The following is a 69,875-nucleotide window of genomic DNA, read 5'->3' as shown; positions in this document are numbered from 1 at the left end:
TTTTATTATAATTTTTTATGGAATCCTTTTCTATGGTTAATTAAGTTATATTTTTGTTCCTGATATATTTTTTAGATTGCTTTATTGTGAGATTTTTTAATATTAAAAAATATTAATTTTTTATTTATATAAGATGTGATTTATTTTTTAATTTTATAGTATATGTTTAATATTTAAAGAAATTATTTGAAATTCTGTTTTTATTATTTTTTGTTATGTTTATATTAATATATTTCTATATATAGTTATTATGTTTATGAGTTATAATTTATTTTATTATAATTTTTTATGAAATTTTTTTCTATTGTTAATTACGTTATATTTTTGTTGTTGTAGTATTTTTTATTTTTCATTTCTAGAGGATTTTTAATATTAAAAAATAATATCTTTTTATTTATATAAGATTTGATTTATTTTTCAATTTTATTACTTGAAGTTCTGTTTTTATTTAATTTGTTGAATACATATTTTTCTTCTAATTATAGTTTTTATATTATACATATTTACATTTAACATATATTTTTTTAATTATAATTTTTAAATCTACGAAATGTGTGAAAGTTTTTTATTTTTAAACAAAAACAACTCATTTTATTATTAATTTTTTTAATAGACAAGGGTATCTGTAAAGTAACATTTCACACCTTTAAAAAAATTAAAATTCCCTCATAACCATCACATAACTCACAAACTCCCATAAACTTTCCTCACACATCCACCCTAACATACCCCAATCCAAACACTCTCACTTTCTTCACACTTTCCTCACATCCTCACACATCCACTCCCTCAAATTCTCACACATCCCCTCCCTAATTCAAACAGAGCCTAAGTCTCCTCCTTTAATCGTTGGTGTTTGGTCAGAGTTGACCTGAAAAAGGTACTCTGACGATCAAGTAAGTACTCTTTGTTAAGAGTGTATAGTGAAAACTTATGTACCTTACACCTATGTAGAGGGTTAATTTATAATGTTTAATCATAGGCCTTCGTTGTGATGTTCCGAATCTACCAAATATCAGAGTTAACTGATTCTTAGCATGATTCCCTGATTTATAGAGAGGTATATTGGAAGGATATCTTCAACAAATCAGTGTTAGCTGGTTTCTCGGAGTGCCACCCAGATTTGATGGGATATAAACTTGATTTGTAGGGAGTTTTCATAACTGTCATTGTTCTCATTTATTGAGCATCTTAAATGTATTTTAAAGCGGTCAACTGGTCACCGAGATTGAGTGACTGACTTGTCCGATACCGACCGGTACACTTGCCCACTAGGCTCAAGGAACATTTGTTTTTAAAGAGTAGAGGTGTGACTTTTGGGCATCCCGAGGTGAGACGTGACTTGGACATTTAATGCGCTATCAGAGATGTGACGTAAGTCTTTTCAACAAGTTGTTCAAGCGTGCACTGTATGATCAAGGAGATCTAACAGTGGTGAAATTGTGTCACTTCGTATGTTGAGTATTGTGTGTCCTTGGATGAAAAGTGATCTAACGGTGTCGAGAGGCAAACATTTAACTCTCACTCTCTCTTCCTTGCCTTCCTATAAATAGAAGCATTGGGTGAACTTACAACGTTTACTGTCACTTTTTTCTGCTTTCAAGTTTCCCAAGGGTTGTTTGAGTGTTGAGTTTTATTCACCTTTCCTCTTTCCACATTTTAAAACGTTAGTAATGGCTTCTTCCGCTGGTTCTTCTAGAATTCTTTTAAGTTCTTCTTCGTCATCTAACCATACTCACCCCAAATCTAATGGGGTGAGAGATGTTTCAGATCAGGCGAACAACCTTTCTAGCCGACCATCTGGTTGTCCTATGTATGAGTGGGTTGATCCACCCATCCTAGATATCCTACTTGCTTTAGGGGTCCATCTGCCTTAAATGATTTTTTGTGTAAGGTCTCCATTTTGAAGCCTAACTCCCCCTTGGACGTAGTTGCAGCAGCCGATAGGTGCAATCACACTAACCGAGTCTACCATGGTCGAGAAAATGCTACGCAAGATTTATTATTTTTTGTATATATGTTTGCTTTTTCAATGATTTCCATGTTACTCTGTCATTTGATGAGTTTACCATAGGGTCCTTCGGATCCTTGCACCCAAATTCTTGGACAGCTCTTCAAGCGTTTAGGATAATGTGGCTCCTATCCAGTTGAACCTAAATTCTTAGGCAACTCTTCAAGTGTTTAGGGTTGTTTGTGATGCTTCAGATTGAAAAGATTGAAGTCGACCCCTCCGTCTCTTCTTTTTTATTATAATTCTCGGGTTGTTTGTGATGCTTCAGATTGAAAAGATTGAAGTCGACCCCTCCGTCTCTTCTTTTTTATTATAATTCTCGACCAACTACCCTTGTTCGTAGGTTACCACTGACCAACTATCCAAGCTAAATTCATGCCCTTTACCTCGTCCTACAAACATTTCAAGGAGAGGTATTTCAAGACTTTTGTGGAACTAGACGGCAAGCCATTTTTTTATGACTTGGAAAGGAAAACCCAAATTTCACTTCCACTCGACCCAGTCTCCAATGCACTACCTCTCCTGGCCAAGGTCTTCCATGACTCCCCAGACCAAAGAAAATTCATGAATAATTGATCAACTTCCGAATAGGCTTCCTACTCGAAAGGTTGTGGCCTTGTACAAGTCATCCCAAAGATGAGACGATCTAACTGGTACGTTATATTTCAATATATTTGTAAGACTTAAACAAGTTTAATTAATTTCTTGATGGAAAATAGACCTTAAGCACTAGTACACAAAATTGAAAGATAGCAATAATATTCAATTAACTAGAAGTAAACAAAAATAGTCGTCAAATTTACAACATTTAACCAAAGACGCAGAAAAAAAAAAGGACGCAGAGCTTAACTTCACTATACAATGTATACATATAACATCATAAAAAAAAACCAGAAATATTGAGTTCCATTTATAGACAAGCAAAGGCACAAGAAACAATCAATGCTCTGATTTAACCCTCACATCTCCATTTGGCAGTGCACTCTGTGCTTGTGCCTGACGTTTCAACTCCTGCATGATGTAATAAGGCCAAGATTAGATGAGGAGTGTCAAAGAACCTAATAGTTGGTTTCTTGGAGTAGAAAGCATTCAGAAAAAATGTGTATTATTTGTTAGAAAGCTCTTCCTAAACTAGATAAATCTCTCTCAGCTGTATTATTTGTTATTTTTGGAAACACTGACTTAAAGGTAAGCATCAAAAGTAAACTTGTCCAGCATATAGAACAACAACCAAAGAAAAGAAGAGTAGTAGAGTTAAAATACAGAAAACAATTCAAGAAAAGAGTAGTAAAGCTAAAAAAAGATAAAAATACATAACCTAGTTTATTTCCAGTATCAGTTACAGAGAAAGATCCCACAATGAACTTAGAGCTCACCAATGACATAGCAAGGTTATTTAAATCTCTGTTCCTAAATGAAATAAAAGACCAAATAAGGAATACTTACAGCAGCTGCGGCAGCACGACTCTCTCTAAAAGTTTCAACCTCATCAGGGAAGTTCTGCTCCAATTCCTCTAAAAGATGTTTGCGCAAATTCTGCCCAAACAGAAATGCTAGATTAGACTAAAGTTGCTTATTGAATATATAGGGAGATAAAGCTCCAAACAGAAAGAAATTCATATGTAATGAAAATAAAGAATAAGAATAGACCACCTTTAAGGCGTCAGTTTTTCCTTTAGTGATCTGATTCTTTGCAATACAGCTGTTTATAACATCTTTGGTAAATTCATCTGGATTCTTCCCATCATCGATTAAACTAAAGCCAACAATTCAACTCAAATGAGAAAAAATAGAAAAGATAACTTACATTAGGTCAAAAGAAAACTACATGAGCACATACAAAGGTAAATCACTCACTTAACAACCTCCATAGGAACCTGAATGTTGGATTTCTCTGCCAATTTAACCATGTTGTCAAGCTCTACAACAAGGCCATTACTGGGATGTTTAAAGTAAAATATGATCAATTTTGAACATGAAGCAAAAGTAAAACAAAGAAAAAATGCATTACAGTAAAAGGATCAAAGAAGAATACATGCGCTGGAGTAGAGGCATTTGAAAGGCAGCATTGAAGGTAGAAACTGTGAGGTAAAGCTGATGAATAAGGCCCAATGTTTTCTGAATTGAGTTGCTGACCTGGTTCAGCTTCTGCATAGAATCATCAGCTCCTGCTGTAGAAGCTGTTATGTCATTAGTTTGAGAAATCAATGTCCCATTTCCCCCACTCCCACCATTTCCTCCCAGAACTGTGCTTTGTGATGAATCCATTTGTATTTTCCTATAAACAAAAAATTTATAAAAAAACTTCAATCCAAAATAAATAATATAGCATTTTTTCTTAAAAGTAAATCATATGGTGTTACTGCACAGGTTTAAAAAAACAAAACCATGAATGAGGTTTTTCTAATATAAGTACAAGACCATTCGCAAATCATGGTGTCATCAACAACATGAACTGAAGGAAAATGTTCTAAAAAAGTTGGACATCATGCATTAATCTTGGATATAATCTACCATCAACAGGCACAAACTTTCCAAAATATCAAAACCTTCGTCGTGATCAGGCAAAACATGTTATAATCAATTCATAGATAGCATAGAGTTGCACTTGCATCCCATTGAAGTTTGCATTTCTTTCAGTTAGAGTGGAAATCACAACACAAACAAACAATTTTGTTGAAAAACCATTATAGCTTATAGTGAAAACTGTTGATAATATAACAATCATATTCTGTTAATTTATTTATTTTACAATTCTTTTGGTCAGGGTTCCAAAAGAATATAGATGGGTCTGGCTCTGGGTTATCTTCAGGTGGAACAATCTGCTGTAGCCATCAAAGAGGTTTTTGGAAAATATGATGATGTGCATGAACCCGGTTTCCACTGTGTGCCCTGGTTCTTTGGCACTCAAATAGCTGGTTACCTTTGTATAATACTTGCTCAATTGAGTTTCTTAACAAAGTACTTTATTTTTCATCCTTTTCTCTCTGCCTATCTGAACTCATGACTTACCAGGACAATGTTTTTGTCACTGTTGTTGCATCTATTCAATATGGAGCGCTGGCAGAAAAGGCAGTTGATGCCTTTTACAAGCTTAGCAATACCAGGGAACAGATTCAGGCCTATGTCTTTGATGGTACCCATTTTTTATCTTAACAAACTTCTTTATAAAAGTTGGGTTTATTGGATGCTTATTGAGGACAAAACTGATAGATCCATTTTGCTATTTCAGTTATTCGGGCATGTGTTCCTAAGATGGATCTAGATTCTTCATTTGAGCAGAAGAAAGAAATAGCAAGAGCTGTTGAGGAAGAACTTGAAAGGGTGATTAATTTTTTGTGTGTTAATGTTTCAAACTCGCTAGCTAGTCAACTCGTTAACTCGTCGTCGTCCGAGTTTACGTTTCCACATAAACTTACCCCCACTCGGTAGTAAACTCGATTTTTTAGTAAATTCGGCAGAATCGGATTGAACTCGATGAACTCGCTCAAACTCCCGAGTCTGCGCGAGTTCAACTGGGTTTTCGTTTTAACCCAACACAGTATCCTTCTGAATGGGGAAAATTAAATGAAATAAACTGACCTTTAGATTTTCGCGGTTCGTTTTCGTTTTGGTTTCACTTTGCGTCTTCTGTGGAATGCGCGGAGGTGGTGCGTCTTCTCTGAACGAGTGCGGCGGTGGTGGCGATCGAGCGGAGCGATCGCGCGGTGGTGGCGGTTAGGTCGCAGGGTGACGGCGGTTTGTACGTTCGTACGTTCCTGCGGCGATTGCGGTGGTCGCGGGTTGCAGGTCGACGGTGGTGTCGGAGGTGCAGTTTATCATATAAGGCTTGAGATCGGTGGTGTGGAATTAGGGTTCGTGGTGCGATTTAGGGAGTTAGTATCTGATTTTTTATTGGGCTGCAAAATACAAGATGGCTCCAAATTGAATTTTTATTTATTTAATTAAGGTGCAGATCTTCTTCTTTTTTGTTTGGAATGCTTCTTCTTTTTTTAATTGAAAAAACTTGTTGCAAATTTTATTTTATTTTGGTAGAAATTAAATCATTTTATTTTATTTTGGTAGAAATTGAATTTAGAGTGGTGTATTTTCTAAAGAACATAAAAAAGTGGATATTATTAGAGGATTGGTTATAGAAATTTAATATTTGTCTATTTTTAATTATTTAATTTCTATTAGTGGAAGTATTTTAATATATTTTGAATAGTATAAATGGTAAGGTTACAAAATTATTCTTATATAAATATATAAGAAAATGAAATATTAATTAGTTTAAAGAAAATTTAAATTAATTAAAATAATTAGTACTATATTATTTAATTTTATTATATTATATTATATACAATAATAAAGTACACTTTTATTCATGTGTAAAAAATAAAAATAAAATAATTATTAATTTTATATATAATTTTGATAATTAAAATAATTATAAGTTTCAATTATAACTTAAAAAATAATATAAAATTGAAATTAATTAAAAAATAGAATATAGAAATGAAATATAATTTTTTTATTTTTTATTTTTTTAATTGAAAAAAAATTGTATTAGTTAAATTTTTGTTTGTTGATAATTTTAATATTATCCAAAAATATAAAATATAGCATTCAAAATTTCTATTTTCATTAAGTAAAAATAATCATTTCAAATAAATAAATATATTTCTTTATAAAGAATTAAATGTTAAAAAAATAGTAACTATGTACATATTATTACAAATTCTAATTTATTATGTAATCTTTTTCTGTTTTTTTAATTAATACAATATTTTTTTAAAAAAATTATATTTACATTCTGTAAAAATAATAATTTCAAATAAATAAATATTTTTTATAAAGCATTAAATGTTAAAAAAATATTAAATATCTACATATATTATTAAAAAATCGAATTTGTTATGTAATCTTTCTGTTCTTTTTAATTACTACAATATTTGTTTTAACTTTTTCATAATAACATTAACGATTTATATAAACTATGACAAATAAATTATATGTATTTTATGGTATGTGTATGTAAAATGTCCAAAATTATAAAATATAACATTCAAAATTTCTATTTCCATTAAGTAAAAATAATCATTTCAAATAAATAAATATATTTTTTATAAAGAATTAAATGTTCAAAAAAAATAGTAACTATGTACACATATTATTACAAATTCTAATTTATTATGTAATTTTTTCTGTTTTTTATTAATACAATATTTGTTTTAAAAAATAACATTAAAAGATTATATTTACATTCTGTAAAAATAATAATTTATAAACAATAATCTATTATGTAAATTTAAATCAAAAAATTTATTTATTAACAGCTTCAAAGTTAAAAAATAAAATTACTATGTATACATTCATAAATTTATTTATTAACATTGTTAAATATTAAAAAAATCTTCTGTATATTTAGTTTTTCCGTTTTTAAATTACTGCAACAATTTTTATAATTTTTTAATAAAGACATTTTAAAATAATAGATCTCTAATTTCAATCTATAATAAATTCAATTCATATCAAAAAATAACATATTCAAATTTCATGAAATTTTTACATTCAAAATATACAATTTTAGATAATGAATTTTCCTAAACATTCACATCTAAAATTATAAACTAATTAACAAGTACTTTAAAATAATTAAAACAAATTAAATTCAAAATAAAACTAAACATCCAAACACAATTTAAAAAAAAAACACACATACCTCAAGAAAGCAAAACAAAACCACAACACAATGCAACTAAAATTTATCAAAGTGTGCCTGAAAAAAAAAATCATTCAAAAATTAGTTCAAAAAATAGAAATCCAAAAATCTGGAAAATTAAGAAACATAATCGATTATAACCTCAGTTAAATTACCACAGGTTTATACCACATAATCGATTATGCTTTAAGTTCAAAAAACACCATAACTGATTATCCAACCAAATTTTTTTACAGATAATCGATTATGTCGTGAGCATAATCGATTATCAACTATTTTTTCCCACATAATCGATTATGGCAGACATTCATTTTCACTCATAATCGGTTAAGAACGAAACTAAATTCACAGAAACTTACCTCAGGTCACAAACCGAGAACCAACCGCACTCTCCTACCACTATCCTTACTCACGACCCTCCAAGCTCTCTAGGTTTGTGCTTTGTGAACAAGTGAATTGTCTCTGCTTTGTGAGGTTAGTTAGGACATATAGATTGCTGCTGGAGCTTTTATTATGCTCATCCACTCTCTCACCAACTTACCATGCATTCATTGAGCTTTGAACTTGGTCAAAGAGATTCCTGAACAATGGTGAGGAATCTCATGTGCTTGTTGCTGATGTGCATGCATGTTTTTGCTAAAAAGCTTCAAACAAAATACTTCCTCATGCATGGCCAGATACGTCCAAGTGAAGGGCACACATGACTTTTCTCTTATCCTACGTGGCACTCACCCTCTCACCCTCTCCTTTCTCTTCACTTCTGAAAGCTCTCTCATTTGGCCCAACTTTCAACTCACCCTCACCCACACCCTCCACAATGACTGGATCCAAACGGGGGTGGCACCCCATATCCGTCTGCAGCTACAGTGTCACCCCCCAATCCAAACAAGGGCTTAGTGTTTCGAAACACTGTTCCATTGAGACTCGGGAAACTCTACCTGTTGAGAACACTCTAACAATCAAGTTAATGAGAACATTCAAACTAAAAATTCCAGTCTAAAGTATTCAGAAAAGTGTACATTTACTCGGGGTCTCAAACCCCTTTTATAGACATTTCTTCAACAATTTTCATCAATGAGAATTTAATCTCAACAACAATAATATCATTCAACAGTAACAATAATTTGTTTAATGTGTATCTGTTACTTTCGGTACAAATATTTTTAACCACTTTTAGTTGCATTTAATAATATACTTCAATCAATTCAGTTATTCTTGTATTTAATAATATATCTCAATCAATTCAATTATTTCTTCTGTTATTTTTAATTATCTTTTCAATACGAACTCTTAGTTGTCTAGGCCGACCTCATAACGCATCATTGGGCTTATCATTTATCTTGGGTCGAGTTAGGTGTCTCCCAAATTGACCTATCCAACCGAGCTAACACTTTTAAGTGTTCGGGTCGGAGCCTCGAGCACGTCCGACTAGTACACACTTTTGTAGTATTTGTATGAACTTCTTTATTTGACCCTGAGCAAGTTCGACCAATACACACTTTTGTAGTATTTGTATGAACTTCTTTATTTGAGGTGCTTTGCAATTATATAATTCTCATTCATAACTAAATGTAGTTATTTATTATTAAAAGAATCATGTGAAGTAAACTTTTACAAGTCTACAAGTCGAGCCTACAAAATTCTTTTATGTAGATTCTCGAATTTGACAACCTTGATCCAAACTCTTATTGTGGATATTGAACCGAACGAGCGTGTGAAGAGAGCCATGAACGAGATAAATACTGGTATGAATACGTGTTTGTTTAGTGTATTTTTGGGCAAACTCATATTACTCTTTTTTTATACATGTAATCAAAAGGAACATTCATTGGCAGGAAATCAGTGTCATTAACCTGATTAGGTAAAACCAAATTTATAGTTTTGGAATAAAAATGTATAAGAATCCACTACAAAAATTAATAATATTAGCCTCCCCAAAAAACCTACACAAAAAGTAAAAGGGAGACACTAAATGTCCCATTAAGTTCACACTAATCCAAAGATTACTAATGAATTAGTGAGGACTATGGGGGACACAACTTTTTTTTTTTATGATTTTAGTGTCTGTTTAAAACCTCTTTGTTCACACTAATTAATATTTAATTTTGTGTCTCAATTATGTAAAATTTGGGGATACTAATAATGTCTCTTACTTAGCCCTCACTTTTTTTGACAGCTAATTACAACTTTTCTTGTAGTGATCAATGTCCTCTCAAATTCACCATCACCAACTGTATTGCATTTGACAGACATCATTATTAGCTTATGTCTTGTTCTAAATAAATTGTTTGAAGCTTGACATTTTCTTTTGTGTGATCTTTACCCTATGCCATAATAGCTGCAAGATTGAGGGTGGCTGCAAATGAGAAAGCTGAAGCAGAGAAGATTCTGCAGATTAAAAAGGCTGAAGGAGATGCAGAATCAAAGTATTTAGCAGGGCTTGGAATAGCTCGGCAGCGTCAAGCCATAGTAGATGGTCTGAGGGACAGTGTGCTAGCCTTCTCAGAGAATGTCCCTGGGACATCATCTAAGGATGTAATGGACATGGTTTTGGTGACCCAATACTTTGACACTTTGAAGGAGATTGGTGCGTCCTCAAAATCCAATTCTGTTTTTGTTCCACATGGACCAGGTGCTGTAAGAGATATTGCTTCACAGTGTAGAGATGGTCTTCTACAAGGAAGTATGGCTCGATCTTGAAGCCACAAATATCACATTACTAGAACTATAGCAACCTTCTATCTTCCAAACTCCATCCATATATACCTTTTAATTTTGTCTATCACTGTTAAGTTTGAACTACTTTTGTACGATAATAAGCCTTCCCACATCCACTGTCTTTCTATCCATGATTTCTTTTTATTTGTGAAAAGTCAAACATTGTTCTGTTCTTTTTCCCTTTGAAATAAAAATAGATTTGCTTAGCTTATTGGCTTGTGTTTCTTCGAATAGCTTAGAAAAACAAGAGTAAAGTTTCTTTGACACTTAAACATTAAAAAAACAACTATTTTATAAAATATTATATTTTAATAAAACAATAATTCTTTTAGATATGAAGTGAATGGAAGTGGTGTAAATTAACTCTTGCATAATCAGGAGAATTATGTTATAATTAAGTGCATATTTCATTTTATATTTATTAGGACACATTTGTTAGTGATTTGATTTGTACAGCTTTAAACACCCATTATTTCTTGCTTTCATTACCTATTATTTCTTTCCTTAATTAGGTTGTAAAAAAGTCTATAAGATATCTCAGAAATATATTTCATCTATTTCTTTCCACTTGGTATCAGAGCCATTTCGAGCCTATCCTAACGAGTATTTGTTGGGTTTATCAGGCCACCCGCTATCGGGCCACTATCGGACCACCCATAATATATAGTCCCACGCACGAGCAGTGTCGGCGTTAGGGGTGTGTTGGAGATCCCACATCGACTAGAGATTAGAGTCTTTCATTGTATTGTATATAAGTGGGTGCAAACTTCAACCTCATGAGCCGGTTTTATGGGGTTGAGTTAGGCTTAAACTCCACTTCGTAATACAGAGGATAATCGGTTATGTTCATACTTTGTCCATATTTATGAGTTTCTGTGTTGCCTGATTTTTGTTTTTTTTAATCAAATGTGTATTGTTTTTAGGTACAACTTTTTTTTCCTCCCAGTTGTATTGTGTTCTTGTTTTGTCTTCTTCCTCCCCGTTGAATTGTGATCTTGTTTTGTTCTTCTTCAGGTTTAGGGTTTTTTTTTAAAATGTATCTTTTGTTTGTTTTAAATTTGTGGTTTAAAATTATATTTTGTTTGGATGTTTAGGGTTTTGGAATTTAATTTGTTTAAATTATTTTAAAGTAATTATTTATGTTAATAAGTTTGTAATTTTATATGTGAATTTTTATTTGAAATTTAATATTATTAAATTAATTATCTCTTGTTTATCTAATTTATTATTTTATTTTTTAAGAAAAAAAATTAATGAAATATAAGTTTTTATTTTATTTGACATTAATTTAAATTACAAATGTGAATATGTTTTTTTAAATATTATTATTAATAAAAATGATTTTTGTCTTTTTATGAAAACTAATTATATAGATTATTTTAAAATATAAATATTAAGATAGTAATGGAATTTATATGATTATTTAGATTATTTTAATTGAATTCATAAATTAAATATATTTAATATTGAGAATCTATTTAAATGATTTTTAAGAGTATCATATAAAATTCAGTTTAAATATAACGCAGTGCTTAATTAGTTTTCCTATTTTATTAGCTCAAACATATGTTACAATCAAATTTATAATAATTATCAATATTATTACTTTTATTGCTATCACGTTTTTTTATTATTGTTATTCTTTTTTTCTTATAAATCTTAAATTTTTTTTTATAAAAAGTTTTTATGTTAGGCATCACTATGCAACTTAGCTAGGCTGACACCTCAAGTAACAACAATCATTTGTGGGGGACTAGACCAAAACTCATATGTTAATAAAAACGATACATAGGTAGACTATACATATTCATAAATAATTCTAAGAACAGACTATCTGGAAGTCTATTATACCAATGAAATGATTCTCTATGAATAAATTCTAAATTAGCCAACTTATCTGCACACGCATCCCCTTCACGAAAAATAAGAGTAACCCTAAACCTGATTGTCCCATAGAAATTAAGACAAGTATTTCATCGATTACGAAGCATCCACGGAACATTAGTCTTAGCAGTAAACGCAACACAAACCAAGGCAGAATCACATTCAAGCCACACATTAGTAAGTCCCATTTTTTAGTTTCCTCCATAGCATGTATAACTCTTTAAAACATAGCAACCAAAGCAGTTTGAACTTCAAGAAATGCTGAAAAAACACCAATAAATTATTTCATGCTCCCACGAAAAATACCTCCACAAGTAGCAAGACCAGGATACCCCTAGCAGCCCCATCAATATTAATTTTAACCCAGCCTGGTGAAGAAAATTCTCATCTAACAGGAACTTTACCACTACGAGTCTTAATACCAAAAAACTTAATCACGTTGAAATCCAACATATCATTCTTCATTGAAGTTTTAGACGAATTTTCCACTAGACAAGTTAAATCTTTAATTATCGAAATAGCCTTAGAAACCTCAATCTTATTCTGAAATCTAGCATAATTCCTCACTTATAAATCTTAAATTTGCAAATATTCATGTTGAGGAATAATTGCATATTTAATCTTTTATCAAAAAAAGATTTATTTTATTTAAAATTAATATTTTGAAAGAATGGAAATATAAATTGCATATTTATTTAGATATTATAAAATTTCATATACTAATTAAGTTAAAATTAAATTCTAGCGTTTAGATTATTATTATTAATAATATAAATTAATTTTTGTCTTATATAAATTAAGTTGTGAACAATTTTTTTTTATACAAGATCATAATTGCATTATCCATGGCATCATCATCCCAAAAACGCTAGAGAACCCGTAAGGGTAAAGCTCCAACAGAACATCATGTCGTTCCTCCTAGTGAAGGAATAGGGATTGAAGAAGTTCTTCTTGATTATTCAAGATACTTTAGTACAAAACATTAAATGATGGTATATAAAAAAATGTTTCACAACAGACCAGTGTTATCACCCAAAGCTATGCATTTTCCATTTTTTGTCGCACCAAGGTTTCAATTCCAAAACCATCTAAATTTTCAAGGATTACAACATTTCCTTGAAGTGAAACTTCCGTATTATGAGAACTTAGTAAGAGTATTTTATACAAATCTAAAGTTCACACTTATTGGTGACTTTTCTATTGAGATTTGCTCAAATCGAATACACATAAGACAAATGAATTGGATGAACATTGCAAATCTTAAGTATGATGGCGTTAAGTTAATCCCTGCAATGATCCTTGAGGGAGTAAATTTTCATTGAGCACTGGTGTTATCAACCATGATTCGTGAAGAGGTATAAGGTCAAAATGTCATAAATGTAGGTAGTCTGTCATAAATGTAGGCAGTCTTAATATGAATGACACACTATTACATTACACATGGGTGCACATGTTGTGCCTTCGTGGCAGCAACTTCTCACAACTATTGAATGAAGACATTTTCATGTTGTGGTGCATCAAAAATAATATATTGATTAATTGACTTCATTACATCATGCAACACATGATGAAATTTTGGGATAACAACATGCCTCTACTGTACGTCATTTTGATAACACGAATCATGCAGGTGTATGGCTTAGACTTGTCAAATGATGTACCAATAATGTTAGGATGGAATCATTACTTTGGGAAAATGAGTATGAGAAAATTAAATATATTCTAGGTCAATGGTGTATGGCAACTTGGTATACCTGACCAGACAGATGAAGAAGATTATGAAGACCTTGAATTGGCAGAAGAAGATGTTCAAGGCAGTCAACCTCAATCCGCAATCCCCAATCAAACTGAAATGTTAACCCAAATTTGGGGCGGGATGCAAAACATCCAAGAAAGTATGAGGAATCTGAATACCCGTGTTGACAAAGTTGATTAAAGGATGGAGCGAATTGAGAATACTCTGAATGACATTCAACGTCATCAAGGTCATTGACATTCTTATAGATATTCTACATATAAGATTTTATTTTTTCTAAAAATAAAGTAAAAGAATTTTATAAATATTGGGGGGAATTTGTAATTTATTTATTTTATTTATGTTAATAGAATGTTGATGCCTTTCAAAGTTTTTTCTTAATCACATTGATGAGTATATTGATGAGAATTAATGAGCATTAATGAAATTTCAATAATGAAAGTTTGAATGAGTTTTCTCGTAGTTAAAACAAACTTATTAATATTTAAATTTTTTCTGATATTTTTTTTAAAAAAATAAAGTAAAAAACTTTATAAATATCAGTTTAAATTTATAAAATAATTATAAGTATACAAAATATTTAAATATTTAAATTTTTCTAAAATCAAGTAAAAAACTTTATAAATATTATTTTGAACAGGCTTTAAAATAATTATAATTATACAAAATATTTTAAAATACTACTTTATAAATAGTTTACATATAATATTTATTTTTTTCCATAATCAAGTAAAAGACTTTATAAATTTTATTTTAAATTTATAAAATAATTATAAGTATATAAAGTATTTAAATATTTTAAAATATTACTTTATAGATAGTCTACATATAAGATTTTATTTTTTCTAAAATAAAGTAAAAGAATTTTATAAATATTATTCTGAATTTATAAAATAATTATAAGTATACAAAGTATTTAAATATTTTAAAATATTACTTTATAGATAGTCTACATATAAGATTTTATTTTTTCTAAAATAAAGTAAAAGAATTTTATAAATATTATTCTGAATTTATAAAATAATTATAAGTATACAAAGTATTTAAATATTTTAAAATATTACTTTATAGATAGTCTACATATAAGATTTTATTTTTTCTAACATAAAGTAAAAGAATTTTATAAATATTATTCTGAATTTATAAAATAACTATAAGTATACAAAGTATTTAAATATTTTAAAATATTACTTTATAGATAGTCTACATATAAGATTTTTTTTTTCTAAAATCAAGTAAAAGAATTTTATAAATATTATTCTGAATTTATAAAATAATTATAAGTATACAAAATATTTAAATATTTTAAAATACGTAGTCTACATATAATATTTTATTTTTTCTAAAATCAAGTAAAAGAATTTTATAAACATTATTTGAATTTATAAAATAATTATAACTACACAAAATATTTAAATATTTTAAAATACTACTATAGTCTACATATAATATTTATTTTTTAATATTTATTTTTTCTAAAATCAAGTAAAAAAAACTTTATAAATATTATTTTGAATTTGTAATACAACTATAACTATACCACTTTACAGTGTTTATATATAATATTTATTTTTTTCTAAAATCAAGTAAAAAAAAACTTTATAAATATTATTTTGAATTTGTAATACAACTATAACTATAACACTTTACATAGTTTATATATAATATTTTAATTTTTTTTAAAAGTAAAAAAATTGAGTATTATTATTTCTCTAAAATGTGGTTCTTTAGATCTAATAGTTGAACTTATATGATTGTCAAGGATTTGTGACCATGGATAACGATAATCATTGGTCTATGTATTTCGAAAATGTCGAGATGTCTAGCACGAATGACATGAATCCCGATGTAGTTGGTGTTGATTTCACACTAGTTTCACAAATACAAGAGCAAATCAATTTGCGGACACAAGTAGCAGCAATGATAATTCTTTGCATGATTGGATATGGATTGAACATATTGCGTGTGTTAACCGAGACAAATAATCCTATACCGGAGTTTATTCCACAAAAAGAGTGTCGTCGACAAGAATTGATGTCGTACTTGGTCCATACCGAAAGATGTCGTGACATTATTCGCATGAGTCCGGAAGCATTTATTAATTTATGTCAACGAATAAGAGGAACGGATATGGTTAAAGATGCATTCTGATTTACAGTTGAAGAACAAGTGGCTAAATTTTTACACATCATTGGTCATAACGTCAAGAATCGAAGTGTTTCGTTCTTCTTTCATCGGTCCGGGGAAACAGTGTCTCGTCACTTTCATAATGTTTTGAAGGCAATATTGATGTTGCATAGAGAGTTCTTAATTCAACCAGTTGGGACTGAGGTTGAACCTCATATCTTAAACAACAATCGATTTGTCTCATACTTTAAGGTATGAATTTGAGAAACAATAGTTAAATATTTAACTCATGTTGTATGCAATGCAAGTTATTTATAAATGTGAAGTTGTTGTGTATTAGGATTGTTTGGGTGCCATAGACAGCACTCACGTCCGTGTTAAAGTCCCTCGAGTTGATGCTCCTCGTTTTCGTGGAAGAAAAGACTGGCCAACGCAAAACGTATTTGCTGCTTGTGATTTTGACATGAAATTCACATATGTTCTTGCCGGGTGGGAAAGAACAGCCTCTGATTCCAGGATATTGAAGGATGCATTTGTACGAGAGGATCCATTGGTCATTTCGGAAGGTTAGTTAAGTGTGTTTTCAAGTGCAATAAATATTCATTTGGTCACATCACTTATAAGTAACAATTATTAATGGATGGTTGTAGGCAAATACTACCTTGGAGATGCGGGTTTTATGCTCAAAGCCCAAGTTATAACTCCATATTGCGGAGTTCGATACCATCTAAAAGAGTATTCCCGAAGAGGTCCACAAAATGCCCGTGAGTTGTTTAATCATCGTCATTCCTCACTAAGAAATGTTATCGAAAGAACATTTGGTGTCCTCAAAAAGCGATTTCCAATTATCGCTAGCGGAACAAAGCCTCATTACTCTGTGGACACTATGACCGATATTGTTTTAGCATGTTGTATTCTTCATAACTTTCTTCGCGGGGTGGATAATGATGACTCTTTGTTGGAAGAAGTTGACCGTGAGTTGATGCAAGGAGATATAGATGTGTCACACTCGCAAACTTGTGAGGATGACTACAGGCTCGGGTCACAAATTAGGGATACTATAGTGAATGAAATGTGGACAGGTTATTGTAATAATTAATTTTATGTAACATCCGTGAACTTATATTTATATTGTTGTAAGAACAATTTCATGGTTTAATGTTGACATTCCACCTTTATTAATATTTACGTATGAAACTATTTATGTTATTGCAAAAGTTTAACCTTTTTTATTAGGTTTTATCATGGATTACGGGAAGGGTATTGCTTCAGAGTCATCTGCAGTTGTCTGTGAACACAAAAAATGGACTACCAACATGGATTTTCGACTGTTGAATGCCATGATCGATGAGGCATCTATGGGTAACCGCATTGATGGTAGTTGGACGACGCAGGGTTACACAAACATTGTTAAATCCTTACATCAGAGTGGATTGGTAGGGATTACAAAAAATAATGTGAAGAACAGGCAGAAAAGCCTTAAGGACAAATGGTGTAAGATCCATGATCTATTTAGTGGACTGAGTGGTTTTGCTTGGAATCCAAGCACGAAAATTTTCGAGGCCGAGGATGAAGTGTGGGATTCGTTGATAAAGGTAACGTATTCAACTTGATGTTCACTTATCGCATACATTAACCAGTAATTATGATTATAAGTGTATTTCTTTTCATTAATGAACAGGCAAAGCCCTCAGCCGCAAAATGGCGTGTTAATCCCATCAGGCACTACAAGTTGATGGAAGACTTATTGGGGCTTGATCATGCTACCGGCCACGGTGGAAGAACAACATTGCAGTCCTCAAGTCGAACTCAGTCTCATCATTTTAATGTAGATCTTAATGATCATAATATGGAGGATATCCCAGAGGAGCCAGGATTAGATGCTACTCAATGTGAAACTCCTTGCTCAGTTAATCCTAATGTTGATTCATACAGCCCTGACCCTAATTTGACACCCCCATTGGTGCCACCTCAGTCATCCCAGCCATCCGGTGGTACTTCTTCTTCTAGAGGCTCAAAAAGAAAAGCCCCTATGGTGGACGCCATTGATCTGCAACTGGAAAGGCTTAACACAAGGTTTGAAGGATTAACTGATATCCTTGGCAGGGGTAGTGATCAGTCAGATAGGTTATGTCATATTGCTGAGCGACAAGCCATTTCATCTGAGGTTGTCGCTTTGTCATCACAGCGAGTGGCTAATGCTACGGAAGAAAATCTTCTATATAACAGACGCCATGTTGTTGCAGAAGAAGAACGAAACTCCATATTTCGTGAACACACGCGCACACTTCGTCGTACATCGACTTTCCAGTACTCTGAATCTGATATCTAGGAAATGTTAGTGGAGATGAACATACAGAATGAAGATTTGTTGGATAAATGTTACGACTTCTTGTGTGGTCATCCTAATGCGGTAAAACAACTCTTTAGCCTGCCTCTTGAGCGAAGAATGAGAAAGCTGGTCAAGATAATGACTACAAATCCCTAAACTACGTAAAAATTTGGTTGTATTTTATTATGCATATGTGTTTTTCTTTTCGAATTTGTAATCTTATTTATGACACGAATTCCTAAACAAATTAAGAACTTCCATGACTATTTTGAATGAAACATATTTCATTGTATCATTCATATGATTTTTTGAATCATTATTATTATGCACAAAATTTATCAATGAATTTTGCTTTAATAAACTAAAATGCTGCATTAATACACATTAATATTTATTTCTTAAAAAAAGTCCTTTATCGAATTATACATCCAATACATTATCATAAATAATTTGTTCCATATTAAAAATAATCTTTTAATTACATACAACTATAATTGAAAAATAAATAATTCACAATTACAACTTTGTTCTCAATAATGTTTATCAATCATAAATATGATCCAAAAAATGTATATAATTTATAATTTTTCGAAGTTAGCTCGAACACGATATCGAAAATAATGTTTCAATTGCCAAAAAATAATTTTAATTTAAAAAAAATATAATTCACAAATAATCAATCAAAATAATTTTTTTTATCAATTTTTAAATATAAGGGCAAATGTGTAAAGTTACATTTTTATCAAATAAAAAAAATATAATTTCAATCACATCTATCATATCACTCACAAACTTTTATAAACTTTCCCTGCACTTTCCCCTCTCTTTACCTTAATCCAAATACTTGAACTTTCTTTACACTTTCTCTTCAAATCATCTCAAATTCACTCTCTCATTTACACTCCATAATCCAAAGAAAGCCTAAGAGTAAAGAATTATCTATTTAAAGTATTATATTATTCGATCTTGAAGACTACCATTAACAAAGGATACATCGAAGAGCATATGGAATTCTTTAAAGCAGAAATATCAAGGTGCAATCGGGTAAAGCGCTGCAAGAATCCCATTCTCCACAAGTCCCAATACTCTTTTGCACTCAAAAAGTTTTCCATGAGCATGACCGTGTCAATCAAGTTTTGAAATTGTTGGCTGCACAAATGAATTCTGTCATTATGCTTTTGATGACTACAGTAAAGAAAAAACTGCAGAGCTTCTAATTTGAATCAGGCCACATAGAAAACTGCAGCTTCTATCCCCTCTACCTATAAAGGCAATTTCTTCGTGCACCATGTCAAAATGCACCCTATCGGTTTTACAAAATTCCAAAACTATCCTATTCAAGATTTGAAAATCCAAAATAATAAATATTAAAAAATAAAAATATATATTCTGGACAAAAAAAATCTGGAACACAAAATTAAAAATGTATTTTGGATAAAAATTTCCGGAATTCAAAAATGTGTTCCAGATATCAAAATCCAATATATTTCTAAATAAAAGGCACATGAGTGATTTTTATTTACACCTGATTGAATGCATGTATGTTGTAATTGATATGGTGCAGGGATAAATTACCACCTATAAAACTGAAAAATCTCTCAGAATTTAGCAACGAAAATCGAATTTCAGTGACCGAATGAATTCCCACCTGATATAGGAAAGAGTGGTATACAAGGGGGAACTAAAATAAAAGGCACATGAGTCCTTTGGGTGGGGGTGGGGGGAACGCGGATCTGTACTACTGCAGGAAAAAATTCGTAAACTTTTGTAATATGCCTTTTTCACTTTTAAAATATTTCGTAACAGTGATCTTAAAAAATCTTAAAAGAACAAAAAGTTTCAAATATTTATTATCTCTTATAAAAATAAAAAACTTAATATTTTTACAACTTGAACTCTCTTACGTTAAGGTTATTTCACTTTAGCATTCTCAGGTAGTACTTCAATATTAAAATTGTATACACACCATGTATCAGGTTCAACTACTTCATAATCAAAACAGTAATTAAACAATATTAATAATATATAAATGGAAATTATATTATAATAACTTAAAAATATTAAAAGCTATAAAAATGCGAAGCCATCACTCCACTCCACCAGATGAACGGCACTACTTTGCCAGTTTTTAGTAACCATTTCCTTGTGCGCTTTCACACCCCTTAAAAGGTTGGAGAAAATCAAACTTATAACAAGATTAAAACTGAAAACTCAATATTACCAAACACGTACCAGCCAAAAAATCAGACCTTTGATGTACACACCCCAAATCTTTTTGAAATTAATCACCTTCCATGCTCAAAAAAATTACGCAAAGGTGTCCCTAAATCAATAAAATTTGGGTGGATCTATTAAGTACAACTTGAAGTTTTGTTTGTGCTTATTGATTGTACACCCACCAATATATCAAGAGATTGATATAGCTCCAAAATGAAGGACCAAAGGTTCATTGGGAAAGCGAAACCCTACAATAACTTATTATCTCCACAACAAGAAGCGAAGCCTATACCTAAGGTTTCAAGGCGACAGCGAGACCAACCTTTGCACTCTTTCCGATGGCCCCAGTATCCACCTCCCCCACAAGAGAGAAACGAGTTCTTGGATTCCAGTCATGCTGAATCAGAGCACTAGCCAAACCATAATTGTTCACCCGAGCTTTCAAGTGCGTTAAAGGGTCCAGAGCATGCTGTGTACCAATGGTGAGTGAATTCTCATTGCTAGAAAAGTTATGTGAAAGCTCCGCGCCAACGGCAGTGTTAGTCAACGGGCTTACAATGTGATAATATGAGGCATTAAGGGTATCACCTTTATCATTTCTACATTAAGAAAAAGGAATAGAAAAATCATGAGATCAATTCAAGAATGAATAACAATATATAGATAACCCTCTTTAAAATTGGTGGCCTTGGGATAACTACTTACAGAGTTAGAGATGCAATGAGGTCAGCATGAGTAATATTCAGCCCAGCATTGTATTTGGTAAAGTTGCCGGAGGCAGTATCAAATGAAAGATCTGTCCCCACAGCTACCAAATTATTTCCAACCACACCAGAGAAGTTAACAATAGGATTTGCTGTCAATCCAATGCTGGTGCTGATTCCAGCATACTCGTGCAGGTACTGGAGTTCCACCTATTAAACCATGGATAATTCAGCAAATGGCTTATTCAGGAAAACAGGAAATATTTCTATTACATAGATTAAGTGAATATAAGAAAACATAAAACCTATAATGCAGTAATAATTTACAAGATAGGGCATAGGAAAATATTTTACCTTGCCAGATTTCTGATCAGGAAAAATAAAGCTAAAAATTGCCTTGAGTCCAGGTGCGGGTTCGTCCACCGTAATGGTTGTACGTAGCTGAAAAGTATTCAGTCAGATGAGAAATGTATCATGTGTCTTTAACTATCTACTCATCAGATTTTGTTGCACGAGACTCTGAGTGTACAATAGTCAATTCAATTATAAAGTCATCAACACAAATTACTCAACCAACAAATCTGCAAATCAGTAATATAATAAGTAAAGTGATTAACCAGTTATAAATCAAAAGGTCTAAAATATTGTCCATCTACAATTAAAGAACCCTTTTATTACATCCGACAGGTCTAAGAGAAATGGCTAGGAATGTCATTTAAATCTATCTCACCAATAAATTTCAACTTACACTTGAGTTAGTGTCCACTTTGATATCAGATGTGATGTTCTTGTTCTTCAGCTTAGTGCTGATATCGGCCAAATATAACTCACCCTTCCTGACTCCAGTTGAAGTAATTTCCTGAATATATAAAGCCAGCGAAATCATCAGTGCAACGAGACCTAAGCTATTACAACAAACTATTAAATCCAGAATTCAAGCTCAAAAAATAATCTCAAACAAAACCGCTTCCACTAGTTTCTGGAATCATTTTCAAATTATTGTCTGTTGTTGCAAAATAATCAAACAGAACAATCAGCAAAACTTCGAACTAACATTGTAAGTGCGACGGCAGACACGGTTCCAATGAAATGTACGAAAAGCAATGAAACTTAAAAAGTGTAACCAATTTATGAAAACAAAACCAGTACATTTTCCATCAAGTTTAAACAATAAAATTACTACAAAGACAAATAAACAAAATTACCACTCCAGTAGAAGTCTGAGTGGTGATGGTGAACTTGTGGTCATTCTGATAATCCTTGAACAGAAGATCTGAGTAGCAATCATCGGCACAAGTGAGATATTCACGCAGATTAGTGCATAAAGATTGGAAAAAAGTGAGAGAAATGAAAACCGAATTCAATGAATGATGCGAAAGGGAAAAAAACGGTTACCTCGAGTTCTCTTGCCGATGTCAGTGTAGAGACCTGGACCTTTCACCATGATTCTTGTGAGAAAACTGAAAGAGAGAAGAAGAGGGAAAAATGTGGGAAGTGTTGGAAGATGAAGAAAAGGAAACCCTAATATTGGGGAGGGAGAGAATGAAGGGGAGCCGTTGGATGGGAAGATGGAACGGTGAGCGTTAATTTAGAAGAAGAGGAAGAGTTGCCTCGAGAATCGGGACAAAATTTGAGCTAGCTGGGAGCATATTCGTGATTCTTTTTCTTTCTTTTTTTTCTGGTTGTCATTTCGCGAGTTGTTCAGCTTGTACTACGTGTAAACTGCATACACAATCATGCATTTTTCTTTCTACCAATTTCTTTTTAAAAATAAAATACAAAATTTTATTACATAAATATTTGATTATTTACCAATTTTATTACATAAATATTTGATTATTTATCAATTTTATTAATGATTAGGATTATCAGAACATGCTTTTATCAGATTAAATAAAATCTATTTTGGTTTAATTATTATTCTCTAGTTGACAATTTAAGATTCAATTTCAAATTATTTAGTAATTTCCTCTTGAATATAAATAAAAGTGTCCCAAAATCTCTTTAGATAACTTAAGCTCAAAATTAAATTAGTTGGCTCGTGATTAAAACTTGATAATGAACTCCTACACCTTCCTATTATAAATAATTCTATATATTATTTATGACCCACTCATCATCTCTAATTCACTTTTAAAATGATTTTCTTTTATTTACCACCTAATGAATGAATTGAAATAAATGTAATCTCTAAAAAAGCATAGAGCATATTAGGGTAAGTGGATTCAACTCATTTTTAAATTAAAATAATATTTCAATAAAAACAAATTAAGAAATAGAAAAATAAAATATGAATACAGTTTTTAAATTTCATTTTCAAAATACAATTTATTCATTTGTAAATATTTCTTTTATTCAAATTTACTAATTTTGTGACTACATTAAAAAAATTAGTTCTAAAATGTAAAAACTATTTTTTTTCTGGAGCCAAATTACAAATTATTGTATCATGTCTATAAGTTTAGATGTTGAATGGTATATACATTTTGCTATAAACGTACAATATTTGCGTAATATTTGTTTTTTAATTATAAATATAACTTACATAAATAGTAAAAAAACATAAATCTACAAATTTAATAATTATTAATATTCATAATTATAGTAGGATTTAATTTTAAGATAACTAATTTTCACCATGCTTAATCTATTTTTAGAACAAATATTTTATAAAAAATCTTTGATTTCAATTAATATCATTCTAGATTATTTATTTATTTATTTATTTGAATATATATGTTGAAAATGTATATTTTTTTATGAAATTTTAAATATGTATACATCACTACAAGAAAAAATATTTATAACAGGAGTTATATTTAGCGGTTTTGGCGGTTTTAACTCATGTTAAGTGCGTTACTCACAGTTTGTTTTTTCTTAAAAGATCTAGTGTCATTGACGGATTTTCGACAATTTTGAGTAACTCCTAGAAGATGAATTATTTTTCGACGATTTTGTAAACACTCATTACCTCTAGGGGTTTTGTAAAACCCTCTTACTTGGAGGGTTTTGTAAACTCTTGTTACTTCAAAGGGTTCTTTATACCTATGTTACTTCCACGTGTTTTATAAACCCTCGTTGCATCAATTAAATACATTTCAAATTACACAATCCAAATGTATGTCAACTTTGAAAAGTAACTTGTCTGATTTTTTTTATAATTTGTTTGAAACAATATTTATTTTAATTTAGACATATATAGTTTGGACAAAAGGTGGTCTCTCAAGTCGATGGTAAATAAAGACCTATAACATAAATTTGTAGGAGAGATTGTGTCGTTGATATTGGTGGTGTTGATGTAATGGATGTACATGAAGAATGACTTGATCATTAAGAATGAATTCTTGGTGGAGTGGATAAATCCCTCCTAGTGAGCTACATTAATCATATTACCGAGAGGAATATGGGACGGTGAGCTAAAAAACAAAAAGTTAGTTAATTGTCATGTTGATTATGTGGTAAGAAAATATTTTCTTTGTATTAATTAATGTCTGCAATTTTTTGTACATTTGTGGAAAATTAAAGTTGATCTCACATGGTCATAAGTTAAACAAATTTTGGATTGTAGTCTTTGGTGTTTAATTATGGGTTATTGTAGGTCGACAACATCAATTATGTGACGATTGACAAAGAGTTATTCTTTGTCTTCATCAAGAGGTGGCACAGATTAGACAACCAATTTTACCTTTTTATTTGTGAGATTACCCCATCATCCTTGATCAAGGATGGTCATGGATTGGATTTTGAAAAATTCAATCCAAATCCAAATATTTGCATCAAATTTTAAATTAAAATCCATATTTTTTATATAAGTAATTTAAATTTTAATAAATTTAAAATCATATTTAAAAAAAAAATCCAAATATATATTTTATAAAAAAAATTAACATACTATTAATATAATAATATCTAAAAAAATAATATTATATAAGTATTAAAAAATTTATAATTTAATAAAACTAAGACAGAATTACAGTAAAAGTAAAACGCATGGTTTCAAAAGTAGAACACATTCTAAACACAAATATAAGATAATAATTTATATAAGTATTATTTTTTTATAAAAAGTGATGAACAAAGGTAATGATTTATTATTTTTTTTTAAGAAAGGTATAGCCAAAAAAATTAGGGTAAGTAGTTGAGAATGGAGACAATAATGGAAGATGAAGAATTCAACTACAGATAAGTAAAACTTTTGTCTTTAATTCTAATGGCCACGAAACTGGAGTTGTAGAGGAAAACGGGGGAATGAGAAGAAGAAGGGACATAATCATAGCCATAGATCATGGTCCCAATCGAAAACACGCTTTCAATGAGTTTTTCTTCACTTTTCTTAGTGTACTAATATTATCCATTGTGATTAAAAACTAAATGGAATTTAGATTGGAAATTTGGATTTTTTAATTTTTAAAATATGTATAAACAAAATGGAAGTCTGATATGGAAAAGTTATAAAATATATGTATCAAACTAAAAACTAGATTTAAATAGATGGGTTTTTAACGTACCAAAGCAGTGTAAAAATGTACACAATTTGGCACAATTAGATTTTCTGCCCATCCTTGATGATGTGCTCATTTTGTTAATTTTGGGAAACTTCTATACGCAAATCAAGTTGGACATTACAAAAACTACAATAGTGTTGGTTGAGTTGCTAAGTGCAAAAGTAAGTGATGCCTCAACAAAAACGAGTTTATGTCATGGTGCACATGTCAAACTAAGTTGACTCCATGAGGTTTTCTTAGGAATCTTGTGACACTGTGGATGAGATTCTCATGTAAGGGCATATATGTTGTATTTTGTAGGATGTACAATATTTTTTTATGAAAAGTGTGACATTAGTTAGTATGTCATACTTGGACCTTTCTAGTGATTTGTTAATGTGTGAAAAATATTACTAAGGAGTTATTGCACTAATTATGTGTAGCTTGTACGCGACAACTTTTTTTAAACTAAGTAGTTGGTTGGTTATGTCATTTTTTACAAATAAATAAATTAATGGTTTGTGAAAGTTACATTTTTTATATTATTTTTAAATTGTAAAAGACTTGGATATATAAGCATCTCCCAAACATTGGTCATAGGGATTTGAATCCCAATCATAAAAGGACCATTCTCAGGCCAAACGATGTCTAATTGATGCCATGTTTGCATTGTTTGGCATTATGTGATGCAACTTGATGGCTTGACCTATACTAGGGTCAATTGGACACCTTTATGAAGAACACTATCGCACTAAATCGTTTGAATGGATATCAATGTTCTCTAAGTACACTTGACTGGGTACTTGTAGACATTTGCATTTGTTAAAGCATATCTTGTAGCAATATGGGTACGAACAAACCATTCATCGACCTTTGACTGTGTTGGAAGGTGGATGCATGACAGTATAGATGACATATGCTTGTACTTTACAAACCACCCATGTATGAGTCTAATAGAGGCTGATTATGCATTTGCTTGTGTGGAGGAATGCATCGGGTGGTATTGATTTGTATCATACACATACATACTTCATATGGTTGAGGAAGATCGACATAACCCTGGTACCACATCATTATCATTAGTTATTCAACAATTCTTTTACAAAAATAACAAATTTTCAGTTACTCAACAATTTTTTTAAAAAATGACAAATTTTGATAACGTGTTATAAGTTTTTATTAATTTATAATTATAACTGGATAGTGAGTGTAACATTAATTAAGTTGTATTTTGTAGGAATGTGTGACAATTTAATTATTTATTTTCTTCTTATATTATACTATATATATTATATATATATTATTATATATATATATATATAATTGCATGTTGAATGTTTGGAATTGAAATGGGATACAACATAAGTTTATTATTTTAATTTATCCAAGTTTATAAGTCAGGAATTGATATACAACCCAATTTTAATGTTGTTGACAACTTGTTGTCTCTTTTAGAGTCAAATATAAAAAAAATATCAACATTTCATATTGGAACAACTAAGTGAAGAGTCACATCCCATTTTTGAAATCCACATATATAAAAATGGTAGATATAAGATTGAGTTTCAAATATTATATAACTTCACAAGTCATCAATGGAAAGAAAAAACAAATGTGATGAATGTAGACAGCATGGTCACTTTAGGATTTTTAGGAGAAAAAAAATATTTTTTATGTTTTTAGGTTTTATTATGCCCTTGTTGTCTACGTAAAATTAGTTTTCTTAATTCATAAAATATGTGATTTATATATGTAGTTTGATTTGAATGGTTAATTATAAAACTGTAACTCAATACTAAAATGAATTTAATTATTTGTTAAGATAATAAAGAAAGACAGAAAGAAAAAACTATAGAGAAAGAGGAGGGGAAATTGTTTTATATGCTTATTCATTATTTAACCTTCCATTTTTTCTATTTGCGTTTATTTTTTTTATAGCTATTATATGTGTTAATTATAAGGAGTGATAATTGTACACTTTGAACTTTTTTTTATGGTTTAGTGTCTTTTATTTATTTATTTATAACCTTCATTAATAAGAAAATAAAGAGATTTTTTATGGGGCACATATTCTAAAAAGTTGTTATTCTTCGTAGTGAACTATTGTTATTAATCTGAGCTGCTAAATTAAAATTAAAAAAAAACTAGATTAAGATTAATTCTTTATACTTTAAGGGAATGAATCTCTTTTCTTTATTTATATATATATATATATATATATATATATATATTGCTAAAATTACAAACTGAATATAAAATTTGATGAATGAATATATTTAAAAAAATATTTTGGTATAAAATGTTGATAGTAAGAACAAACATTTATGTATGAATAATTTTTTATATACTAGGCCCTTTTATATCTTTAATCAAAATTCAATTTGGATTATTTCTAAAATAGGAAATCACATCTAATTTTTTATTTGAATTCTATTTATATCATGATAAATTAAAAAAAAATATTAGTCTATATTTTCTTTAAAAAGTATATAAAAGATCATCCTCTACTAAAAGTATGACTTAATATAATTCTAAATCATTATTAACAATACATGTAATTATTGTATTCAACATTTAAAAAAAATTAAGTTAAAGTTGTTCATATTTAATCTAAAATCAACCTTTGCTAAAGAATAAATCGAATGGACTTATAATTCTACATACTAAAAATAAAATATTATAAATTTTTAATTATAAAACTTAAATAAAAATTTTGGTAATTAAAATGATTTCGTTAGCCATGTAATTTCTAGACGTTGGCCTCACATAAAGTCATTTCTGGTGGACAAAACTAATATATTTTTGTTTCATTTGTTCTCTCTTTCCTCAAAACTTTCAACAATACACCATTGAAAGGAAAGGCTATTTTGTTATAGTTATCTCATAAATTTGTTTTTGTGTCAGATGATAAACACCAGCATCAAAAGGGATAATGTTTTTAGTCAAACAAGCAATTATTATCAGCTTTACTTGAAACAATTGATCTAATAAATGGTTACTTTACGTACATGCATTGAAACAATAATTGTGGTATCTTATTTTTAAGATTATTTAAACGCAAATAACACTAGATTACTAGCACAAATGCTCACGACGGTTTAACTTTTTCTTAATAAATATATTTTTCGTTCATCTATATAAAAAAAAAAAACAGATACATTGTAATATTTTCGGGTATGCAGAACATTCTTTTTTTCACAACTCTATAAGAAAGTCTTGGAAGTGCTTCGGACAAATCACAACTCTATAAGAAAGTCTTGGAAGTGCTATCGGACAAATCCGCAACTCCCATTCCTTGCAAATAAGTTGATCCAAAGAGTACTATAATCTCCTCGGACACTCCTCTTAAATGGCGTCTCAGTGTTTGATACGACACTCGTATGATATTTATAAAGTGTTCAATTCAAAAAGTATTTGTTAGATTTTTGACAATTCTAACACAATTTTTTTTAAAAAAAATACATTAATTTTCTAAAAATTCAAACTTTATTGTATAAATTGTTATTATAATTATAAAAATAAGAAACAAATCCTTGTGAACCAATCATGAAAAACATCTTGCTCTTCCAAAAAATAGTCTAGAACATACTTGTGCACATAAATCTTTATTGTCAATTTATATAATTCATAATTATATAATATATAGATTTGTGTCCCCTGTCTTATATTTTATAAATTTTACGTAATTCCGTGTCTGTGTCGTATCAGTGTCCGTATCAGTGTCTGTGCTACATAGATTTTGTCCCACTTTTTACACTGAAAAATAAACACCTATAAGCAAACAATCACTAATGTCTTCATTTGTCTCACTAGTATCTTTACCCTAAGCTTAAAATTGGGTCGTCACTTTGTGCCCCTTCTGAAAAAAGGGCATTTACTTTGCAAACAAGATGCTTAGAAAGGAGCATTTGAACTTTCTATTTCATTCCATTCCATTCTAAACACTTTATCATCTTGATTTTGGATCTTCAATAATATATCCATATAGAGATCGTGACAAATAACAGTTCTCACTCTTGTTTTGTTCATTTCCATACACGAAAAAGGTTTCTTAATTTTGCCCAAAGCAACGAAGTCAACAGGAGTATGTTTCTACACGAATAGAAGCAGAGCAAGTGTATATGGTAATGATGCTTAAAAACAAACCCTTTTATAATTTTTATTTACAATTATTTTTTTAAAACTTAAAAATTAGTTGATTCATATATTTATTACAACTTTTCAATTTGATTACATATTATTAATTTTTTTAAAATAGGTTTCTGAAATTTCAATATACACTGTTTAAACCATATATACGTGTCAAGTGGTGAGGCATGTGGCAATGAAGCTAAGCTTAAAGGTGAAGGATAAAATGCGGTGCTTATTAAAGGGAGAATCTTCAACAAATAAAAAATTACATGAAAGTTTGATGCTAGTACTTGAATATGAAAACTTGAATTGGTGTTAAAAAGTGTAAGTTTAAAAGGTAAAGTAAAAACCAAAACCTTGTTTAGATAGAGAGTGAAAGGTGATGATGGAAAAATTGAAAACTAAAGACAAAAAGTGTTTCAATTATAAAGCAAACAACTTCCATGTGTAGTGCTCTTAAATGATAGTAGAGAAATGACAAATTGTTGAGAAAAATTGATCCATAGGAACCTAATTGAGTTTTTAGGTTTTTAAATCAAGTAATTTTATAGATTAATTATTAAAATAAATAAAATTTAAAAGAATTATTGAAATGAGTAAGTTATTCTAATTTAATATGATTTTAGTATATTTGAACTGACTTTAATATAATTATTAGATTCTATATTATTTTGACATGATTTTTATATTAATTAAGATTTGATATATAATTTATTTATTTTATTAATTTTTTAAATTTTATCCATTTTAATAATTAGTCTTTAAAATTATCACACTTTCTTAAAAAACCTGAGTTTTTAATTTGAGAAAAAATAATACTAGCAATCAAAAAGGTACATTTAGAAAATGGATACTCTAACATTCTTAATTTTAACAAGATAAAATAATTTTGACTCGCTCTGACTATATAAAGAATACAAAGAATTATGTTGATTTTTTAAAAGATAAAGTATTCAATTAAGAAAAATAAACATTATTCTTAAGCTGGTCAATTTTATAAAAAAACTAAGAAAAGTAAAACTAAACATACAATTTAGTTTCTTTTATATAATATATATTCACTTTGATAATTATGTCTCTTAATATATAAAATAGTGTCACTTAATCACAAATAATTGCTAATATAACTTTTAAGATATTTGTTTTTAAAAATTAAGAAAAAAATAAACTTATCATACATAACATTTATGTGAAAGCGGAAAACTAGTTTATATTTAATGCATAACTTTTTTCAGATATTTTTTCGAAAATTAATATTGTTTGTTGAGAAAATAATTCATGAACTAAAACGATAAAATAAACTTATATTTTTTCTAATCACGAATTATTATTTACAATAAGTTTATGATTTTTTACAATAATTATTTAAATATGATTAACTATGTATGTAACAATTCTTCTTTGAATTAGAAAGAAAACACTGTAAATAAGAAAAAGCATTAAAAGTAATTCTAACGAATTAAAATAATAAGTGAGGTGTTTGGTTATGTAGTTGTTTCCTTTGCTGAGAAAAGAAGAAAAGAAATCGATCTCATCCATCCCAAGAGGGAAAATTATTGAAAGAACACGTGAGATAGTTTGTAATAATAATTCTTAAATTCTAAAAAACATTTCTGTCCACACCTCCTAGTTGGTGCAATCCAACAAACACAGACAAACTTGCTTAATTCATTCATCACTTGTCTGCAACCTCTTCTTCTTCATTACCATTTCCTTGCAAAAGGAACCACCCTACCATGAGCATCTACACCACCCTTTCCTTCGACCCTCTCTTTAGCTTCAATCACTGCGTCAACAGAGAAAGAGAACCCTCCATTCACAGTTCCAGGCCAAAGCTGTTCTCTCTCACTTCTTCCTCCACCCTCACCCTCTTCAACTCCAACAACAACTGTACCTATAACTATGCCTCTTGCAAACCCCACAGGTTCCACACTCCAAAGTTTGAGTCTTTTGCCACAAACACTGATACCCTTGAGTCTCTTCAGTCTTCTGATGTCTTGTTCGACCGGAGTTTCCCCATCAACCGAACTGAACTGGTCTCTCTTTTGTCTTCTCACTTTTTTTTAGAGTGGTGTTTGGTTTGTAGAGAGAGTTTGTGGAATACCCAGAAGAGAAATTGTGAATTTTTTCTGAGGAAATAGTGGAGTAGTTGAAGGGTGTTAGAGTTTTGTTTGGTACCATTTTTGTTCCAAGTGGAAAAGTTTGGATCAGCTTGTTGATATGTTAATTTTTTTGTGATCGTCACGAATTCTTTTGTTTTCCCTTGTTTTCTGAGCAATCAAACAGAATGGTAATACTGTTAAAGTATCAAATAGTTTCATACTTGTCTATGCAAGGAAGAAAAGAGAATCACCAGTACTTAAAACATAAAAGGCCTTTTCCTTTTTCATTTGTCATTTAATAGACGTAGTGTGGTGTTTGGCATTGATGGGATTTTTATGTTGGTTGATTGTAACGGAATCTGCAGGTGGAGGGAAAGATCTTTGTAAGATTGGATCATGGCAAAGATTTGGGAAATTGGGAGCTTACAGTGGCTTGCAATCTAACAGGGAAATGGATTCTTCATTGGGGAGTTTCCCGTGTGGATGATGTTGGAAGGTACGGCATGCCAAATAAGGTGTTTGAATTAGCTTTCATTTTTATTTTGAGATATGGGGTGATTGTGCTTTGTATTTTGCATCATGGTAAGAGCTAAATCTTAATGCTAATGATTCGATGAAGATATATGATTATGGTTTAAGCTTAATTCTGCAGTGAATGGGATCAACCTCCTCGGGATATGATACCACCTGGATCTATTCCTATTAAGGTAGACCATGGCTTCATGTCCTCTCATATGGTCCTTGTTTATTATTGCCATGCAGAAGTTTGAGTGTATAGTGAAAATTTCAGGACTATGCAATAGAAACACCTATGCAGAAATCATTGTCGTCTGCTGAAGGAGATGCTTTACATGAAGTCAAGATCGATCTTAAACCCAACAATGATATTTCAGCAATTAATTTTGTTCTCAAGGTTTGTATTTTTTACAGCTAACAGTTGGAGATGTTAGATCATAATGTTGAATACGTGGTTGACATAAAGAACCTTTTTATAAAACTACCCTACTCTCTTTCAGTACTTATTCTCTCTTTACTATTTTGGTGCTCTTGTTGATGCATTGCAGGATGAGGAAACTGGTGCATGGTATCAATACAAAGGAAGAGATTTCAAGGTTCCTCTGGTTAATTACCTTAAGGAGGATGCTAATATAATTGGACCTAAAAAGGGTTTTAGTTTGTGGCCAGGTATTTTGAAATAATATATATTGTGATATTTTATGCTTAAGTTTATTCTATTTTGTCTCATCTGAAATTGGTACTAGTTCATGGCTTTTGAAGTGTCAAATAATCATAATTCTATGATACATTATTGCCAGTAGTTCCAACTGGTTCCTGTTTGTGTGATGTGTCAAATAATCATAATTCTATGATACCTTGAACTTCTAGAAATGAGGAAATTTTTCTGAAGGTGATTATATATATATGATGAACAATAGAGAGAAAAACCATTAACAATATTGCAACAAAGAAAATAGAAAATGTTTGCCATTTGGTATGTTTTTCAATTTTGTATTCCACAATAATGTAGTGGAAAATAAGAATATTTTATTGTCTGAAGAGTGAAACTTGGATATATTCTAATGTCATCTTGTATTTAATATTTGTGCTGACAAAATTGGCATTAATGAGGCAGTTATCTACTTAATGTTGAAATGATCATAATTTGATCTTATAATGTGATGGGGATCCCCTTTCTTTTTTCAGTTTTTATTTTTTAATCCTTTTAGTTGTGTCTTCACACAATTATTTTGGGTAGCTTAAACTGAGACACATTTCATGATTTTTACTTTCCTAGGGGCCTTGGGGCAGATATCTAACATTCTGCTCAAGTCAGATGCAACACATGACAAAGTTCAAGATGGCAACACTGGATCCAGAAATACAAAAGTGGAAAATAGTCAACTAGAAGGTTTCTATGTAGAGCTGCCTATTACCAAGGAAATTAGTGTCAATAACTCTATCAGTGTCTCCATTAGGAAGTGTTCTGAAACAGCTAAGAATAATTTATATTTAGAAACAGATATACCTGGAGATATTCTCCTTCATTGGGGGGTTTGTAGGGATGATTTGAGGTGGTGGGAAATTCCACCTACTCCTCATCCACCAGAAACAATAGCATTTAAGGACAGAGCTTTGAGAACTAAATTACAGGTAGAGTTCTTCTGACTATTTGTCTTTTATTTTTTTAATGTTTTAGTACTTTTTTGGTTTATGAAATATATTTTTGAATACTATTGCTCCAATGGTAATGCTATTGTATTTTTTGGCATATTCAAGGAAGATGTTTCTGTATGTAAATAATTTGATAGGATTTTAAACCTGATTTTCCCATCATTTTAAAAAAAATTAGTAAATAAATCTCATAATGTAATTGTTGGGTCTTTCGAAGGGAAACACCGAGGAGATCCAACATTAGTGAGCTGTAAGGCAACCCATATAAGAGACCTAATATCACCTCCTACCCAAAACCTTAAGACAATGGATTTATGAATTTTTTTCATTATATGTTATTCAACTCTCTCATTTCTACTCAACGTGAGATTCAAACTCACATTTGGATTTCTAACCGTTCTTATTAGATCAACAAAATTAAGACCGTATGCCGTGTCACAAGGATTAATCTTGTGTTATTGTCCTAGTTATGTTGGATGTTTTCATAAGTCAAAACCATGTTCTATTTTTTTAAGTTGTCTTAACTTATAAGTAACTGTTTTAACTATTTAATCCACTTAATCTTTAAAGTTTTATGTCTAAATAATTTATGCAACCCAGTGCATTTTATCCTCTACCCCATTCTTGTATTTTACTGAAGTTCTTCTAAATACCGATGCAAGTTTATGTGATAATCCTTCTATTCTAAAGTTTTATTTTAGTTATTCCCTTTCCCCAATGTTTTCTTCTTTCTCTTGGAAAACTTAGAAATTTGGTTTGTCAGTCAGAACGTGGTACTGTAGCTCCATGCCATTGTGTTTTATGATGTATTTACTTGTCCATCTTCTTCTGCAGTCAAGAGACAATGGAGTGGGAAGTTCAGTACAACTCTCTTTGGGAGAAGAACTTTCTGGATTTCTTTTTGTTTTGAAGCTAAATGATGGTGCTTGGATAAATGATATGGGAGATGACTTTTATATCCCTCTCCCAAGATCTAGTAGCTTAATTATTGACAACAGGGAGAACCAATTTGAAGGTGTACAGAGGGAAGTAACTGAAGTCACTGAAGAGGCAGGTGAAGAGGAATCGATATCTGCATTTACCGATGAAATAATCAGTGAAATAAGGCATTTGGTGACAGATATTTCCTCTGAGAAGAATCGAAAGACAAAATCCAAAGAAGCACAAGAAACCATTCTTCAAGAAATTGAAAAGCTAGCTGCTGAGGCCTACAGTATCTTTAGAAATTCAGTTCCAACTTTCTCAGAGGAAACTATTACGGAATCTGAGACTGCTGTTGAATCCAAGACAGTAATATTTCCTGAATTGCCACCACAAGTATCCTCCGGAACAGGCACTGGGTATGAAATACTATGCCAAGGGTTTAATTGGGAATCTCATAAATCTGGAAGATGGTACATGGAGCTTAAAGAGAAAGCTGCAGAACTGGCATCATTTGGCGTTACTGTGATATGGTTACCACCACCGACAGAGTCTGTTTCTCCTGAAGGATATATGCCAAAGGATTTATATAATTTAAATTCGAGGTACTTGATTAAAATTCTTTTAAAGGGCTAATCGTTTCATAGTTTTAGACGCCTGTTACCTTTAAATATTTATGCTGAGAGCCCGCTCTTATGCGTGTTGTTTACCCTCAAAAGGATATGCAATATGCTGTACCTTCGAATATTATACTTACTGATTGACTCAAGTAGAAGGCAACATTCTATGTTCTGATTTATGCATTGCATGACAAGAAAAAAGAATGTAAAATAATTGTGATATCCGTGAAAAGGAACTTTGACATGAACTGTTATGTTTTTATTTAATATTTCAGATATGGAACTGTTGATCAACTGAAGGATGTGGTGAAAAGTTTTCATGAAGTTGGAATCAAAGTGCTTGGAGATGTTGTTTTAAATCACCGCTGTGCTCACTATAAGAATCAGAATGGTATTTGGAACTTATTTGGAGGTCGTCTCGACTGGGATGATCGTGCAATTGTAGCAGATGATCCACATTTTCAGGTTTATGAGGGTTTTGGATGTTTACTTTCTTTTCTTTACTCTTTACTCAGTATTGGTAATCATCCTATAGGAACTGGATAGATCTTATCTATTTTCGACATTTTTCTATATTCTCAGCAACATAGCTAGTTTCTTTTGTGGGTCGCAGAAAAATGTCTTTCAGTCATACTTTTTTCCATTAGTCAAAGTTCTATCCTAGGATTGAGAAAAATTAATAATTGATATCAAAACTCGTAACGTTCTTTCAGGAAAGATGTATTGCGTGCTTTATTTACCATTTCTCAGGAAGTGCTGTACATTTGAAACTTATTGATTGAAGTGTAATAGTTTTTTATTTTTCTTTTTCTAATTATATAAGCATATCATTGTATGGTTCATTCCAAATTACTGTGATTATCTTATATTGATTTGTGGTTGTTTGCATATTTCATTAATTGATAACAAAATAACTTTATGTTCACAAGACTACGCTAGAATAATTATCAATCATTTGTAGAGTGGATAATCTTGCAAAAATGAATGGTTTATATTATTTACATTGATGAAATTGCTTCAACATTAACATCGATTGATTTTGTGGGAGGAGACACTTTGTTAATAGTTTATATCATATTTGTGTTCTTACAAATATGAAACTCCAGTAATTCTAGATTGTTATTAGTTTTGATGTTTCTATCTGCAGCCCCTAGAATTGTTTTTTATGTAAAGTCATAAAGTTGGTACTTCTGGTGTATTGAAAGTTCTCACTTTGCAAGAAATCATGAAATGGATTATCATAATTTAGCAACCTTGATTTTGGAGAATTGTTTTCTGGTGTGATGGTATTACTTTCTTTTTCTCTACCCCATCTTTTGAACAGGAGCATTCAGGATTTTTTTGTACCTTGAGAATTGGTTGTTTTTTAAGAATTAATAGATAAGTTTAATGACTAAATTATATGAATCAAAGGTTCATGTACATCATGTGAAGCTAATCTTCATGCATGCCACATTTTTTAGTTGGAAACCCGCCGAATATGCCAAGTATTTCATGATAAACAAGATTGGACAACAATGAAGTATTTGGAAGTTCCTTTTGTTGTCAGTATGTAGGACAATGATGCAGTTATCTTTCTGGGCGAATCTGATATGCATAATATATAATCTTTTTGCCATGCAGGGGAGGGGCAATAAGAGTAGCGGAGACAATTTTCATGCTGCTCCAAACATTGATCACTCGCAGGAATTTGTGAGAAAGGATCTCAAAGAATGGTTATTGTGGTTGAGGTTTGCATTCTAGATCCTAATTTTCAATTCCTTTTGCATGTAGTGTCCACAGAATGTTTAATCAGGTGAGAATATAGCCAGCCAGTTTTGTTTCTTAATGCATTATTAGTTAAATTTCTGAAATAGTTATGCTTGAGATCTAACTGTCTTCTAGAATGGTTATAATCTTTCCTCTTGGAAGCTGTTTTTAGACTCCAGAATGTGTCTTAACCAATTACACAATGATCTAGTTTCATTTATGAATTCATGTGTGCTTGACTTAAGTTGTCTTATCACCAACACACTTTTATGGTGTATTAGTTTATCTCAGACATTCAACAATGAATGACTCCCGTCCTTATTTTGTATTCAAGCTGTAGCGTCAAGTTTTTTTTTTGTATCTTAATTTCTTGACTTTACCCTTTGACATTTCCTCACAGACTCAATAATTTCATGGACTAAATACATTTCTCCTTCTTCCTAAAGAACCTCACAGAAAAGTATTAAGAGTTATCATTTTCTAAAGTTAGCAAAGTCTATTTACAAAAAATTCCCAAAAGATGAATTATTTCTTTCAACGAAAGATATATTCGCCTTTTCAAAACAACTTGCTATCTATTATGTATGCATGTGTATGAATCTTATATGTTGGACATTATTAGTTATGTCGATGTGTGTCCCAGTAGTGCACTATTTTTGCATTCTGTGAATGTCAGACACAATTGTGATGAAATAGCAGCCATATCTGAGGATATCCTGCTATTCCTTACTGGTCAAACCCCCAATTTTACTCCTCTAACACCATTTCCCGCCATGCCCATTCATTTTCTGGCTAAGCTGAACTTCAAAAATTAAAGTAGCAGGGCCTTCATTAGCTGCTGCTACCTAACTATAACATGTACCATTCAAGACATTTTTGTTTTTGTGGAGTGATTTTCCATAATTCATAGTTCTTGACATTCCACTCTATTTTTGTCAAACCCCTATTGGTTTTCCCCTATCATATCCTATTTTTCTTTTAACTTTCCAATGCTCTCATTTATCTGATTGTTAATTATAGCTTATAAAACGCCCCATTTAATATAGCTATACTATATATATATATATGTATGTATATATATGTATGTGTATATATATGTATGTGTATATATATGTATGTGTATATATATGTATGTGTATATATATGTATGTGTATATATATGTATGTATATATATATGTATGTATATATATATATGTATGTATATATATATATATATGTATGTATGTATATCTTAATGAATGTACGTATGTAGTTAAGATATCTATCCAATAATATATCTATATATAATATACAAACCATTGAAACTCGGTTCCCAAAACTACAGACACACACAACCATACAACATGATATATGTTACACAACACATACATATATTAGTCACATCAATCATACTAGAGAACCCCATAATAAGGCCAATAATACAAGAATCCTCAATTATATCTCAATGATTAGAGTAATTTGTCACACTCGATTCCTTTCAGAAGACTAGTATTATGCATATTCCACCATAGACTAACATCTATTCCATCAGAAGCATCTTGGAAATCCATCCTCAACTTCCTATGTCAAGGTGGTTTGTTGAATATACTTCGTAATATCCTGATGCACAAACTTCCTTTAATTCTCACCACGATACCATCTTAGGTACTCTCATCACACACCCATAAAATGGCCACAACACACCCATAAAGGGTCCTAACACAATCATAAAGGGCCTTCATATGAACACATTACAATATACAATACCAAGTATATCATACACTTGCATATATATATATATATGTATGTATGTATGTGCATGCATCTTGTCACCATCAACCTCATATATATATACGCACCTCATATATATACGCAAAACACACTTGTATAGATCAACATGACAATATTTCATCACTAGAGGCACATTGCTTGAGTGAGCTCATCTCATTTGTGCGACCTTGCTTCCTTATACAAAGGAAGACTTCTCTTGAGTGATACCAGCTCTAGAGGAGAGAGAACTAAAACAATCTCTCTTGCTTGAGCCGTCTCCCTTCACCTTAGCGGTCGTCTCCATAAGAGAGTTGTAAAATCCAATTAGTTTTAGAAACATCAAGCACACCACCTTCTCAATGCTTGATCAATATTATGTAGTTGCGTGATCTCACATATTCCAGAACCCCATACACCGATTGAGCAACCTCTCATTGCTAGAGAGTCACTTGTTCCAAAAGAGAGAATTGCTTCAACGTCTCCTTCGCTCAAGCCTCAAGCCATAACTTGAGCAATATGCTCTGCCGGTTGAGCATACATGTTGGTTCTTGGGAGACATTGAGTAGTGCATACAATGATGACTTATCGCTTAGGCATTGCTTGAGCGATATCAACCTAGAAATATAAATATCACCAACACTGTATTCAAAATTTCTATTACAACATTTATACCAACTAAGTTTCAATTAAGGTTTATATTATCTGCTTTTTTTATACTCATAGTTTGAAATTCTTAAAATTATACGCATGCTTATAATATCACATTTTAACTTACATCCCATTTTAATCACTATAAAATCCACATATCTATATCATATTGCATAGATGCCATAATTAACTCCCTTTACCTGGAGGGAACATGCTTACTAGCAAAACCTCCTCTTATGACTGCTGAAACCCGATTGTACTTCCATAAACTTAAATCCTACATTGACAATATTCCCTTAATCAGACCACCACTATAAGCTTTCCTTTCCAAACCCCAAGAAAAGAAGAGAATGGGTTGAACCAATTATGGAAAATAATAACTTATGAGGATCAATATTATGATTGGTCTATCTTTATCCACCAGCTGCCACCTCCTCAGTGATATAATTTGTTTATAAAACAGATCATTTCAAATTTCAAAATTCTATAGACTTTAGAGAGAATGGAGTATTAGAGAGGTAGAATTTCTAATGAAATAAAGGATGGATATTTTTAACTTATTTATAGACTTTTATTCTGTATCTATTTTAAAATTTATCTCTAAAGAAAACTTGGATCTTACAATACAGCTCAAGTTATCATGGAAGTATGTTACGCCTTTTTGATTATTAATAATGAATATTATGAAAAGATTTTTAATTTTGGATATTTTTCACACCATTTATATGTGTATACCATAGATTATGGATTATTTATCTAGTATCTATAATCTTCAATGTAATGGCCATCTTGCCAACCATGAAAGCAGTTTTCAGGTAGGTCTCTATGTACCACAACTTAGGTTGGGATTGATAACCAGCCTTTTATCTTGCGGTCCGCGAAACTCAGTTGATTCTTTCCTTTCTTCCTACATTCATAATTATTTACTTTTTTCTTCTTCTTGTAAACTATTAGAACATCTAGAAATTATCTCATAATATTGTTCTATTTAAAGAGCATTTAAAGTATAATAGATGATCTCTTAGAGTGATTTGAGGGTTTTTGACGAAACTGGGGTAATTGTTGCCCCTTATTACCAAAATTGGGTTGCTTTTTAAAGTTGGGAAAGTTGTGCCAACGTGGCACGACTTCTGTCTAATCACTTTGAACTAAAGTTGTGTCACATTGACAACGAAATCGTGCCACGTTGACACTACTTTCCCAATTTTAAAAAGCGATCCCATTTTGGTAATAAAGGGCAAAATTTGCCCCACTTTTGTCAAAATCCCGTGATTTGAGTATTTCATGATTTGATATCTATTTTAAGTGGACATAGGAGTCTAGTATATGAATATAAATAAGGGTAAGTAATTTGTGTTTTTTATCCGTATAGAAAATGTTAGAGAATATGATTCATTGTACCTTTTATTTCTTCACTCTCTACCTTAATTCCTATTCTCTATAATTTCAACAAATACTGTGTTTCGGCAATGCTTTGTTAATAACTTGTTTTCCTCCCCCCTCCCCTTTCTTTCTTTGCTTTGAAGTATTACAAGAATTGTAGTTTTTTTTTCTAATACTGTTTACTTTTCAGGGAAGAAATTGGGTATGATGGGTGGCGCCTCGACTTTGTCAGAGGATTTTGGGGTGGTTATGTAAAGGACTACCTGGAAGCAACTGAACCATACTTTGCTGTTGGAGAGTATTGGGATTCTCTTAGTTATACATATGGTGAAATGGATCATAATCAAGATGCCCATAGGCAGAGGATCGTGGACTGGATCAATGCTACTGGTGGTACTGCTGGTGCATTTGATGTTACAACCAAAGGGATTCTTCACTCCGTAAGCACTCAAGTTGATTGTTCCAACTTTCAGCTACAATAATTTTAATTATTTCATGCATAAGATTTTCTGGATCTACCGGACACAGCTCTTGGAGGAGTTGAAAATTTTACTAAGTCATTTATCTGTTTTGAAATATTACGAATTTCATTCTCTTGTTGAAATTTGTTTTGCAATTTTTGTGTCTGAAGGCAGTAAACTATTATGTTTCTTTAGCTTCTTTTTTGTTTTAAATTATTGTACTGTAACAGTGATAATGCTTCTAGTGAACGAATCTCATTGTAAAAAAGCTGCTTGCTGCCATAGGTGAGATTTAATAGATGTTCATATGGGAGATAATTATATTGTGACTTGACTATATGTATTGTATTATAAATATGAATAATTAAACTTTTCATAAGGCTCTCTTGCTAATAACTAAGCACAACATAAGATATCTTCATTTTGGAAATATATGTGACTGTTCTTCTGATGCCAACAACTTTGCTTTGGGCTCTTAATTTGTTTTTGAAGTTTGAACCGAGACTCATCTCTTGTAAGGATGCTTCAAAAGATGATCAGAAAAGTGCATGCTGTCAACTTCTTTACCATCTCAGCAGGGCCTATGTATATTATTTAATTTTGGTGATATTTTGTTTAAATTCTTCTCCATATAGGCTTTGGAAAGATGTGAATACTGGCGCCTGTCAGATCAGAAAGGAAAGCCCCCTGGTGTTCTTGGGTGGTGGCCATCTCGTGCTGTTACTTTTATAGAAAATCATGATACTGGTTCTACCCAGGTTCGAACTTCCCCTTTCAAAAGTATTCTGGTATTGTTAAAGATTTTTTCAAGGTTAATTTTTGATAGAAATAATTCATTATCATTGACTGCACCTATTATTATGAATTACTCCACTAGTAAGATTGGACGTTTTCAAATTAAGGCATTTCCCTCTGAATCTCCTCAAAGACACACTACACACTATCATAAAGTTTCTTTCATATTTTGGTTGTACTTATTTGTTATACTAAAAATATAAACTATCTTAAATTTTCTTTCATATTTTCTTTTGTGAAGGGTCATTGGAGATTTCCCAGTGGAAAAGAAATGCAAGGATATGCTTACACTCTTACTCACCCAGGAACTCCATCAGTGTTCTTTGACCATCTTTTTTCTCACTATAAAACTGAAATATCGACACTTCTCTCTATCAGGAAGCGGAACAAGATCCAATGCAGGAGTACAGTGAGTATCAGAACATTCTCTTATAGACTGCATACAATTGTTTAAGTGGATATTTTCTGGGGTGAATGACGAGGAGCTTTTTCCTTGAAATAACTAAGTCATAGAAACTGAAAATCTATCATTGCATTATGTACTGACAGCCACTGCACTGAAATTAACAGATACCAGAAACTGAGGCAAAGTAATGCTTAATTCTTTCAACCGGAAAAGGAAAATATAGAATGACAATAATAGCTATGGTGTTAGCTGTTTCAAAACCTTAATTTCCAAATAACTCTCCAGCACTTTCCTCTCTTTACCTTCTTTAATTCCTTGCTTTGCTCCTAACTTTTCCCTCGTGGTTGCCACTTTAGCTGGTTTATTGCAGCCCAAATCCTCATTGCACACCTCTTTCTCACAGTATCCTCACTATCTGAAGTTTCTATTCCCTGTTAAGCGTGCTTCTACTACATCACTTCCGAATTTACACTACAATGATGGAGTTCTATCAGAAAACATGTTTTGGTTATGAACTTATGCTAACAGAGTTAACTAATTACTCATAGTAATATGGATGACAATTGCAATAATGTTGGACAAGTAAATGAAGATCTCTGCTTGCAATGCATCTGAGCTTTCTTCGTGACAATGTCTTTACTACTGAGAGTTAAAACTTGAAAAGCATCACATACATCCTTACATATTATTATTAATATCTTAATAAAAAGTCTGAAGATGTTATTTAGATAACGTAGAAACATTGACATTATTAGGACACTAACCTTTGCAGCTTTGATAATTGTTTTGTTTAAGGTTAAAATTTGCAAGGCAGAAAGGGATGTTTATGCAGCTGTGATAGATGAAAAAGTTGCTATGAAGATTGGACCTGGTCAATTTGAACCACCCAGTGGATCCCAAAAATGGTCCTCAGTTTTGGAGGGAAGAGACTATAAGATTTGGGAGGCATCGTAATATAACTGTTTTAATCTCTTAAGTACATGTTCCTTTGGAAAATCATCATCACGATGTTTCTTAGGAGGCAAGTATAAAGACAGAAGAATAGATGATGGTATGACAAGCCAGAATTGAAGTTAGTTTAAATGTGCCACTATTACTGAGTGTATATATATGCTGCATAGAAGCAATATTATAGAAAAGGTTGCAGAGGGTTCATTTCAGCCCAATGCTGACTCTTCTGATATCAGAAAGCCTTCATGTTATACATTACTATGTTTATGTACTGTACAATATTTAGATATTTAGTATTGACAATAATGTATACAGCTGCCATATAGTATTGACAATAATGTATACAACTGCCATATATGGTACATAATTCTTTGAATTGGTTCTGAATCAAGATGGCAATATATCAAGGGAAATTTTGAATGGGGGATTTTGGAAAAAAGGAAAGGGAGTGTTTATATAAATACATAAGTTGATCATTGTTCTTACTAATGATGACCGATCTCCGAAGGATTGTCAAGCTTTACAAATCAATCTGAGTAAGCAAAATATTTTTTAATGCTTAAGTCAGGAAGAGTATAATGATATATGAGTAGTAATTGAATATCAAAATGAGGGTGAGAAATACTAACTGTGGTTGTATTTATAGATTTGTTTCAGTTACAAAGAGTTGTTTCGAGCTTTGTGATCACGTTATAACATAATTAGAGTGGTTACCAATGAGAAATATGATTAACTATAGGTGGTTAATATCCATGGATATTAATTGTTCTGTCTATTTAAGGATGCACAATACATAAGTCTCCTAAGCTCGACAAATAGACTTTGAAGAGATCGGACTTGAACATAGCCAACCTTTGCAACCATACATAACTCGATGGTCTGAGCTTGTCTAAAGTCATGGTTTGAACTTAATATAATTAAGTTATAATAAATATTACGATCATTGTCATTAACTGATAATTAATAAATATCATAAATATGTAATAAAATAACGAAATCCTATACGCATTAACGAGGGATTTTTCGACTAATGATTGTGTGCCTTTTCGAGGAGCTTTGACGTTTGTCTTAAAGTTGAAACAAACGGGTTTGTGGAAATTGAAATGACTTTTCATTTTTCTTCGCGTTCAAAAGGTTCCATGAAACGATTTTTCTTCGCGTTCAAAACTAATGCAGTTATCTTTCTGGGCGAATCTGATATGCATAATATATAATCTTTTTGCCATGCAGGGGAGGGGCAATAAGAGTAGCGGAGACAATTTTCATGCTGCTCCAAACATTGATCACTCGCAGGAATTTGTGAGAAAGGATCTCAAAGAATGGTTATTGTGGTTGAGGTTTGCATTCTAGATCCTAATTTTCAATTCCTTTTGCATGTAGTGTCCACAGAATGTTTAATCAGGTGAGAATATAGCCAGCCAGTTTTGTTTCTTAATGCATTATTAGTTAAATTTCTGAAATAGTTATGCTTGAGATCTAACTGTCTTCTAGAATGGTTATAATCTTTCCTCTTGGAAGCTGTTTTTAGACTCCAGAATGTGTCTTAACCAATTACACAATGATCTAGTTTCATTTATGAATTCATGTGTGCTTGACTTAAGTTGTCTTATCACCAACACACTTTTATGGTGTATTAGTTTATCTCAGACATTCAACAATGAATGACTCCCGTCCTTATTTTGTATTCAAGCTGTAGCGTCAAGTTTTTTTTTTGTATCTTAATTTCTTGACTTTACCCTTTGACATTTCCTCACAGACTCAATAATTTCATGGACTAAATACATTTCTCCTTCTTCCTAAAGAACCTCACAGAAAAGTATTAAGAGTTATCATTTTCTAAAGTTAGCAAAGTCTATTTACAAAAAATTCCCAAAAGATGAATTATTTCTTTCAACGAAAGATATATTCGCCTTTTCAAAACAACTTGCTATCTATTATGTATGCATGTGTATGAATCTTATATGTTGGACATTATTAGTTATGTCGATGTGTGTCCCAGTAGTGCACTATTTTTGCATTCTGTGAATGTCAGACACAATTGTGATGAAATAGCAGCCATATCTGAGGATATCCTGCTATTCCTTACTGGTCAAACCCCCAATTTTACTCCTCTAACACCATTTCCCGCCATGCCCATTCATTTTCTGGCTAAGCTGAACTTCAAAAATTAAAGTAGCAGGGCCTTCATTAGCTGCTGCTACCTAACTATAACATGTACCATTCAAGACATTTTTGTTTTTGTGGAGTGATTTTCCATAATTCATAGTTCTTGACATTCCACTCTATTTTTGTCAAACCCCTATTGGTTTTCCCCTATCATATCCTATTTTTCTTTTAACTTTCCAATGCTCTCATTTATCTGATTGTTAATTATAGCTTATAAAACGCCCCATTTAATATAGCTATACTATATATATATATATGTATGTATATATATGTATGTGTATATATATGTATGTGTATATATATGTATGTGTATATATATGTATGTGTATATATATGTATGTGTATATATATGTATGTATATATATATGTATGTATATATATATATGTATGTATATATATATATATATGTATGTATGTATATCTTAATGAATGTACGTATGTAGTTAAGATATCTATCCAATAATATATCTATATATAATATACAAACCATTGAAACTCGGTTCCCAAAACTACAGACACACACAACCATACAACATGATATATGTTACACAACACATACATATATTAGTCACATCAATCATACTAGAGAACCCCATAATAAGGCCAATAATACAAGAATCCTCAATTATATCTCAATGATTAGAGTAATTTGTCACACTCGATTCCTTTCAGAAGACTAGTATTATGCATATTCCACCATAGACTAACATCTATTCCATCAGAAGCATCTTGGAAATCCATCCTCAACTTCCTATGTCAAGGTGGTTTGTTGAATATACTTCGTAATATCCTGATGCACAAACTTCCTTTAATTCTCACCACGATACCATCTTAGGTACTCTCATCACACACCCATAAAATGGCCACAACACACCCATAAAGGGTCCTAACACAATCATAAAGGGCCTTCATATGAACACATTACAATATACAATACCAAGTATATCATACACTTGCATATATATATATATATGTATGTATGTATGTGCATGCATCTTGTCACCATCAACCTCATATATATATACGCACCTCATATATATACGCAAAACACACTTGTATAGATCAACATGACAATATTTCATCACTAGAGGCACATTGCTTGAGTGAGCTCATCTCATTTGTGCGACCTTGCTTCCTTATACAAAGGAAGACTTCTCTTGAGTGATACCAGCTCTAGAGGAGAGAGAACTAAAACAATCTCTCTTGCTTGAGCCGTCTCCCTTCACCTTAGCGGTCGTCTCCATAAGAGAGTTGTAAAATCCAATTAGTTTTAGAAACATCAAGCACACCACCTTCTCAATGCTTGATCAATATTATGTAGTTGCGTGATCTCACATATTCCAGAACCCCATACACCGATTGAGCAACCTCTCATTGCTAGAGAGTCACTTGTTCCAAAAGAGAGAATTGCTTCAACGTCTCCTTCGCTCAAGCCTCAAGCCATAACTTGAGCAATATGCTCTGCCGGTTGAGCATACATGTTGGTTCTTGGGAGACATTGAGTAGTGCATACAATGATGACTTATCGCTTAGGCATTGCTTGAGCGATATCAACCTAGAAATATAAATATCACCAACACTGTATTCAAAATTTCTATTACAACATTTATACCAACTAAGTTTCAATTAAGGTTTATATTATCTGCTTTTTTTATACTCATAGTTTGAAATTCTTAAAATTATACGCATGCTTATAATATCACATTTTAACTTACATCCCATTTTAATCACTATAAAATCCACATATCTATATCATATTGCATAGATGCCATAATTAACTCCCTTTACCTGGAGGGAACATGCTTACTAGCAAAACCTCCTCTTATGACTGCTGAAACCCGATTGTACTTCCATAAACTTAAATCCTACATTGACAATATTCCCTTAATCAGACCACCACTATAAGCTTTCCTTTCCAAACCCCAAGAAAAGAAGAGAATGGGTTGAACCAATTATGGAAAATAATAACTTATGAGGATCAATATTATGATTGGTCTATCTTTATCCACCAGCTGCCACCTCCTCAGTGATATAATTTGTTTATAAAACAGATCATTTCAAATTTCAAAATTCTATAGACTTTAGAGAGAATGGAGTATTAGAGAGGTAGAATTTCTAATGAAATAAAGGATGGATATTTTTAACTTATTTATAGACTTTTATTCTGTATCTATTTTAAAATTTATCTCTAAAGAAAACTTGGATCTTACAATACAGCTCAAGTTATCATGGAAGTATGTTACGCCTTTTTGATTATTAATAATGAATATTATGAAAAGATTTTTAATTTTGGATATTTTTCACACCATTTATATGTGTATACCATAGATTATGGATTATTTATCTAGTATCTATAATCTTCAATGTAATGGCCATCTTGCCAACCATGAAAGCAGTTTTCAGGTAGGTCTCTATGTACCACAACTTAGGTTGGGATTGATAACCAGCCTTTTATCTTGCGGTCCGCGAAACTCAGTTGATTCTTTCCTTTCTTCCTACATTCATAATTATTTACTTTTTTCTTCTTCTTGTAAACTATTAGAACATCTAGAAATTATCTCATAATATTGTTCTATTTAAAGAGCATTTAAAGTATAATAGATGATCTCTTAGAGTGATTTGAGGGTTTTTGACGAAACTGGGGTAATTGTTGCCCCTTATTACCAAAATTGGGTTGCTTTTTAAAGTTGGGAAAGTTGTGCCAACGTGGCACGACTTCTGTCTAATCACTTTGAACTAAAGTTGTGTCACATTGACAACGAAATCGTGCCACGTTGACACTACTTTCCCAATTTTAAAAAGCGATCCCATTTTGGTAATAAAGGGCAAAATTTGCCCCACTTTTGTCAAAATCCCGTGATTTGAGTATTTCATGATTTGATATCTATTTTAAGTGGACATAGGAGTCTAGTATATGAATATAAATAAGGGTAAGTAATTTGTGTTTTTTATCCGTATAGAAAATGTTAGAGAATATGATTCATTGTACCTTTTATTTCTTCACTCTCTACCTTAATTCCTATTCTCTATAATTTCAACAAATACTGTGTTTCGGCAATGCTTTGTTAATAACTTGTTTTCCTCCCCCCTCCCCTTTCTTTCTTTGCTTTGAAGTATTACAAGAATTGTAGTTTTTTTTTCTAATACTGTTTACTTTTCAGGGAAGAAATTGGGTATGATGGGTGGCGCCTCGACTTTGTCAGAGGATTTTGGGGTGGTTATGTAAAGGACTACCTGGAAGCAACTGAACCATACTTTGCTGTTGGAGAGTATTGGGATTCTCTTAGTTATACATATGGTGAAATGGATCATAATCAAGATGCCCATAGGCAGAGGATCGTGGACTGGATCAATGCTACTGGTGGTACTGCTGGTGCATTTGATGTTACAACCAAAGGGATTCTTCACTCCGTAAGCACTCAAGTTGATTGTTCCAACTTTCAGCTACAATAATTTTAATTATTTCATGCATAAGATTTTCTGGATCTACCGGACACAGCTCTTGGAGGAGTTGAAAATTTTACTAAGTCATTTATCTGTTTTGAAATATTACGAATTTCATTCTCTTGTTGAAATTTGTTTTGCAATTTTTGTGTCTGAAGGCAGTAAACTATTATGTTTCTTTAGCTTCTTTTTTGTTTTAAATTATTGTACTGTAACAGTGATAATGCTTCTAGTGAACGAATCTCATTGTAAAAAAGCTGCTTGCTGCCATAGGTGAGATTTAATAGATGTTCATATGGGAGATAATTATATTGTGACTTGACTATATGTATTGTATTATAAATATGAATAATTAAACTTTTCATAAGGCTCTCTTGCTAATAACTAAGCACAACATAAGATATCTTCATTTTGGAAATATATGTGACTGTTCTTCTGATGCCAACAACTTTGCTTTGGGCTCTTAATTTGTTTTTGAAGTTTGAACCGAGACTCATCTCTTGTAAGGATGCTTCAAAAGATGATCAGAAAAGTGCATGCTGTCAACTTCTTTACCATCTCAGCAGGGCCTATGTATATTATTTAATTTTGGTGATATTTTGTTTAAATTCTTCTCCATATAGGCTTTGGAAAGATGTGAATACTGGCGCCTGTCAGATCAGAAAGGAAAGCCCCCTGGTGTTCTTGGGTGGTGGCCATCTCGTGCTGTTACTTTTATAGAAAATCATGATACTGGTTCTACCCAGGTTCGAACTTCCCCTTTCAAAAGTATTCTGGTATTGTTAAAGATTTTTTCAAGGTTAATTTTTGATAGAAATAATTCATTATCATTGACTGCACCTATTATTATGAATTACTCCACTAGTAAGATTGGACGTTTTCAAATTAAGGCATTTCCCTCTGAATCTCCTCAAAGACACACTACACACTATCATAAAGTTTCTTTCATATTTTGGTTGTACTTATTTGTTATACTAAAAATATAAACTATCTTAAATTTTCTTTCATATTTTCTTTTGTGAAGGGTCATTGGAGATTTCCCAGTGGAAAAGAAATGCAAGGATATGCTTACACTCTTACTCACCCAGGAACTCCATCAGTGTTCTTTGACCATCTTTTTTCTCACTATAAAACTGAAATATCGACACTTCTCTCTATCAGGAAGCGGAACAAGATCCAATGCAGGAGTACAGTGAGTATCAGAACATTCTCTTATAGACTGCATACAATTGTTTAAGTGGATATTTTCTGGGGTGAATGACGAGGAGCTTTTTCCTTGAAATAACTAAGTCATAGAAACTGAAAATCTATCATTGCATTATGTACTGACAGCCACTGCACTGAAATTAACAGATACCAGAAACTGAGGCAAAGTAATGCTTAATTCTTTCAACCGGAAAAGGAAAATATAGAATGACAATAATAGCTATGGTGTTAGCTGTTTCAAAACCTTAATTTCCAAATAACTCTCCAGCACTTTCCTCTCTTTACCTTCTTTAATTCCTTGCTTTGCTCCTAACTTTTCCCTCGTGGTTGCCACTTTAGCTGGTTTATTGCAGCCCAAATCCTCATTGCACACCTCTTTCTCACAGTATCCTCACTATCTGAAGTTTCTATTCCCTGTTAAGCGTGCTTCTACTACATCACTTCCGAATTTACACTACAATGATGGAGTTCTATCAGAAAACATGTTTTGGTTATGAACTTATGCTAACAGAGTTAACTAATTACTCATAGTAATATGGATGACAATTGCAATAATGTTGGACAAGTAAATGAAGATCTCTGCTTGCAATGCATCTGAGCTTTCTTCGTGACAATGTCTTTACTACTGAGAGTTAAAACTTGAAAAGCATCACATACATCCTTACATATTATTATTAATATCTTAATAAAAAGTCTGAAGATGTTATTTAGATAACGTAGAAACATTGACATTATTAGGACACTAACCTTTGCAGCTTTGATAATTGTTTTGTTTAAGGTTAAAATTTGCAAGGCAGAAAGGGATGTTTATGCAGCTGTGATAGATGAAAAAGTTGCTATGAAGATTGGACCTGGTCAATTTGAACCACCCAGTGGATCCCAAAAATGGTCCTCAGTTTTGGAGGGAAGAGACTATAAGATTTGGGAGGCATCGTAATATAACTGTTTTAATCTCTTAAGTACATGTTCCTTTGGAAAATCATCATCACGATGTTTCTTAGGAGGCAAGTATAAAGACAGAAGAATAGATGATGGTATGACAAGCCAGAATTGAAGTTAGTTTAAATGTGCCACTATTACTGAGTGTATATATATGCTGCATAGAAGCAATATTATAGAAAAGGTTGCAGAGGGTTCATTTCAGCCCAATGCTGACTCTTCTGATATCAGAAAGCCTTCATGTTATACATTACTATGTTTATATACTGTACAATATTTAGATATTTAGTATTGACAATAATGTATACAGCTGCCATATAGTATTGACAATAATGTATACAACTGCCATATATGGTACATAATTCTTTGAATTGGTTCTGAATCAAGATGGCAATATATCAAGGGAAATTTTGAATGGGGGATTTTGGAAAAAAGGAAAGGGAGTGTTTATATAAATACATAAGTTGATCATTGTTCTTACTAATGATGACCGATCTCCGAAGGATTGTCAAGCTTTACAAATCAATCTGAGTAAGCAAAATATTTTTTAATGCTTAAGTCAGGAAGAGTATAATGATATATGAGTAGTAATTGAATATCAAAATGAGGGTGAGAAATACTAACTGTGGTTGTATTTATAGATTTGTTTCAGTTACAAAGAGTTGTTTCGAGCTTTGTGATCACGTTATAACATAATTAGAGTGGTTACCAATGAGAAATATGATTAACTATAGGTGGTTAATATCCATGGATATTAATTGTTCTGTCTATTTAAGGATGCACAATACATAAGTCTCCTAAGCTCGACAAATAGACTTTGAAGAGATCGGACTTGAACATAGCCAACCTTTGCAACCATACATAACTCGATGGTCTGAGCTTGTCTAAAGTCATGGTTTGAACTTAATATAATTAAGTTATAATAAATATTACGATCATTGTCATTAACTGATAATTAATAAATATCATAAATATGTAATAAAATAACGAAATCCTATACGCATTAACGAGGGATTTTTCGACTAATGATTGTGTGCCTTTTCGAGGAGCTTTGACGTTTGTCTTAAAGTTGAAACAAACGGGTTTGTGGAAATTGAAATGACTTTTCATTTTTCTTCGCGTTCAAAAGGTTCCATGAAACGATTTATCCTACTTATATAAAGAGACTTCCTCTTTCACTCTGACCTTTCACTTTCGTTTGCTTCTATGAGATATTTGATGCTTGTAGAGTTGCTCTTCCTTTCATGTCCTTTGTTCTTATTTTTCTTTTATCCTTAAATTTGACTGAAAAAGTACTTTTAAATATTTGTCCTATATGATAATGCTTAACATATTTTGTTCTTACAAGGTCGGGTTCCTCCTATAGTGGCTCCTTTTGTCTTTTTCTTTCGGTCTTCACGACCTCCAAGCGCGGTGGTCTCCGATTGGTTATTCCTTTCACCGAGATGAGTAGCAGGGAACATGCAAAGGCACGCTGACGATTAAGTTAGTTAGAGTACAATGTGCAGGTGAGTCGAGAGAGAAAACTTACCTTTGGCGCTGGGTCTCCTCTAGTATTTATACCTTTTGGATGGACCTCAGCTGTCATGGGCTTGCTCGTGGATCCAAAAGAGGGCCCAATCGTGCCTTAATCACTATTTATAACTAAACTGACTTAATTACGATTAATTGTGGGTTTACGGGTTATGTTTGGATTAAGAGAGTCATTCGGCCTTCTCGGCCATTCGGCCATGTCGGCCTTCTCGGCTAATCGGTAATATATTTGCCCCCCAGGCTCGAGTGGAGCGATTTGAGTGTCACGTAGAGTTTGTGTAAAAGAAAAATTGCTTTATCTTTAGCTAGATACTCATCCCGAGCCATAAGCCCCCCATGCACTAGTAGAGGAACTCTATAAAGGGTCTTATATGGCCGATAAATCGGGTAGTCGCTACTTCGTGTGACTGGCACTTCCGCATGAGTGTTATGTCGCGTGATTGCTCAGGGGCCCTTGAAGTCGAGTAGGGAAGTTCGCTGGAGCGTTCGAGGCGCGTGGATGTGACGTGCTGTCAGGAGGTGCAGAGTCGCATGATCTGGACCGTTGATACTGAGTTGATCCAACGATACAAATTAAGAGTGACAGTTCGTATTCACCTATTGCTCCACCTATAAATAGGAGTGGTGGTGGGTTCCATCTTTCACGCGTTAACCGTGAATTTGTTGTGAGAATCTGAGAGTTGAGAGTGTTTGCCTTAGAATCTGTGTGTACCGGTTGAAGAGTCTTTGGAGGTAACCATGTCTTCCCTTTCTGTTACCATTTTATTTTCACATGTGTCAGGGGGTCCGAGTAGGGGAGGGCCGATGACTGTAGATATTAGTTATATTAATACCGAGAGCACTGAGAAGTCCTCTTGGGCTGTTGATTCTGTAAGTAGGAATAATGTAGAGCCTGTAGCGTCGTCTTCTTCTTCTCTAAGTGCATACGAAGAGGAAGAGGTTCGAGAAGCCGACTACGCATGGGTGGATAATTGGGTTCAAGAGGTTTTCTCCAAATTTTGACAACCATCCATGCTCTAGACTTTTGCCGAGAGTGTAGATATTCTTTTAGAGGGTGTTTTGGATGGTCTACTATCCTTACGTAGGTGTAGGGAGTATGAAACCATTTGTCTGGGTAGGGGGAGAGAACCCAAAGATTTTTTCTATTTCTATTCTTGCTTAATCTCGGATATTCATGTCCGTTTTCCTTTCGATGACTTTACTATGGAGGTTTTGCGCGTCTTAAACGTGGCTCCCACTCAGTTACATCTGAATAGCTGGGTTGCACTTAGAGCCTTTTGGCTGCTCTTCGATGTTGTTCCCATTGTTCAGTTGCGTGTTGTTCGACACTATCAAATTTCACAATCATGTCATCGACATACACTTCCATTGTCTTCCCAATTTGCTTTCGAAAAATCCGATCCATCAACCTTTGGTAGGTCGCCCCTGCATTCTTCAATCCGAAAGGCATAACTTCATAGCAAAAGTTAGCCCTTTCGATCAAGAAAGTTGTCTTCTCTCGGTTTGCCAGATTCATAGGTATTTGATTGTACCCAAAATATGCGTTGAGAAAGTTTAAGACTTTGTGATCGGCAACTCCATCTATCTGTCGGTCGATACTAGGCAGCGAATACGCATCTTTAGAGCAGGCCTTATTAAGAATAGTGTAGTTGGTATACATCCGCCAGTTCCCATTGTTCTTATGAACCAACACTATATTCGCTAATCAGGTAGTGTAATGTACCTCCCAATAAACTTGACATCCAGGAGCTTGCGCACTTCTTGCTCCGCGATCAATGTCTTCTCTTCTCCCATTCTTCTCTTCTTTTGGGCTACCGACTTTGCCTCCTTGCAAACTGAGAGCTTGTGGAAAATAATTCTAGGATCTATGTCCGACATGTCGGCTGTCGTCCAAGCAAACACATCAAAGTTTTTAGCCAACATGGTGATTACATCCGTATCCTCTTCGTTCAAGGTCGAACCCAGACGAGTATTTTATCTTGGTTGGCCCATCTGCCATGAGACAGTCTCTTCCTTCGGTTTTAGCGAGGCTCATCATTCGGCCTCGGGTCCAGATCATTCATAATTGTAACCTGATGAGCTTCAAGCCTTTGACTTGGTGTCGGAAGGGGAATTCTTAGATTTGTGACATAACATTCCCTCGTAGTCTTCAATCTAGATGAAGGGTCACGACATCCCTGCCTCGACTCCTGGTATTGAAGGGGAATTTCATGGCAAGATGAGTAGTCGAGACTATGGCTCCCAACTTGTTTAGGGATGGCCTCCCTAGAAAGATGTTGTACAATGTCTCCACATCCACCAGTAGGTATCTGATCCTGATTGTTTTACAACATTCATTTCCCTCGCTAAACTTAGTGTCGAGGTCAATGTATCCTCGAGTGTCTATTCTTTCTCCCGAGAATCCGACTATTTGTTCATTAAACGACACCACGACATCTTGAGATAAACCAATTTTCCTGAATGTTTTCTAGTAAAGGATGTTGACTGAGCTTCCTTGATTTATCAGCATTTTCATGACCACAAAATTGGCCACTTCGATGGTTACCACCATCGGATCATCATGCTTTGGATCGATAGTTCTAAAGTCGACATCGATGAAGGTAATAGGAAATATACTTCTTCTTCCCCTTCTATAGTCTCCTGGACTGTTGGATCTCCATTAAGTTTTTGCTTCGTCTAAGTATTCTCCTTCTTCAAGGTCGCTATCTCTTTCACATTCTTTCTCTTCATTCCTTGGATCTCCTCCTTATTTTTCTTCTTAAGCATCTCCATCTCCCTCCTCATTTGCATTATCAAAACCATTGGGTTAAGTTGGATTGTCTCTGCCTCTCCTTGCATATTCCTGTCGTTGCCTGTCATGTTCCTCTTTGTTACCATGTGGACACTTTGAAAGGTTTCTTCTTGGTCCCACGGTGGACACCAAAAATGTTCTTACAAGGTTGAGTTCCTCCTAGAGTGACTCCTTTTGTCTTCTTCCGGTCTTCACGGCCTCCAGGCACGGTGGTCTCCGATTGGTTCTTCCTTTCACCGAGATGAGTAAAGGGAACCAACAAAGGCACTCTATCAAGTTAGTTCGAGTACAATGTGCAGGTGAGTCGAGAGAGAAAAATTACCTTTGGCACTGAGTTTCCTGTGGTATTTATTCCTTTTGGATGAACCTCAACTATCATGCGCTTGCTCGTTGGTCCAAAAGAGGGCCTAATCGTGCCTTAATCACAATTTACAACTAATCTGGCTTAATTACGGTTAATTGTAGGTTTATGGGCTATGTTTGGATTAGGAGAATTATTTGGCCTTCTCGATCATTCGACCATGTCGGCGTTCTCGGCTATCCGGTAATACATATTTGAATGCTAGGAATAGATTTGAAATGTTAATTGTTTTATAACATCTGTTATAATGATAAGAATTTTTTTATAAATATATGAGAAATCGATATTTAGGACACAATCTTAATAATTTTATATGTCAGGAATCAATATGAGTGGTTTTTATATGTGCACCAATGTAAATCAAGATGTAATGTTATATGTTTTTATTCATTAAAACTACAGACGAGTAAGAAGGATTAACCTCATTCCCAATTTTTTTAATTGAATTATTTTACTCATTTATTTTGTTTTCATTTAATTTTTATGCAAACTTATGTCAATATCTTTCAAATATTTTTTTTATCAGCAATGAAAAAATAATATAAAACGGAACACTTAAGGGTGTCCCAACCCTTTTACACCAATAACAAGAACCACCTGTTGGAGATCCCACATCGACTAGAGATTAGAGCCTTTCATTGTATATAAGTGGGTGCAAACCTCAACCCTATGAGCCGATTTTATGCGGTTGAGTTAGGCTTAAAGTCCACTTCGTAATATGGTATCAGAGCCATTTCGAGTCTATCCTAGCGAGTGTTTGTTGGGCCTATCGTGCCACCCGCTATCGGGCCGCTATCGGACCACCCATAATATATAGTCCCACGCACGAGTTGGTAGTCTCGGCGTGAGGGGGGTGTGTTGGAGATCCCACATCGACTAGAGATTAGAGCCTTTCATTGTATATAAGTGGGTGCAAACCTCAACCCTATGAGCCGGTTTTATGGGGTTGAGTTAGGCTTAAAGTTCACTTCGTAATACCACCACTTCACAATAACCTTAAACTATTATAGACCCCCCCACTCCCTATACAGATCCAAAGGATACAAAATTTTTCCAAAAAACAACATAGTTGGATAGCTTGCCTTGGATAGCATAAACCAGAACACTATACCTTGGATTTCATTCATAAGATACTAGAAAAAGCTGCATGAGTCATCGAAAAACAATTCAACCTTTCAAATCTAATTATTGTAAATATTCTTATACTTAGTGAACATTACTATTAGAATTTTAAATAACTGTTCCTTATGGGTTTGATATCCGTCTTTAAAGACAAATTTTTACTTTTGACTCGGTACACTTACAGTAAAATAGTAAAATATTCATTAGTACGAGGTTGCCAAATAGAAAATGAGAGTGGAGTGTGGAGGAGGACTTGCTAAATTTGGTAAGGAAGCAATGCCTCTCTAAGTTTAGAGCACTCAAACTTTGTAGCCCCTTTCAACAATTGGAAGAACAACTTAAACTTCTCAACAAACTTAGGAACAAACCGAGATAGTGCAATGAGCTTTTCATTCAATCATTGCAGTTCTTTGTGATTGATTACTCGAACTTCTAGTGCTTGTGATGACCTAACACTTGTCTGGTTGGCTTCAATTCCTCTTTGATAATCATGAAATCCATAAATTTTTCACCTTGTACATCAAAAAAATATTTTTCCGAATTAAGGTGCATGTTATGTGTTTAAGTTTGACAAAACACTTTCTCCAAATCGGCATGGTGATTTTTTGCCGAAAATCTTGATCATCATGTCATGAACATAAATCTTCATGATAGATCCGATTAGGTTGGCGAAGACCTTATCCATCAAACACTGATAAGGAACACCTGTGTTTTTAAGCCCAAATGACAAGATCTTTTAACAAAATATTAACAAGAGTATGATGAATAAACTTAATAATTTAAGTTAGATACTATTTGGAAAGTTATATGAACGTATTCTCATCAAACTAAATGATCTTCTATTAACAACGTTCTTGTTTATTTGTGTTTATATTGAAAACAATAAAATCATTTTTAGTTGTTTTAAATTATAATTTTTCAATTAATGCAAACTTGATGAAAATATATTTACAATGGTAATGAATTGAATGTTGGATTCAAAGCATGACAGACAATTCCATAACTTGTCAGCATTTTACTTAAAACACAAAAATAAATCAAGTAATAGAATAAATCTTCCAAGGACTACTAATTACAAATGTTATTATATACACTAGTGCAAAGTTGAAATTTCGTGTCTACTTAAAAGTTGGAGGTTAGTAGTGGAGTATGTGATTTGTTTTTAAAAAATGTTATTTAATTAAGTTGGAATGTTATTGGTATTAAAAACTGTATTGAAGTTAGAATAGTTAAATAAAATAGTATAGTAATTTATTTTTTAGAGAATAAATACTTTGAAAAAAATGTACAATTAACCAAATGATGATTTGCAAAAGAAAGCGACATGTCGTTTTGCTAGTATTATTTTGATTTCATTATTTTATTTTTATTTTTATTATTTATTTATTTTATTCAATTTAATCCCCCAATTAATGAAGAGATTCATTCAAATTCCTTAATTTTTTAAAACACGATAATATGATCACTTTCCATTCAATTAATAATAAAATCGTTGATAAACAAATATTGACTATTTTAATTTACAGATAATAGAGTTTATAATCATTGCATAGTACTAAAAATGACAATATTTTAACGTAGAAAAAGTCACACTGTTGTATTTGTAAAGGATTTGAGTGAACCTTAAAATGATTATATTGTTGAATTTTTAAAACTGAGAAGTTTGATTAAATTTTTTTTATTAACGTTGAACAAAATAAGTAAGTAAATAGATGAAAAAGTTGGTTTTTTTTTTTTTTTTTTTTTTTTTTTTTTTTTTTTTTACAAAATGAAGTTATTTTGATTTTGTTTCTTTCATAACATGTTATCTTTTTATATTAAAATTTAAAAAATAATGAATTTTTTTACTAGTAAAATATTTGGAAAACAAACTTATAATAAAATTCATAAAATATTGAATGATAAAATGTGCATATAGACCTGATAGTTAATGAAAATTTTATAAAAGCACCCAAGGAAAAAAAGTAGTGTAGAGAAATTTTTATGGTGATGTTTCCATCACTTTTCAGTAAACATAGGCTCAAAATTGTCTACTTAAATCTTAACTATAATTCTTAAAAAAAATCTAACTATAATCTACAATTTATCAGTTCTTTATAAAACAAACAAACTCATTTTAATGCTTATATACTGCTGACAAAAAAATCCAGAAATGAACTGGGATAATGCGAGAGTCACTTGTTAATGCATTTCCAATTTTTTTTTTTATAATTTCAAATAATTACAATTTACTGTTATATAAAGATTACTTTTGACACACATAACAACCAAGTTTAATAATATAATAATATATATTATAATTTTATATTAAAAAATAAATGAGATGGATCACTCATTGTTTTTATGCAGATAAGACATTGCAATTGCAGTGCTAATTATATGCATGCCCTAAAAAAATTGTTCAGTAATTGGTTACCCGTTGTTTTAGCCTTTTATATCTCCAACAAGATCCAAATTTGGCTTTTGAATCGCATTTTTGAATGTTGCTATCTCTCTATCATGTCCATATAAATACCTCCTCTACATTCCATTCATAATCAGACAGAGAAGCTCGTCTTCATACACTCTTAAGAAGGTTTCTTTGCTTTTATTCTATTGGTGGTGGCCGAGGTTAAGAGAAAACCTTGGCAACCATCAGTGAAAAATAAAATAAACATATAAATATGGCGATAAGGCAGAATCTTTTGGTTCTGCTTTCTTTGGCAGTCTTAATCCCTACCTTGAATGCCAATACCTTGGAGAGTGAAGAGTATTGGCAGAAGCATGAGAACGAGTTTGATCCATACTGGAAGGGAAGGGCAGAAACGGCTGCAGTGGACAATAATGCAGCATATTTTCCTGATCCATATTCAGTCTCCGGAAACCTCTCTTCCAGTGTTAGCGAGTGAGCCTTCTCATACCTTAACACCTTCCATTTCCTTTCTTATAACAATGCATGTTTATGTATAAGCTATATCAAATGATCTTGGCATAATAATTCATTTTCATGATTACATTATTTGTGAGGGGATAATTGTTGATTTTTTTTGACAAAACAGACTTATAGTTGGGAAGGATAAGAGAAGGAACTTGAAGGGACAACGTTATACTGGTCCATGCATGGCCACCAACCCCATTGACAGATGCTGGAGGTGTGACCCCAACTGGGCCAACAACAGGCAGAAGCTTGCAGATTGCGTTCAGGGCTTTGGAAGAAACACTGTTGGAGGAAAGGGTGGTCCATTCTACGTGGTCACTGACCCTTCAGATGACAACATGGTGGACCTAAAGCCAGGAACTCTTCGCCATGCAGTTACACGTACTGGCCCATTGTGGATTATCTTTGAACGCAGCATGATGATCAAACTCAAGCAGGAGCTCATCATGACCAGCGATAAGACCATTGATGGAAGAGGCGTTGAGGTCTACATTGCCAGTGGTGCTGGCATCACCGTCCAGTTTATCCGCAACGTCATCATCCATGGAATTAAGGTCTACGACATTCAGGTTCATGGGGGTGGAATGATCAGAGATTCCGAGACACATTATGGGCTGAGGACTCAGAGTGATGGAGATGGCATTTCCATCTTTGGTTCTAGCAATATCTGGATCGATCATGTTTCCATGAGAAATTGCTATGATGGACTTATTGATGCCATCATGGGATCCACTGCCATTACCATCTCCAACAGCCATTTCACAGACCACAACGAGGTATTTTTTTTTTATCCCATTGGAATTTTCTTTATTATCTGGTTTTGGTATTGGGTTTGAGTAGTTTGTGTGTGTGCATGGTGCAGGCGATGCTCTTCGGTGCCAGTGACAGCTATGATAAGGATAAGATCATGCAAATCACTCTTGCATTCAACCACTTCGGGAAGAGATTAGTTCAAAGGATGCCCAGATGCAGATATGGTTTCGTCCATGTGGTTAACAACGATTACACTCACTGGGAAATGTATGCCATTGGTGGCAGCAAGCACCCCACAATCATCAGCGAGGGTAACAGATTCATTGGCCCTGACAACGTACATGCGAAAGAGGTATGGTATTAGAGACTTGAAAAGGAATTATTGTATGTAGTTATTGATCTGATATGATATATTGAGATATAATTTGTTACATTTTGGTTTGATGAAGATCACAAAGAGAGAATACAGTCCTGAGAGCGAGTGGTCATCATGGCAGTGGAGATCAATCAACGATGAGTACATGAACGGAGCATTTTTTGTGCAATCTGGGCCTGAGCTTGTTGATAGACCCTTCTCAAGGCAAGACATGATCAAAGCCAAGCCAGGAAGTTACGTGGGAAGGCTCACACGCTATGCTGGCAGCCTTAGTTGCAGAGTCGGTCTTCCTTGCTAATTAATTTACACATGAGATCAAAGAAAAAGATATACATCTCTACCCCCAACGCCATACATATACTGTTCAAAAATTATAAATTTTATTAATTTCATTTTTCTTTCTATTATTATCTCTTTTAGTTTTTGTATCACTTATCAAATATAAATTATCCTTTTTTTTCATTTATCTATTTCCACTACACCATTTACAACCTTATTAAAAATATTACAATATATAATTTTTATCATTTTTTCATATAAATGTAACTATAGATAATGTAAACATGTTAACATTTTGATAAATGTTATTATAAATAACACTAACATAATATATAGTAACAGTTTTTTTAAATGTTATTAAGAGACATTTTTTATTTTAATTAAATAAATAAATAATACGCTTTGTGTGTATTTATCAAAATTATTATTCCACTTAAAATTTTTATTAAATATAGATTGGTTTAGAAATAAAAAAATATTAATTAATTTTTTTGTATTCACTAAATTAACTCTAGAAAAATACATATTTCTACTAATTTTTTTAAGACAAATTTTTCTTTAAAAAATACTTATAAATTTTGCTATGCATAACAATTTGCAAGAAATTGTATTTTAATAAAATTGACAAGAAATCTGCAATCTATTTATCTGTGAATTTTTTTACATTGCAGAAAAATAAAATATAGATTATTTTGTTAAATTAATTATAAGAATTTAATTATATTTTTTCTTTATGTATTTAGAAATGTAAAACTTTTTAAAAATATTCTTAATCTCAAATATTTATTTAATCATAATTAATAATTTTTTCATTTATTTTATATAAATATTTCTATAAGAAATTATCATAAACTATAAATACTATTAATCATATTATTACTATGTTTATAAAAATATTATATTATATTTTTTATTAGATAACATTATATCATATTAAAATAAATATAATATACAAAACGTTAAAACTAGTAGTAGAACAACTATTTCTCGGTGGAAAAATGATAGTTTGACAACTCTTGGAGTTGTATACAACCCTTGATGTGATATGTTTAGAAATAAATATATATAGTAAAGGGTAAATTTGTAATTAAGTGATATAAAAAAGTATTAAAATAATAGTATTGGGAGTTGTAATGTGGTTATATAAAAAATTGTGGTTGTCCATATATCATTGCCCTTCTCGGTGTTGTATGGGTTCAACAGTGTTAGTCAGTTGTTAGTGTTGGCGTCCAACCCAGTGCTCACGGACGGTACATGTCTTCCCAATATAGTTGGGAACAATAGCGTGCGACTGTTACATTTAAAGTGAGTCTTAGAGTTAGGTGAGCGATGTAGTGACTCATCGCTTCTACCGCTTTAGTGTCTATAAATAAACTTATTGTAAACGAAATTTTAACAAGTAATAATACACACATTCCCTTGCTTCTATTTTTTCTTCTGTTCTATATTTTGTTTTTTTTTCTCGGTTCGAAAATCGCGATTGGGTTTCCTTCCTTCAGCCTTTATCTTCGGTTGTGTAACAAGGAAGAACGTTTGTCCACACACATGGATTCTCGGTTTATCGAATTAGCTACATCTTTGAAAGACACCATCCAAGATTTGGTGAAACAAAATACTGATGCCAAAAGCCTCAATCTAGCACCAAAGTTAGCTGCACACACAAGACATCATTCTTCTTCTTCATACGTCTGCGGTACTCGCTTGGCCAGAATTGACTTTCCTAGATTTAATGGAGACAATGTCAGTCTTTGGATCTGTCAATGCGATAATTATTTCTTGATCAATAATAACCCGGATGAAATTAAAGTGAAACTGACTATTGTTCATTTGGAAGGTAAAGCTTTGCAGTGGCACACGACTTTAACCAAAACTTCTCCCCATTCCTCTTTCTTGTCATGGTCTGATTTTACTAAACGATTGATCGAGCGATTTGGAAATATATGTGACTAAGTATCATGATGAATTTGATTCAATTATTACAAGATTAAATCTTTTAGATGCTTATGTTTTAAGCTGTTTTCTTGGTGGCCTCAAGAAAAATGTACAAATGATTGTCAGAATGTTTCAGCCTCCAACTGTAAGTCGGGCTTTTGCCCTTGCAAGGATGTATGAGGCTGCTAATCCTGTCTTTAATTTGATCAAGAATCAAAGAGGAGTCTTGGGTCCTGCACCAACATTTCCAATGGGGTCTCAACCAAATTCACATACCAAGCCTAAATTTCAGAGAAAACTTACACCGGCGTACGTGTCAAAGAGGAGAGCGAAAGGACTATCCTATTTTTGAGAGGAACCTTATTCCATGGAGCATAGTCTGGTTCATAAGAAATTGCAGATTTATGTGATGGAGATGGACGACAACGACATTACCGTTGAGGACACTATCGATGAGGAGAGGGAGCCGACACAGTCGACTGAACCACAAATCTTTGTTAATGCATTAACAAGGGTAGCAGGATTTCGAATCATGCAGACTACAAGATATTATTAGAAAAAACCAATGCACATTTTGATTGACAATGGTAGTACCCACAATTTCTTGAACAAATGCAACCTTTAAATGTTGTTGTGGCGGAGGGATCTAAAATATCAATTTCTTCTATGGTCAAGAATTTCAAGTGGACTATTCAACATACAACTTTTACAGCAAATATGTTGTTACTTCTCTTGGGGTGTTGCAATTTGGTCTTGGGCATAAAATGGCTGATACAACTAGGATATATCATCTGGAACTTTGATAAACTTACTATGGAGTTTAAAGTCCAAGGAAGGATGTTGAATCAAGTGTGATCAAAAGCTTTGAAGAATCCAAATCCTAGCATTTGATGGAAGGCTGAAGTTCCTTGGAGTTGCTGCTGTGTTTTTAGAGTAGGATCTGGGTAGTTATCTTTGTAATCCACTCTTTGTTGAATCTAAAGCTTAAGTGTTTTCAAATCTTTTAGGTTTAAAGTGTTTTTCAAACTAAGTGAAAAACAACCTGTTGTTTTGTCAAAACAACCGATTGTTTTACACTTAGGTGTTTTTGAAAAGGTTGAAAACTGTTTTGGTTGGTTGACTTGCTGCCAAACCAAAACAATCGATTGTTTCATGAAATCAATCGATTGTTTGTTTGAAAATCTTAACAGAATCTGTTTTGTTAGTTAAGTGTGCTTTAAATGATTTTATAACTGAATGCGCTTCTGTTTTAAATGCTTTGACCAATATTTGAAAACTTTAAATAGTTTGTTAATGTTTTATAACAAACAAGAAAAGAGAAAAACAGATTTGAGTTTTCCAGAGATTGCTTTCAAGATTTGAGTTTTCACCTTTGAGCTTTGGTTTTCTCAAGAGAGAGTGGAATAGGATTACATCGGTATTGATTTCAGTTCATTCTGTAACAAGTGTAATTCGTTCTGAATACTTTGTACATTCTGGTGTTGTAAAGCCAAGAAGGGTTGTGTGCTCTTGAGGTTTTCAAGATCAACATTCTTGGTGGGCGTGCTGAGCCAAAGGAAGTGTGTTTCTTGAGGGGATCAAGGTCACTTCTTTGATGGTGTGTGTATGTAATCTGATTCTGATTACTTAGTGGATTCCCCAGTGGTTTCTGGGAAACTGGATGTAGCTCTTGGTTTAAGAGTGAACCAGTATAAACTGTTTGTGCATCTTTCTCTTCCTTAAACTCTTTAAATTCAGTTGTTATTGTTTTACTAATATAAACAACCGATTGTTTCGTAGAAACAACCAATTATTTTTCTGGTGCTTTGCTGTTTTAAGCTTTGTTTCTTGGCTAACTAAATTCCTAATCTGGTTTCTTGCAAAGAATTTCATTCTAGCTTAAAAAGTTTGCGAAAACCCCCTTTAAACAATTCACCCTCCTCTCATTTAAGGCCATACATTCTAACAATTGGCATCAAGAGCTTGGTATTTGAAAAATACTCAAGTTTGATCCTAAAATCTTTTTTCAATGGCTGAAAAACTACCTTTTGGAGAGGGTGCTTCAATCAACAGACCACCTCTATTCTGTGGTTTGAATTATCAATTATGGAAAGTTAGAATGAAAATCTTTGTTGAATCTCTTGACAAGGGAATTTGGGATGCAATTGAAATTGACCCATTTTATTCCAAAATTTGAAAAGATGGATCTTCCATTGAAAAACCTTGGTCTCAATGGACTGATTCTAAAAACAAGAAGGCCAAATTTGATTGTATTGCTAAGAATATCATAACATCTGCCTTGAATTCAGATGAATTTTTCAGGATTTCTCAGTGCTCATTGGCCAAGGAGATGTGGGACACTTTGGAGGTGACTCATGAAGGAACCAATGATGTGAAAAGAGCTAGAAAGCATACTCTAATTCAGGAATATGAAATGTTTAGAATGCTTAAGGGTGAGTCAATTGCTGAAGTACAAAAGAGGTTCACCCACATCATCAATCACCTTATGAGCCTTGGGAAAACCTTTGATAAAGAAGAACTAAACCTCAAGATCCTCAAGTGTCTTGATAGATCATGGCAACCTAAGGTGACAACAATTTTTGAATCAAAAGATTTGACATCCTTGACAACGACTTCATTATTTGGTAAGCTTAGAGAACATGAGTTAGAAATGAATAGACTCAATGTTCAAGAAAGTGAAGACAAGCATGTGAGAAGCATTGCCTTGAACGCTGCCAAGCACAAAAGCAAGCAAGAGTCAAGTGATGAAAGTGAAGAAGAAAACCTTAGTTTGCTGTCCAAGAAGTTTATTAGATTCTTGAAGAGAAATCACAACAAAGTATCCAACAAAGAAAGGTATGGCAACAAGAAAACTAGTGATTTCAATTCTAACAATTATACTTGCTTTGGTTGTGGTGAACAAGGGCACATAAAAGCTGATTGTCCAAACAAAGAAAGCAATGAAAAGAAATCAAGCTACAAGGAGAAAAAGGGAAAATCAAGAAGAGCATATATTGCTTGGGATGAAAATGAAGTCTCCTCATCAAGCTCCTCATCAAGTGAAGATGAAAAAGCAAACATATGCTTGATTGCAGAAGGAGATGATGAGTCATGTAGCTCAAGCAATGTAAGTTCATGTGCTTCCCTAAGTGCTGAAAATTATAGTAAATTGCTTCAAGATTTTTAAGAAACTCATGAAGAAGCTAACCGATTGGTTCTCTTAAACAACCGATTGAAAGGGCTTAACAACTGGCTTGAAAAGAGGGTTAAGACACTTGAAGAAGAGCTAGAAAAATCAAAAATTGATTTTGAAAAGCTTGAAAAACATTGCAAAAACTTTTTTGATGTGTGACTCTCTTGTTTGTGAAAATTGTGAAAATCTTGAAAAGAAAGTTCATTATCTTGTTAGAACTATGAATAAGCTTTCAAAGGGAAAATCCAACTTTGAGAATGTCTTGGCATCTCAAAATTGTGTTTTTGGAAGAGCTGGATTAGGTTTTAATCCACAGAACAAGCAAGATAATTTTTCAAAGAAATTTTCAAAACTGTCAGTAAAACAACCGACTGTTAAGTCGAAACAACCGGTTCTTACATGCTTTTATTGCATGAAAAGAGGTCATTCTGTTAGATTCTGCAAAATAAGGAAATATTATGTTCCCAGAGGTTTTATGAAATGGATTCCCAAAGGTTGTGAGGTTTCAAATGATAATGATAAATCAAATGGACCCACATTTGTAAGGGGACCAAACCTTGTTGCTTGAATTCATGTTTATGCAAGGAAACTAGAAGAACATGAGGCTCTGAGTCATCTGATCAGGCTCTTGGAAGGAAAGGATTAAGACTAGAACTGAATTGAGGGTCTATACCAGTCCAAGCGTTTTCAAAAGTCAAAAGAAGTTTCTTGATCACAAACAATGACTCATTGAAGGGACTTCATAAAAGGACAAAACCTTCCTTATCTTTGCCTTTGTTTTTAATTACTAACTCATGTTTAATTTTTTCTTTTTCAAATGAGCATTAACATCAGTCTTGAACCTTTCTCAGTCTATACTTGAAATTCACAATCTGCCAACATGTTGCAGAAAAACAACCGATTGTTTCTTCTCTGACAACACTATGAAAGAATTGAATTAATTTCTTTATTCTGTCCATTGCAGATCTCAATAATGAAAGGATCTTGAGTCAATAAAGCAGTCTTGAAAGCCTGATTGTGTTATGGAGGAAGTTACAAGATGTCATAAAGGAATATATTCCATATCTTGGGAATTCAAGAGCCTTTATGTCTAGTCAAAGATCACATGTGCTGACCATGTGTTTTTTCTGCTCTTTTCTGACGTTTTCTGTGCAGTTCTTGGACCAGTCTCTTATCTGGTAGACCGAAACCCACAATCACCAAAGGATCAAAGAAGATATCTGAGTTGCTATAAAAACAGTTGCAGTTGTTTTCTTTTCACAAAAACAACCAATTGAGCTATCTCTTGCAACATCTCTTTCTCTCTTTGTGTGTGAGCCTTTGCCTCTTTTTTTTCTGCTATCATGGAGTCCACTCCACCTACATCAAAGAGGATCAAAACAAGGGCTGTAAGGTCAGGAGGGAGGCTTGAGGGCTGGTTTTCAGGGGATAATGTGCTCATTGAGAGATATCGCTTTGAGACAAGCACACAAGTGATCAACAATCCAAAGGTTGTCTCCTTTGACTGGTTGAAAAGTCAAAAGCTGGACAATGTTAGAAAGCTTCTCAAGGATCAGTTGCTAAGAAGATTCTTGGAGATGAAGGGAAACATTTATCCAGATATGATTCGGGTATTCTACACAAACCTAAAGTTTGAAAGAAACAATCTTGTTTCACATGTTAAAGGTGTAGACATGGGTTGCTGTAACTGGATTGAAATATGCTGGTCTTAGGATCAATAAAGGCAATCTTGGAGTTGTGGAAGATTTCAACAAGGTCTAATACTACAAAAGCTGCTTGAAGAATCAACAAGCACAAGTGAGAACTTGTTCTATTGGAGGGTTAAAGTTAGATGAAAGAGTGTTAGCTCTCATTGTCACTTGGATCTTAAATCCAAGGGGGAGCAACCATTCTGTTTTAACAGAAGAAGATCTTCTTTATATCTACTGCATCATGAAGAAGATCAAGATCAACTGGATTCATATCATCAAAGAACATATGCAAAAATCCATGAGGTTAAGTGACTACTACTATCCCTATGCTGTTTTAATCTCTAAATTCTTGCTCTATTTTGAAGTGAATCTTGAAGATGAGACCTCTGAGTTGGTCAAATCAACACAAGAAGTGAACAATGGTTCACTAAGCAAGATGGGATTCACCAAGATAAATGGAAGATGGGTTAGCAAAGATGGTGATCATGGTGGTTCATCAAGTGCTGCAGCTGTTGATTTTGATGAAGAAAATCAAGCTGCTGATATGGATATCCACAATGAAGAACAACCTGCAACTAACTTTGATGCTGGAACAAGTGCAGAACATCAAGGGGAGGAAATTCCTTCTATGTCTTCTTTTGAAAGATACATGGTGGATAGACCTGATGGATTTGCTGAGAATCAAAGAAATCTCCATGATCTTTGTGTGACCAATTTCCAGAGCATTGACAACAGATTCCAGAGCATGGACACAAGTTTTATGACCCTAGATGAAAAAATTGAAGTTGTTCAGAACTAGATCTTTGAGCTGCAGTATGGCAAGGATGACTGAAGAAAAACAACTGGTTGAATGCTCGAAACAACCGATTGTTTCTGCTCTGAAACAGTTTAAGTGCTATTTTTTTTTTAAAATTCTGTATTATCTGGAACAATTGCTTTTTATCTCTTCTTATAGTCTTTTTGTGAAGACAAATAGGGGGAGATTTTATGCCGTGTTGTTTTTAAATATGCAAAATTTATTGTCTTTAAATCTGCAAACTCTATCTGTTTAAGAGATTAATGTTTTTGTTGCTTGCTGCATCTGATGTCTTATGGTGTGCTGACTTTTTGGCTGCTGGTTTTCACAAGATTTTTATGTTGTTCTAACCTGCTGCCATAGATGTTGTA

The 69,875-nt window shown here is 32.5% G+C and overlaps 6 protein-coding genes and 2 pseudogenes across 6 annotated transcripts; 6 read left to right on the top strand and 2 right to left on the bottom strand.

The window, feature by feature from the left end:
* Window positions 1–2,753: 2,753 nt before the first annotated feature.
* LOC137806613 (mediator of RNA polymerase II transcription subunit 10b) lies at window positions 2,754–6,005 on the bottom strand. The gene is made up of 6 exons (XM_068606825.1): window positions 5,594–6,005; window positions 4,047–4,289; window positions 3,869–3,949; window positions 3,665–3,767; window positions 3,458–3,547; window positions 2,754–3,022 (listed from the first exon to the last, which is right to left on the bottom strand). Exons 2-6 carry the CDS (start codon window positions 4,277–4,279, stop codon window positions 2,951–2,953), a joined length of 579 nt encoding a protein of 192 aa, XP_068462926.1. The 5' UTR covers window positions 4,280–4,289; window positions 5,594–6,005; the 3' UTR covers window positions 2,754–2,950.
* Window positions 6,006–9,441: 3,436 nt separating this feature from the next.
* On the top strand, window positions 9,442–10,415 carry LOC137806616 (hypersensitive-induced response protein 1). The gene is made up of 2 exons (XM_068606826.2): window positions 9,442–9,460; window positions 10,054–10,415. The coding sequence occupies exons 1-2, from the start codon at window positions 9,442–9,444 to the stop codon at window positions 10,413–10,415; spliced, it is 381 nt and encodes a 126-aa protein (XP_068462927.1).
* A 5,497-nt stretch (window positions 10,416–15,912) lies between these two features.
* Window positions 15,913–18,532, top strand: LOC137825272 (uncharacterized; annotated as a pseudogene).
* Window positions 18,533–20,839: 2,307 nt separating this feature from the next.
* On the bottom strand, window positions 20,840–23,094 carry LOC137806618 (mitochondrial outer membrane protein porin of 36 kDa). The gene is made up of 6 exons (XM_068606830.2): window positions 22,849–23,094; window positions 22,659–22,726; window positions 22,202–22,312; window positions 21,808–21,894; window positions 21,455–21,663; window positions 20,840–21,348 (listed from the first exon to the last, which is right to left on the bottom strand). Exons 1-6 carry the CDS (start codon window positions 22,895–22,897, stop codon window positions 21,042–21,044), a joined length of 831 nt encoding a protein of 276 aa, XP_068462931.1. The 5' UTR covers window positions 22,898–23,094; the 3' UTR covers window positions 20,840–21,041.
* An 8,464-nt stretch (window positions 23,095–31,558) lies between these two features.
* Window positions 31,559–44,413, top strand: LOC137806612 (alpha-amylase 3, chloroplastic). The gene is made up of 13 exons (XM_068606824.2): window positions 31,559–32,104; window positions 32,536–32,666; window positions 32,823–32,877; window positions 32,961–33,083; window positions 33,235–33,355; window positions 33,966–34,321; window positions 35,177–35,868; window positions 36,159–36,348; window positions 37,507–37,613; window positions 41,604–41,853; window positions 42,510–42,632; window positions 42,911–43,078; window positions 43,871–44,413. Exons 1-13 carry the CDS (start codon window positions 31,805–31,807, stop codon window positions 44,027–44,029), a joined length of 2,775 nt encoding a protein of 924 aa, XP_068462925.1. The 5' UTR covers window positions 31,559–31,804; the 3' UTR covers window positions 44,030–44,413.
* Window positions 44,414–45,207: 794 nt separating this feature from the next.
* On the top strand, window positions 45,208–52,163 carry LOC150028690 (alpha-amylase 3, chloroplastic-like). Its single transcript, XM_090300176.1, has 5 exons — window positions 45,208–45,363; window positions 49,354–49,603; window positions 50,260–50,382; window positions 50,661–50,828; window positions 51,621–52,163. Exons 1-5 carry the CDS (start codon window positions 45,251–45,253, stop codon window positions 51,777–51,779), a joined length of 813 nt encoding a protein of 270 aa, XP_090156302.1. The 5' UTR covers window positions 45,208–45,250; the 3' UTR covers window positions 51,780–52,163.
* A 7,930-nt stretch (window positions 52,164–60,093) lies between these two features.
* LOC137806611 (pectate lyase) lies at window positions 60,094–62,100 on the top strand. The gene is made up of 4 exons (XM_068606823.1): window positions 60,094–60,472; window positions 60,627–61,281; window positions 61,368–61,610; window positions 61,708–62,100. Exons 1-4 carry the CDS (start codon window positions 60,252–60,254, stop codon window positions 61,930–61,932), a joined length of 1,344 nt encoding a protein of 447 aa, XP_068462924.1. The 5' UTR covers window positions 60,094–60,251; the 3' UTR covers window positions 61,933–62,100.
* A 1,003-nt stretch (window positions 62,101–63,103) lies between these two features.
* On the top strand, window positions 63,104–64,197 carry LOC150028689 (uncharacterized; annotated as a pseudogene).
* Window positions 64,198–69,875: the final 5,678 nt, after the last annotated feature.

Source organism: Phaseolus vulgaris, chromosome 3, assembly GCF_051622355.1.
Source record: "Phaseolus vulgaris cultivar YP4 chromosome 3, ASM5162235v1, whole genome shotgun sequence".
In the NCBI taxonomy this organism is placed as follows: domain Eukaryota; kingdom Viridiplantae; phylum Streptophyta; class Magnoliopsida; order Fabales; family Fabaceae; genus Phaseolus; species Phaseolus vulgaris.
This window is presented reverse-complemented; position numbering and strand designations above follow the sequence as displayed.

Coding starts and splice junctions, on each gene's coding strand:
- LOC137806611 (XM_068606823.1), top strand. CDS start 60,252: ATGGCGATAAGGCAGAATCTTTTGGTTCTGCTTTCTTTGGCAGTCTTA. Junction 60,473..60,626: donor CTCTCTTCCAGTGTTAGCGA/GTGAGCCTTCTC, acceptor TTGACAAAACAG/ACTTATAGTTGGGAAGGATA. Junction 61,282..61,367: donor ATTTCACAGACCACAACGAG/GTATTTTTTTTT, acceptor TGCATGGTGCAG/GCGATGCTCTTCGGTGCCAG.
- LOC137806612 (XM_068606824.2), top strand. CDS start 31,805: ATGAGCATCTACACCACCCTTTCCTTCGACCCTCTCTTTAGCTTCAAT. Junction 35,869..36,158: donor TTATATAATTTAAATTCGAG/GTACTTGATTAA, acceptor TTAATATTTCAG/ATATGGAACTGTTGATCAAC. Junction 41,854..42,509: donor CCAAAGGGATTCTTCACTCC/GTAAGCACTCAA, acceptor TTCTCCATATAG/GCTTTGGAAAGATGTGAATA.
- LOC150028690 (XM_090300176.1), top strand. CDS start 45,251: ATGCAGGGGAGGGGCAATAAGAGTAGCGGAGACAATTTTCATGCTGCT. Junction 49,604..50,259: donor CCAAAGGGATTCTTCACTCC/GTAAGCACTCAA, acceptor TTCTCCATATAG/GCTTTGGAAAGATGTGAATA. Junction 50,383..50,660: donor ATGATACTGGTTCTACCCAG/GTTCGAACTTCC, acceptor TCTTTTGTGAAG/GGTCATTGGAGATTTCCCAG.
- LOC137806613 (XM_068606825.1), bottom strand. CDS start 4,279: ATGGATTCATCACAAAGCACAGTTCTGGGAGGAAATGGTGGGAGTGGG. Junction 3,548..3,664: donor GAAAAACTGACGCCTTAAAG/GTGGTCTATTCT, acceptor CTGTTTGGGCAG/AATTTGCGCAAACATCTTTT. Junction 3,023..3,457: donor GTCGTGCTGCCGCAGCTGCT/GTAAGTATTCCT, acceptor TACATCATGCAG/GAGTTGAAACGTCAGGCACA.
- LOC137806618 (XM_068606830.2), bottom strand. CDS start 22,897: ATGGTGAAAGGTCCAGGTCTCTACACTGACATCGGCAAGAGAACTCGA. Junction 22,313..22,658: donor CTCAGACTTCTACTGGAGTG/GTAATTTTGTTT, acceptor TTATATATTCAG/GAAATTACTTCAACTGGAGT. Junction 21,349..21,454: donor CTCATTGCATCTCTAACTCT/GTAAGTAGTTAT, acceptor TTCTTAATGTAG/AAATGATAAAGGTGATACCC.